The sequence below is a fragment of the Pelophylax lessonae genome (assembly GCF_965119305.1).
Source record: "Pelophylax lessonae genome assembly, chromosome: 3".
In the NCBI taxonomy this organism is placed as follows: domain Eukaryota; kingdom Metazoa; phylum Chordata; class Amphibia; order Anura; family Ranidae; genus Pelophylax; species Pelophylax lessonae.
Window position 1 is genome coordinate 442,482,223 of NC_138770.1, and position 65,420 is coordinate 442,547,642.

The window sequence follows — 65,420 nt, forward strand, 5'->3', positions numbered from 1 at the left end:
GAATGACCTGAGCTGCTCAACTTTTCCTGTTAATTGTGATTGGTTGCCAGGACCGCGTGAATCATAGCAACTAATTAATTGCTGGTTAATTAGAAAAGTGAACTTGGGCAATTCCCGCCCTGTGCCCAGAGCTGTCCCGCACCCGATGTCTATAGGTGGAAGTTTGTTGTCCAGGAATAGGAGGCATACAGTAGAAGTGTACTGCGCTGGGCTAGCATGGAATCGGCACTATAGGTTCCATGTATTCCAGGTTACCTTGTTCCCAGCACAATGCTGTCACCACTGTCTCCTCCCTCTAACCGCCCGCCTTTCTTCTTATAGGCTTCTCCCCATAGAGGCGGCCCTTTAACTCCATCCTACACAAAGCATTTCTCTTCCTCCTTGGCTTTCTTCAATTGATCTGCAGCCAGTTCAGGGTGTCGGAGCTTCCTGTTACTGAAACCACCTAAAGATTAAAGGTGCAAACTTACTGGGTGAGTGCAAGTCCCTATAGATCCATCCATAGGGATCAGTGAAGGTGCTGCTGGGATGGATCAGGTGTGTATCTGGACTGGAGGGGGGACGGTGAGTCCATGTCATCGGTATGAGCAGGATAGCCTGAGATATGTCTATATATGGAGCGATCAGTGACAGATCATTCCCCAAAACATGGCTGCATCTGCATGGCTGGCTTTACCTAATGTCATACATTGATTTCTAAGCAAAAAGGGGAACATGTGCCTATTTTACTATAGGAGGGAAGGCAATGAATGAAATAGTGGATGGAAATTTATGTATCTTGTAGAATTAATAAAATGTATTCTTTAACTCCCAATTACAATTATAAATCTGCTTTGCTAAGTGTGATTTTAAAGGGGTTTCGCTTTATTTATTTATTTATATATATATATATATATATATATATATATATATATATATATATATATATATATATATATAATGCAAGAAAAGTATACATGATCAGTGCCTATAGAGGCAGATGACATTGGTGGGGACTCCTGGGACTTATAGTCCTTCAGAGAAAGGAGATGTACAGCCTGGTGCAACATGTAGCTCTAAAATACTCCTCAGCCTGATTGTAATCTCCTTTATGGTGGCCATACACGTAATGATCCCATCAAATGACCTCAAAATTGTGATCGGTTTGGAGGGAAAAATTTGGAAAGTTGATCGTTAAGTGTTTGGCACAATATTTTTGATTTTGCAATCGTGTTTTTTTTTTTTTTTTTTCTCCCTCCAGACAATAGGGGTTTTACATGGCAATCCCAGTGTTCATTGTACAGTTCCGCATATGCATTTGTAATGTGTGCAGCACTTTTTGTTGCAATTCTAGTATGGGTTTTTTTTTTTTTCCATTTGTGTGCATTTTGGTACACCTACATTTGAAAAGAAAAAAAAAAAAAAAAAAAAAAAGATGCAGCATGGTTGTACTTTGTCTCTCCCCCCCCCCCCCCCTTTATTTATTTTATTTATTTATATATACACATACGAAACCACCACTGGTGTAAACTAGTCTCATTCAAATAAATTTATTTTTCTTGCATGTGAGTTCATACTGCATTTGAAAGAACGTTTGACTGCAGTTTGTGTCATATAATATCATTGCGTGTATGACCACCGTTCTATCCACCAACCTCTATGTATAAGGTTCTCTAGAGCTACCAACAGCTATGTAGTAGAATGGCCTGCCTGATTGGATAGTTTAGGTAGGTGCTCCTATTTACATCAATGTGGCAAATCCTAAAGTTAAATTATAACTAAAGACAAAACTTTTACTTTAGTTTTGGATAGAGTGGAGAGGGATTAGAAAAGTTTATCAGTTTTTATTGCTATCTGTGTCCTTGTTAATGAGATTTGCATTGAGATTTGTCCTGATTATCATTAAAATTCAAATCTAATCACAAATTTTGGGTTGTCCCCAGAAAAGTAGTAACGGGGAAATCTTCCAATGGGGACACTAGTTCTGGTGACCTGGGGGGTCCCCTTTAGATTCCCTTTAATTTGCAGGGATTTCTTCTCACTTCCTGTTTGGCTATGGGACCGGAAGTGAAGGAAAAATCTCCCCAATGGGACACGACAAAAAAAAAAAATATGACCAGGGTTATAACCCGCTCTTACTCTATCCAAAATGGGGGGGGGGGGGGGAGTTTTGCCTGTACTAATTTAATTGCCGTTGTTCCGTGAGAAATGCCTACCCTCGTCACTTCCGGTGCACCTACCTCAGCACTACGTCATTGAACAGCTGAGGAGCTGCAGTGGTTGCATTAAAACAGCTCGGCTGCAACATGAGTCATCTCCACTCCTACCCCTGTCCCTTCCCTGATGTCGACTACTAAATGTAAAATCGGATCACGGAGCAGAGATCTCTGTGATTTACATTTCATACACCCACCGCCACTTTTACATTTAGTAGCCGAGATCAGGGAAGCGACAGGGGTAGGAGCGGAGATGACTCATGTTGCGGCCGAGCTGTTTTAATGTAACCGCTGCAACATCTCATGCCGTCTAACGGTACACACACTAACGTCAAAATGTCATACCCTCAGAGTATGCCCACTTGTCAGCTCCTCAGCTGTTCAATTACGTCTCTGGGGCTGTGAGCATGCGCACTGCTACGCTGCTCAGATGTTCCTGACAGGAAGTGACGAGGGTAGGCATTTCTCACGGGGTAGGTAATTCTCACGGAACACCGTATTGTAACTTGTATAGTGAGCCTTAAAGGGCCAGTATCACTGGACTTAGCTGGGTTTTGTAGTTTTACGCTGACTATAGATGAAGCGATTTTTCTTTCCTGCAAAATCGCTTATTTTCCCCATCAACACAATTGGTGTTAATGGGGGAATCCCTCATGCGGAGCCATTGTGTTAGCCCAGCGGGGGTGCGTGGGTAACCATCCCTGCCGGGAAAACAGTGATTACTGCTAGCTGCTATAATGACCGCTAGCAATAATCGCATATAGAATCGGACAGGGATGGCCCCCTATACCGTTCTGTGTCCCCCGGCGGGGGAGGGTTTGTTTGGCCCATTCCCGCCAGGAAAACCCAGTGATTACTGCTAGCGGCTATAATAGCTTGTAGCAATAATTGCATGTAAAATCTTACAGGCTGGTTGTACCCAAGTTGACCAACTTGGATACATTCAGCCTGCCCATACATGATGCAAATCTCGGTCGGTCCCTGCTGAACCAGGCGAGATTCGATCAATCTATGGGTGGCTTTACAGAGAGAACTACAACTGAGAAATGCAACTAGTGTGCTGGGATTTGTAGATCTCTAGAGATTGGGAAATTCAATTCTAGTGTTCCGGGATTTTTATTGGAACAGGAGTGGAGTAGGCTGCAATGTCAAGGTTACAAGCCCAAACGAACTGCAAGTATAAAAAGCTGCAGCAAAGACTGGGGACATGGTGGGGCCATTTGGGACCCAGAGCATTACAAAGACAAGACAAATGCATGTACAGTGTGCTGGGACTTGTAGGTTTGAAGACGTAGAAGAAACATGGATATATTATACTGGGACTGGTAGTTCTACAGGGGCAGACAAAATATTAGTGAGGCTAGCTGGGACTTGTATGCAGATGCCAGTATGGTATGCTGTGCTGGATACTGTACACGGAGCATTCCGTTTATTTTGTTTGGCAGGGATTCTGTATGAGTATTCATTGTGTAAGTGAAGTGTACAGTGCCACCAAATGGGTTGCTTCTGTTTCCAACACGTCTCATATGCAGAGTTCTGCTTCATCAAGGGCACACTAGATAGTGGGCTGGCAGTGGATGGGACATAGCTCAGTCCAGCCATGTTTAGGATGTTTGAAATTTATAATTTAATATGATTTTCTTTTTATTTTTATTTTTTTTTATAAGAAATTTATGAACAATACAGATATGATGGGACGACATGTATAAACCAAGTCTCCTAAAAATGAAACATTTTATACCAGAGTGCTGTTGACATAGACCTTAGGAAAAAATATTTTAACGGGTTATCGTTGGGGTACCAAAAAGTTCATAGGAGAGTGGAGAAATGATTCAGGAAGGTGCTGAGTGGTAGATTACTATCAATCAACAAAAGAGCTGAACATGACCGACCAATCGTACCTTATGCTCTCTGGGTAAACTGGGGAGAGGGGTGAGCACACTGAATATAGGTGGACCTGAAAAAAGAAATAAGGTTTCTAAAGCCGTGGCTGCAAAGATTGGAAGGGAGGAAAAAGCTTCTCATATATACCACCATCTTATAGCAGATCAGTGAAAACATGGCAATGCCCTACAGCCCAGTTGCTGTACAAAGACCTTTCTGATTTCTTGAATAATCTCTGTGTTTATTAATCCGTCTACACTGATCACAAGGCTCCATAAAAACTTTAGGGCTGCCAACAGAGCCTTAGGTCTCCATGACTTCAGTGCATCTGGAGCAGAACAAGACGTTTAGTAATAAAACCATAAGATGATGTTCCTTCTGGGCTTGCGTGGGTTTCCTCCGGGTACCCGGGTTTCCTGCCACACTTCAAAGACATGCTGGTAAGTTAACCGCCTCCTGTTTAAATTGGCCTTAGTATGTGTATGTATGAATGTGAGTTAGGGACATTTTTTAGATTGCAAGTTCCTTGAGGGCAGGGACTGATATTACTTTACATTTAGATATTGTATAATCACAAGTACCGGTACTTAAAGTGGTTGTAAGCCCCCCCCCCCCCGTGTGTTTGTACCTATAGGTAGCTACTGTCAGTATATCCTAAACTTGCACAGTTTAGGAGATATTTACCGTATACTGCCGTTATCGGCGCATGCGCTCTGAAGGAACGGCCGCCCTTGCCATTTCTTCAGAGCCCTGTGCCGTGACCAGCGGCTCCAAAGCAGGAGTGGCGTCACGCGGCTCTGGCCTGTATCACAGCTAGATACGGCGGATCCGGAAGGAAGCCTGAGAAAGATGGATGCGGCCTCCAGCGGGGACGACGTGGGCTTTGTTTGGAGGTAAGTGTCACATAATGTGCTAGTTTGCAATGCCTACTAGCACACTATGCCTTTTTACTTTTCAGGTAACAAAACGAGAAAAGACTTCCTCTTTAAATTGCAGATCCAGCTGTATATAATTACTACTAATAATAAAATAACGCAAGAACACTGAAAGTACAATGGGGGGACAACTTACAGCCACAACAAGATAGTGACCCATATTGTATATGGGAATTTATCAAAACTGGGGCAGCGAGAATCTGGAGTAGCCGTGCCTAGCAACTAATTAGCTTCAGCTTGTTCTGTAAAGCACAGACTACACTTGAGGTTGGGGAGCTGTAAGAATTGATGGTTGAGACAGCTTTTTTACATTGGATCATGTTTTGATGGGGTTTGTCGCCTTCCTCTTGATCAACTTAATACGCCCACCTTAAGTTGTAAAGGCGGCTGGAATGGGCTTGACTCACTTTTAGCAGGCAGTACCGCCACCAAATGCTATTCAAGTGAATGGGGCTGCGTGGCAACTGCGAGCCAAGTGCTGGGCTCATAGTTGCAGCATAGTATTCCTAATGAAGCAGCCCATTCTACTGTTAAAAATACAGGCATTCGGGAGTTGGCATTATCACTTCCTGAATGCCTCTTGGCTGCTTAAGGGTCCTTTCACACGGTCGGTCATTGTGTCCGTTTTTTCATCCCATCCGATTGCGAATGAATAACGGACATAATGCATGTCAATGGGATTGCGGATGTCAGCGGTTGACCATCCGCTGACATCCGATTTGCGTCCTTTCCGATCAGTTCCGTTTTTTGGAATGGAAGAGAACCCTATTTTTCTTCCGTTTTTTAAAAAAATGAAACGGATGTCAGCGGTGTCATCTGCTGACATCCGCAATCCCATTGACATACATTCTGTGTTTTACCATCCGCAAACAGATGGGATGATAAACGGACATACGGAACGGACACTCCAGAGTGTCGTCCGTGTTTAAAAAAAAAAAAAAAGTGACTGAGCGGAGGAAAATACGGTCCGCCCCGTGTGAAAGGACCCTTATGCATTGCTCTTTAAAAAAGCAACCAAATTCTGTCTGCTCCAGTCCTAGTCTGCACAGGGATCATTAGGAGAGCTGATCAGATGACAGAGTGGCGATCTCCCACTGTGATGGATCTTGTAGGTGAAATGCTGGTCGCTGTAAAGTCCCGCTTTCTGGATGCGCTCCTGTGATAGACAGCTGCATTGGATTTCCACCAGACATACTGTTTTGTGTTGAGGCCAAATAATTCCATTTTAGTCTCATCTAACCATCTTAAACGCACCTTGATGAGTCTGAGGCCACATGGAAAAGGTGGTATGTTCAGATGAGACTAAAATTGACAAGATATGTGTGGCGGAAATCCAATACAGCTCACCATCCAAATAACACTTTTCCTACAGTAAAGCATGGAGGTGGTAGTATCCTAATATGAGGGTGTTTCTCTGCAGGAGGGACTGGGACACTTGTCAGGATAGAAGGAATAGTGGATGGGGCAAAATACCATCAATTTTGAGGAAAATCTGCTGCCCTCTGCCAGAAAGTCGTCAATGGGAAGAAGGTTTACCTTCTAACATGACAATGACCCAAAGCACACAGCAATAATGACCACACAGTGGTTGAAAGAGAAAAAGGGGAATGTCCTTGCATTGCCTAGACTTGAACCCCATTGAAAATCTGTGGAATGACTTGAAGACTGCAGTCCAGTCACCATCAACTTGAGCAGTTCTGCAAAGAAGAATGGGCAAATATTAAAAAGTCTAGATGTGCATAGTTAGTAGAGCACATATTCTGACAGACTAAAGGCTGTAATTAAAGCAAAAGGTTGTTCAACAAAATACTGACACATGGGGGTGGTCCTTTTTTTTTTTTTTTTTTTTTTTTTTTTTTTAATACAATTAATCCTGCAGCTCTATTACCCTGCATGCACATCACAATCTCATGCATGTGCAGTATCAACACTGTGCGCCATACAGTGTTGTTGACCAGATGTCATAGTAAAACGGTGACCTTTCAAAAAAAGGACCCCTAACTCTGCCATGTCTGGTTTTGAAACCATGCAACGCCAGCAGTGGAGGATGGCCGTTGACTCCTGGGATTGATGACCCTGATATCCCTGGAGCCAAGGGAGACCACAGATGACATGCCTCGCTGTGGCGATGAGGCCTGGAAGTGCGGGAAATTTAAACAAAATAAAGGCATTTATTTAAAAAAAAAAAAAAAAAGTTTAGCTACCAGGGGCTAAGGGCTTCCTATAAGATGAAGCCCAGCTTTAAGGGTCTATTCACACTTGTCCGTGCACAAATAGTTTCTGTGTCATTGCAGTTACTGCATTCACCCATAAGCAAAACCACTGATAACTGCACACAGTGTGAACGAGCCCTTAGGCTCCTTTCACACACTCCGTCCGTTGGACGGAGTCCGTTTTTCTCAGCGGGGGATTGAGCCGCCGATCCCCCGCTGAGCAGGAGGATGACAGCTGTGTCTCCGCTCTGTGTGCGGAGACACAGCTGTCAGTTCCCCATGCATCTCTATGGGGGAAATCGGATGGGAACGGACCGTTTGTCCGTTCTCATCCGATCCGCTGGACGGATGGAAAATAGGGTTTCCATCCGTCCAGATTTGACGGATCGGGTCGGATGTCAGCGGACATGTCTCCGCTGACATCCGATGCCCCATAGGAATGCATGGGGGGACCGTTCAGATCCGCCAAAAAAACGGACAGGCGGATCTGAACGGTCCGCCTGTGTGAAAGAGGCCTAAAACGCACCCAACTCTTCCACAAACGAGAAAATAACAGTTTTTTTTGTATGCAGATTTGCGTGCTGATATGGTATCATCTAATCTTCTAATGCAAAAAAGGCATTTGTCTCTCACTTCCTGGTTTCTAGGGGCACTGGTGACACAGCCAGGGCCTCACAGATGCCCCTTGGGAAGGCTACATCACCAGTGCCTTCCTGGGAAATCCTGTGTGTACGCTGCAAGATTCACCAGGCAAAGACCTCCCTTTTTTTTTTTTTTTCCCCATCTACTTGGGCAATGTTTACGTGCGCATGCACAGGATCATCTTCTTGTGTGGGTGGCAGGTTAGAAATCCAGGAAGTAACGGGAGGGAGGACCTTCTGCATTTTGAAAATGGTTGGGGGAAGAAAAGTGGGGGGGGAAAAAAAAAAAAGCTTGAACCAAAGCCTGCAATAGAGTAAACTCTGCTTCACACTAGTGCGGCTTTGAAATCCTGCTACTTCAGTGCGACTTCAAAGCCACAGATTCATGCGATTTGCACCTCCGATTTCATTGCAGCTTGCACCTTTATTTAATAAAAGTCTATGCCTATTGCAATGAAATCAGAAAAAAGTAGCACAGAAACCTTTTTTCGAAATTGTTGACATGAGTCGCAGCAATTTGAACGATTCCATTGTTGGCAATGGGGCGTGACTTGTCATGCGATTTGGAACTGTTTGGAACTGTTAAGTTAGATGACAAATCACACTGGTGTGAACCAGGGTTAAATTTGTCATTTGATTGTGTCTTGTAATTTTATTTTATTTTTTTCTGATGTCTACTTTTTTTGTTACCATTTAATATGATCCGAGTAAGTCCCCATTCACACGACTTGGTCGCCTGACAAGTCCCGGTGGGTCGTCTGCCATTGATTAGTACAGGACCCGTTCTAATAGGAGCGACACAAGTCGCTCCGACTTAGAAAAAGGGTCCTGTACTACTTTGGGGCGACTTGCATTGACTTCAATCATATGAAGTCCGTGCAAGTCGCGCCGAGGTCGGCGCAAGTGTGCACCGCGACTTCACAGGTCGCCCCAGCAAGTCGGGTCGCCCCTGTCTGAACGGGGTCTTAAGCTCCACTCGTAGCTTTGTTATATAAACAGTGGTTGTGTCCCCAGCTAGTGAATTGATATGTTTCTGTGAAAAAGCCCTGATGACTGTCAACAGGAAGGAGTGGGTGAGAGGAAATATCTTTTCAAAACTTCCTCGAATGCGGTTTCCTGCTTCTCAAAGTGTCATACTAAAGTGTATAGGTTTCCTCATGGGTATACCATGACTGCATATCAGGGAAATTACTGATGTAGTGTTTTTACACTATAGTTTGTGATTTTGTTTGTAGACTCTGAGCTTTTTGTTATCATACTCCCTGCAGAATGGGTGTGATTTTTGCTTTAGGGTCCTTTCACACAGGCTTCCTGCCTGGTGGCCTCCGTTTTTGCTCAGCGGGGATCGATCCACTGTAGTAAACCCGTGCCTCGTCCTAATAGGAAAGGAATAAGGGGCTAGAAATGGACTTTGTTGGCACATCACAAATGTCATAAAAATTTAATTTTTATTCAAAAAATTGTGATGTGCCAACAAAGTCCATTTCTAGCCCCGTATTCCTCTTAAAGCGGAGTTCCAGCCATTTACTCACCTGTCCAACGGTCCAGCGATGCGGCCGCCCGAAGCCTCGATCCTCTCCCTCGGCGCCGGCATCACTGCTGTGGGCACCCGGCTGTTATAGTTTGCGGCTTCACAGCCGGGTACCCACTGGGCATGCGCGAGTCGCGCTGCGCGCCGTGATTGGCCGGCAATCTTCTGGGACCTCTGACGTGTCCCAGAAGATTGCAGGGAGGGAGGGGGAGAGGAGAACTTCCGTTCAGGGCGCCGCGGCGCTCCGAGTGGGAGCGGGTACCTGTCAAAACTAGGTACCCGCTCCCCCCCCCCCCCCCCCCCAAAAAATGACATGCCAAATGTGGCATGTCGGGGGGTCAGGAGTCCCTAAAGCGGAAGTTCCACTTTTGGGTGGAACTCCGCTTTAATGACCAGGCCATATTTTGCGATACGGCACTGCGTTGCTTTACTTGATAATTGCGCGGTCATACAGCACTGTACCCAAATAAAATTGATGTTCTTTTTCTTCTTCTTCTTTTTTTCCCACAAATAGAGGTTTCTTTTGGTGGTATTTGATCACCTCTGCAGTTTTTTATTTTGTGCGCTATAAACAAAAAAGAGCGACAATTTTGAAAAAAAAAACCCAATATTTTATACTTCTATACTATAAAACACATCCAATAAAAGAAAATGTAAAAAAAATCTAATTTCTTAATCAATTTAGGCCAATATGTATTCTGCTACATATTTTTGGTAAAAAAAAAAATCTCAATCAGCGTATATTAATTGGTTTTCGCAAAAGTTATTGCGTCTACAACTATGGGATTTTTTTTTTGGCCTTTTTATTTATTTAATAAATAAATGCATTGTTAGTGGGCCTGTGACATTGCGGCGGACAAATCAGATGCCTAACTGACACTTTTGACTTTTTTTTTTTTTTTTTTTTTTTGGGACCAGTGACATTATTACAGTGAATAGTGCTCAAAATATGCACTGTTACTGTACGAATGACACTGGCAGGGAAGGGGTTAACATCAGGGGCGATCAAAGGGTAAAATGTGTCCTTAGGGAGTGCTTGCTAACTGTGTGGTGGTTGCTCTGACTGGGGGAAGACAGATCCATGTTCCTGCTTGGCAGGAACACAAGATCTCTATCTTCTCCCCTGTCAGAACGGCAGTCTACCTTGTTTACATAAGCAGATCGTCTTTCTGCCTGTCTCGGGAACGATTGTGGGTGGCCAGCAGACATTGGGTCCGCTGGACCCGTTGATTGGCTCCCCCTCTGTCCAATCAGCGCACGATTGCACGAAAAGCCGACCTGCCACAGGAAATGTACGTATGCAAGTTACGCAGTTGGCAAGTGATTAATACCACTTTAACAAACTTCATTTCTTTGAAAATCACGAGCGTTTCAAATGCGTTGTCTGAGAAAATTGTTTACCATGAGATACTAAGGTTAGGCGCAATCTGTACATAATTCTTTGCAAAAATAGGGGCTAGTATCCGTTAATACTCAAGTGACCCTAAATATGCCTATTCTCCAAAAGTATTCCATATATATCCAATACCTTTATGGCCCTATAATCCATTTTTTCATTAAAGGATAAGGGTGAGTACATCAGACTGGGGGCTGGCTGGCTTCCATGCACCTCTTTTAATCCTTTTCAATTCGTTTTTTCTGATACAGGGATGGAGACGCTGGGCATACCTGCCGGTGTCTCATCTAAAGTCCCACATAGCCCACATTGTCTAGGATAAGTTCCCCTTTTGACAAAAATGGAATACCACCACTCTCGCTGATGAACCAGTTCAGGACCCACAGCCATGTCATCGGAATGGAATATTGCAGCTGATAGGAGTGCCCACCAACATTCCAGCATCGAGTGCAAGACTTTACATCTTTCATAAGAGAAATATGGGGGCTGCCATTGTTGGAACACCTTCTGAAACAATTAAGCCTCGTACACACGCAACGAATTTCTGCCGACCGGTCGTCTGTCTTTTGTCCAGAGTGGTGTCTGTTGGTTGGAATGTGCCTAGACTGCACACAAATTTTCCCGCACGACAGAATTCTACTTCAGAAGTGATGTCATGTGTTGGATTGCTTTCTATGTGTTCTTCATCTCTGAGCATGCCTAGTCTTGCTCATAAGATTTTTCCCCATCCAAAATCTGTACTAATGAGACGAAAATCGGACGTGTTCTGATGGTCGACAAAAATTATATACACTGCACACCAGGATTTTTTCGGCCGAGAAGTCAGTTGGTTGTCGAAAGCACCATACTAACAAGCCGAAAATCAGCAGATCGGTCGTCGGACAAAAATTCCCGGCCGAATTTCTTCTCGTGTGTATGGGGCTTTAGTTTCCTGGCTCTTATGCTGACCCACTGCTACCAGCACAATCTGAGTAAGTTTTAATATGGGAAAGTTAAGAGAAAGGTCAACAGTTCATCTGCATTCGCTGACTGTGTTGAAGCCAAATTACTAACATGGCAACTAACCTTTCAAGAACAAAAGCTCCACACTGGCAGTCTGCATGTTTTTCTCATGAGAAGTACCTACCGCATTATTCCAGCACATACTGTATAAAGAGTAGGAATTCCAAGTGGCTGACTTGGGGCCCCTCTTCAGTTTTTCAGGCAAACTCTATTGGAACCTCCATTCTCCTCTATTGCGGGCATACACAGACCTGTTTCCTTTTACACCCGCCTATATCCAATCAGATGGCAGTTGGGTGTAAACGGAGAGGTGGTGTGTTTTCCATCCAACCGCCCAAACAGAACAGAGGGCTGTATCTCTGCCTATGCAGAGCGGACACGGACCTATCATCCACCTGCCCAGCGGGAGATCAGTGGACAGATCCTCTGCTAAACAAGCAGATCGCAGTCAGAGTCCACCCCGTGTGAAAGGGGTCTAATTGTTCCAAATTTGGAACATACCGGTAACCAGTAAAGTCTACATGCCTTATATCCCACATGCTTTTTTCAAGGTAGGAAACAGTAACAGATAAGGGTAAAAGCCCTGGAGCCTGCACCTTAAAGCGGAGTTCCAGCCTCAAAATCGACATAATCGATTTTGGGCCATCCGCTTGCTCTAGGTCATCTTAAAAACAAATGGATAGTTACGAGTTTGTTTACTTACCTTGTTATTGAAGAAAAATATACTCCCCTTTCTTCCACTTCCTCCCTCTGCGGCCACGGCCTGCGCTGTCATTTCCTCCTTGCATTGATTCCTGGGAGCTGAACGTCATCGCTCCCAGGAATCAATGTGACTGCACCGGCCCCGCTCGTCACTTCCGGTGCGGGCACCTCATTCCCTGCTAAACAGCTATGCCCAGAAGCTGTGAAGGGATGAAGCGCCCGCACAGGAAGTAACGAACGGGGCCGGTGCAGGCGCATTCTGGGAGAAGAGGAGAAGAGGACGCAGAAGAGGACGCGCTGGCTTCAGCTGCCCACATCCGAGATGGCAGCGCTGGAGAAGAAATTTTCAAGGTAAGTATTTCTTCTAAAAGGTAAGTGCAACCCAGGACAGTACAGAGGCTATCCATTGTGGAATGTACTAGCCCTGACTGTCCTGGGGGTATTTTTAGCTAAATTTCACCACCGAGGCCGGAACTCCGCTTTAATCTCTTTACAATCGACCGTCGCAGATGTACTGCGGCAGGCAGCCGCTCCTGCACGAATCGGCGTAACTGTACGGCGGTTACGAGCAAGAGGCTGGGGGGGGGGGGGGAGCCGATGCAGCGATTGCCGCCTGAGACCCGCGATCGTTCCCCCGCTGAGAGAGAAGTATGGTCAGCTGTTGTAAACACAGCTGACCGTTCTTCTCCCTGGAATAAGCATAGAGCCTCTGTGATCCTTTATAGGATTACAGATCTCTATGGTCATTCCACAAGCCACATCCTCCCCTAGGCTCACATTTAACCCCTTGATCACCCACAATGTTAACCCCTTCCCTACCAGTGTCATTATTACACTAACCGTGCATATTTTTAGCACTGATTACTGTAGTAATGTCACTGGTCCCCCCTAAAGTTTCGATGTCAGTCAGGGGTCCGATCTGTCTGTCGCAATGTCGCAGTCCCGTAAAAGATCGTTGACGTCACACGCCGGCTGCACGTCACCCGGAAGAGCCACCGATGCGTTCCAGCTCCCGCCTACGGCGCAGTCATCCTGTCACACACGGAACACGCTGCCTCCTCATGGCATGCCGGAGCTGAACCCTAACATCGGGCCTTCATCCAAAACTACACCCAAAGAGGATGCACAGAAGTCTCCCTATTGAAAGTCTCAAGTGTACGGTGAGCCAAAACCATTGAATGATAGGGGATAGAGAAAAGGCAGTGAACACCTGGCTGTACTGGACACATAGCATATTAATGCCACCCAGTGAACGGCCATAGACTGGCCAATTATAAATCTGTCCCATATCTGATACAGCCTGACCATGGTGTGAGCCCGCGCAGCTATCCAACTATACTGCGTCTCTCCCCAGCTCCCGCACCTCCACCCATTACTGAAAAGAGAGACTCTCTGTCGCAGGCGGACACATGACGGTCCGATATTGCTACCCCAAATTCAAGAGGGCCCGAATCACATCCCTCTAAGGACATTAGTCATCGTCCATTTTTGAAGGACTAGCTTCCCATATAGCCCATCCTACTCGGCACGCATACATTCCTCCAGACACCCTCCCCTCAATGGTGGAACTGCATCGGAAACTTAGAGCCAATCTGCATCACAGCTATGAATAAGCAGAAGGGTAATGGTTCAATGTGTACCTGAGTAGTCCACTAGTACTTCCTAGTTATATGACTGTCTGCCAAGCGGACTCTTGAATTAATTACATATTGGTTTTGAAGCACTAGCCTGACTTGATGGGAGTATACTATATGTTATCCATGATCCATTGTCCAATCGGTGTAGCATCATTGGTTTATTAATACACCAGGTAATATTACCAAACTGTGGCATGCCGACCAGCAGACCCATGAGCTAACAGCATTCACAAATTCCCACACAGGAATGTATGCAGTATGCTCAAGCATCTACTGGTCAAATCTTCTGGTATGAATGTGTGGCCGGCCCTGTGAGTGTGAGTCATTGTTTTTATGTGTCTTGTATGTTGTTGTTTGTACACTTTTGCACCTTTTGATATTTGTACACTGTTCCCCAACGTTGGGGTACTTTTTAGACTGTCATTTGATCCCTAATAAAGCTTTTTTTGAAAATTCACACAAAGTTGGTCTGAGCATCCCTTTCTGCAGCCGTTCCAAGGGGTACTCTATGGCCCCTCCCATTTCTCTTTTATAGTATCACATTGGCTGCGGTTGCTCCCCACTTACAATTTGAGAATAATTGGATTTCCAATAGGTCTCTTGAAGGTTCTGTGCCCAGCACTTACAGGACACAGTAGTCTCCAAATTGGGTGCCCCTCATGCTCTGTTATAGTAACAAAAAAGACCTAAATCTTTCCCGTAGTTAGTAGACGCAATAACTTTTGCACAAACCAATTAAAAAAAACCTAGAGGCACCCTGAGCGCCTGGGCACCCTGGTTGAAAAAGGCAGCCATAGACCTCTAAGGACCGTGTTACACAAGCAGCTTTTTGTAGCTGCTACAAATCTTTATTTTCTGTAGTGATAGTTGCTGGGTACAGAGTTGCTGTTGTAGATGGCTACAATAGCGATCTAATGGGGTACAAATCTCTGATGTGATGTTGTCGTCAGTAACTGCATTGAATAACATCATGATAAACCTAAGCTAGACATTCTGCAGCCAGCACCAAACACTGCTCAACGGCTGAGTGACACATCGGTGGAACTTTAGGATACAGACTTCTTATTGTATGTAAATAAAGCCGTATTAACCACTTGCCTACTGTGCACTTAAACCCCCTTCCCATCCAGACCAATTTTTAGCTTTCAGCGCTCTCACACTTTGACTGGCAATTGCGCGGTCATGCTACACTGTACCCATATGAAATCTTTATAATTTTTTTTCACACAAATAGAGCTTTCTTTTGGTGGTATGTAATCACCTCCTGGGTTTTTTATATTTTACAAAAAAAAAGAAAAAAGACAGAATTAAACTTCTTTTTTTTTTTTTTTTTTTTCAAATTTTGAAAATAAATTTTTCTCCTTCACTGATGGGCGCCGATGAGGTGGCACTTATGGGCACTGATGAGGAGGTACTAATATGCCGCACTGCTGGGCACTGAGGTGGCACTGCTGGGCACTGTGAGGCGGCACTGGTGGATGGCACTGATGGGCAGCACCATCAGTGCCCACACTCAGTGCCCATAGTGCTGCCAGTCAGTGCTCATCAGTGCCTAGATGAGCAGGCACTGATGGGCACTGACTGGCAGCACTATGGGCACTGATTGTGGGCATTGATGGGGGCAATTTGTGTATGTTTTTTTACCTTTAGTAATCAGGGCACTGGTGATCAGTGCCCTAATTACATTCCTGTGTGTCCCCGGCGGCTGACGGCTCTCCCTCCTTCCTCACACTGCAGGCTCCGTGTGAAGAAGGCGCGCTGGCGATGAGAGATGATCTCATATGTTTACATATGAGATCATCTCTCATTGGACGGTCCGATCACGTGGTGAATGGCCGCTGTGATTGGCCATTCACCACGATCTGTGATCGGCTGTGTCCAGATTTTCCCTGATGCGCGCTCGCGGGAGTGCACGGGGAGACTCTTTCTGGGAGGCCGTTTAAAAACTGCCTCCCGAAAATTCAAGTCCGCGCTGCAGCCGTATATAGGAAGCGGTTAAACACAGAAGTAAACCATTATTATATTGCAGCTTACCAATTCTTAGATGTGGTGGCTGCATTCCTTTTTCTTAACTTTCATTCTATTTTCATCTGGTGATCCAGCCAGAAAGGCTGTGGTTTTTCGAAAGAACACTCTCTCCAAAAGAATGTATCCGTTAAAGGGATGAGCCAAACCTTTTAACACTGAAAGGGGTGCTCACAATGATCAGCTTTTATTTATTTAAAACCTTTATTCTTAAAAGGGGGGAAAAACTGCTGTAAATGCTTATAAAGTGTTTTCTGGAGTTTGGCTTAAAATTTTTAAATCTGCTAGTCTATCACTACCCCCCCCCCCCCCCCCCACTGGCTGACAATGCTGTTGTCAAAAGATGCCCCCTGTGCTCATTCATCCAGAGTGAGGGCACCTTGATACAGATGTGTTACTGGCCAGATCACCAGGTGAAAAAAATAAAAGCCTAAAGGAAAACTAACGCAGCCACCACATCTAATGAATGGTGAGCTGCAATATATTACATTTTTGGTTTCAGGATTGATTGTAAAGTTGTGTTTTTGTTTAATAAACTTGTTGCACTCACTGGCTCTGTGCAATAGTTTTTCACAATGCAGCCCCAAATTTCTTGGGTTCCCTGCCGGTGCTCTGGGCTCCTCCTCTTCTCTCTGACACCATAGGAAGCCACTTCCTATGGGGACACATGTGCAGGCTCAATCCCGAGACTATTTCTATTGACACACAGTGTAGCTTGGCCCTGCCCCCTGCTCTTTAGTCACTGGATTCGATTGACTGACAGCTGTGGGAGCCATTGGCTCCTGCTGCTGAGTCCAGTGAGAGCAGCGCCCCTGCTCTCGGGCAAAGTACTGGATGGAGATTAGGCTCAGGTAAATATTTGGGTGGACTGGGGGAAAGCTGCACATACTGGGTGTGGTGTATTTTTTTTTTTTTTTTTTTTTTTTTTTTTTAACCTTTAATGCGGAGCATGCATTAGGATAAAAAAACATTTGGTTTTTAGAACAAATCTCAAATTTCCCATTAAAAACATACACAAAAAAATCTGTCAATGGTTCTGTAGTAGCTACAAAATTGCTTGTGTGACATGACCATAATTGCAACTATAAACAGAAAAGTGGACAAGCAAGTAATAAGTAGCACATTGCTCTGTTTTGGAGTACACTCTTCCTTTGCATTTCTCAATGTATATTTATTGGGGATATGGGAATTAAATGAAATTAGATTTAACCTTACTTTTATGCATTGTAACCACAACAGAAGAAACCTATAGCTTACACTAAATTTCAAAATGTATTTTGGTATAAATCCAATAAAGGTATTCCATTTGAAATAAGATGACCCCCTTTTTTTTTTTTTTTTTTTTTTTTTAATTTTTAATTTTTTTTTTATTTCAGATTAATAATGAATGTAGAGCATGAAGTTCAACTCTTGGTGGAGCAGATCCATCGTCTTGGCACAAAAGGTGAATTTCTATTCTGTGTAAAATAAAACTGCGCTATTCAAAATATGTATCCTAAACAAATTCTACACATACAGAGCAGCAACTCTTCTGTGAGACACACAGCACAAATATAGTGCAAATGGAGTTGTGCTTAAAATATTGAGAAGAAAGAAAAAAAAAACTAAGTCCTAAGAGTGATAAACAAAAGTCCACTCAATCATAAAGTGCACTGTCCATCACACTCCATTTGGGTGGAGAGCAGTGCACTTTATGATTGAATGGACTTGTTTATCACTCTTTGGACTTTAGTTTTTGCTTCTCAATATTTTAAGCGCAACCAGGGGAGGAGTGGGTCAGGGGGGCAATCGCCCCCTGAGCCAATCCGATACCCCATAATAAGGCCGCACTGCTTCTGCCACAGACATGCCTAAAGGGTTCCTGGTGAAGAGAAGTATAAAGTCCCCCACCGCTGATCATGGATGGTGTAAACTGTCTGTCTGAGCAGAGGCCAGTTCTTTGGCCAACTGGAGACTCTCCTCCTCCGGCCAGCCCCGACCCAGCTGTCCCAGCTCCCCCCAACCTCCCCTACTGGCCAGGTCGGGAAACCAGATTCGGCCGGTAAGTAGAGAGTACCTGGAGCCGAGCTTCAGCCTGAAATGGGGGTCAGGACAGTGGGAGGGGAGCCGAGCCGCTGCACCATGGGCCTCTGGTTTGTTCTTGTCCCCTGGGCTGAAAGTTGCTAGTCAGCCCCTGAGCGCAACTTTATTTGGAATTTATATTCTGAAAATCTGTTTAATGTAAACAAAATTTAAATCCTAAAGGAATGGGAGCTAGGTGATGAACACTGCCCATACCTCCACAAGATGCCTCAATTTAGTGACGTATGTATGTACAGGATCTCACAAAAGTGAGTACCCCACACTTTTTTGTGATAACACTGAAGAAATTACACTTTGCTACAATGTAAAGTAGAGGGTATACAGCTTGTAGAACAGTGTAAATTTGCTGTCCCCTCAAAATAACTCCACACCAAGACCTTAATGTCTAAACCACTGGCAATAAAAGTGAGTACACCCCTAAGTGACAATGTCCAAATTGGGCCCAAAGTGTCAATATTTTGTGTGGCCACCATTATTTTCCAGCGCTGCCTTAACCTTCTTGGGCATGGAGATCACCAGAGCTTTACAGGTTGCCACTGGAGTCCTCGTCCACTATTTTGTTCTTCCACTATTATAAATGTATTATTTTATCAAAACATGCCTGATAAAAGGCCATCAAATTAAAGTTAGTGTGTGGTTTTTTTTTTTTTTTTTTTTTTTTATACATCTAGACAGGAGGCACACTTTTTTTCATTTGTTTCCACTTGCCTCCTGTTAAAAAAACCTTTTGCTTACAAAATTTAGTAGCTCAAGCTACAATTGATACTTAAGTCAGAGGAGTGACTGGTTCCTTCAGAGGAGTGACTGGTTCCTTCTCATGCTTCCTCCTGAGGTTTTATTTAGACAAAGTGATCCCCCAGGAAGTCATAGCTGATGGGCTTTCCCTTTAGCTAACTTGGTGCTCTGAGAATCCTATTTCATGTTTAAATAGTTTATTTGCGGAACAAAGATTATTTATTTTTGTATATTTGGTTTAAAGTAATGGACTTCTATAAAATAGTTTGAGCCCATTTACACCATGTTGTTGTGTACTGAGGTGTGTTGCATTAGACCGCCAATTCATTTTAGAGGCTGATATCACGCCTATGAAAAAGTAGAGCATGAGTTATGCCAATCCTGAAGGGTTGGTGTATCCTCTCCTTAATCCTTGCTTGTGAAACTCCGGATGTGTCAGAAAAAAAGAAAAAAAACTTGTCTGGTGTAATATTGCTAAACCACAAAAACAATAATCACACCCAGGCATGTTTTTTGTTTATTGCCTTGGGTATTTGGGGACATATGAATGGAGCACTACCCTCTAAAGTGAGAGAGATTTGGAAGAATTTCATATGGTAATGCCTGCAGATATCTTTGAATTCACCCATTTTGCAAAAGACCTATTTTTTTTGTGGTGAGTGCGCATTGCATGGGGGGTGAAGGCTGGTGATTGGTATCAGCACATATAACTATTTTTCCATGGAGTGATATTCACTTTGGTGTGATTATTGTTATTGTGGTTTAGCAATATTACACCATACTAGTTTGTTTCTTTTTTGTGACACATCTGGAGTTTCACAAGCAAGGATTAAGGAGAGGATACACCAACCCCTAAGGATTGGTATAACCCAGAAGACCGTGGGACCATTCACAAAGCACAGCTAGTGTATGCACATTGGGTAGCCGGCTGTGAAGCTGCAAGCAGCAGAGCTGGCTGCCCACAGTTAACCACTTAAGCCCCGGAAGATTTTACCCCCATTCCGACCAGGGGGTATTTTGCGATTTGGCACTGCGTGAATTTAACGCACAATTGCGCGGTCGTGCGACGCTGTACCTAAACGAATTTGACGTCCTTTTTTTCCCACAAACAGAGCTTTCTTTTGGTGGTATTTGATCACCTGTGCGATTTTTTTTTTTTTTGATCACGCGCTATAAACAAAAAAAGAGCGTCAATTTTGCAAAAATAGCAATATTTTTCACATTTTTTTATATGAAATTCCCCCAAAAAAAAAATGTAAAAATCAAAATTTTTAAATTTTCGGCCAATTTGTTTTATGCTACCTATGTTTGGTAAAAAAAATCGCAAAAAGCGTATTTTGATTGGTTTGCGCAAAAGTTATCGCGTTTACTAACAAAGGGAAAGATTTTTGTCATTTTTGTTGTTTTTTTTTTTAACGCGTAATGGCGGCGATCTGCGATTTTTTTTTTTTTTTTTTTTTTTTTTTTTTTGCGGTACTGCGACATTGCGGCGGACAGATCGGACCCTTGACTGACATTTTTGACACTTTTGGGGTTACCAGTGACATTTCTACAGTAATCAGTGCTATACATATGCACTGTTACTGTAAAAATACACTGGTAGTGAAGGGGTTAACTTTATTTGGAAGGGAGGGGCTGTGTGTGTCCCTAGGGGCGTGGTTTCTACTGTGATTGGCTGTGGCTCTAGCTGTAAGGACACTGATCAACGGATCTACATACCAGATCCGTTTTATCAGTGTCTTTGCAGCGAGGAGAATGACAGGCAGTTTGTTTACACAAGCTGCCTGACATTCTCCCTCTCCCCCGCCGATCGCCGAGTGACCGGCGGACATCGGGTCCGCTGGTCACACGCGCGGGGGGGTCCGTGACCACGCGGGAGCGCGCCCCCGGGGGCGCGCGCTCGCTCCCTAGACCCTCACAAGCAAGCAACGTAGCCCTACGTTAGTTTGCCTGTGAGGGGCTGACCGCCGACGTAGATAGTCGTGCGGCGGTCGGCAAGTGGTTAAGATGCCGGCACCAGGAACCCAAAGGCTAGTGAAGAACTAGCCCGGATGAGGACGGTGCTGGATCTTTGGACCAGTAAGTGGCCTGTTATTAAAAGTTAGCAGCTACAGGATTTGTAGCTACTGATTTTTTTTTTTTTTTTTTTTTTTTTCTTTTTTTGTTCCAGTGTGGAGAACATCTTTAAAGCTGAGCTTTAGTCAGATGTGGAAAAAACGGCCTTTAGTTTTTAACCTGCAACTAGCATAACTGGCAATCTGAATAAAAAAAGATCAGGCATCCTTTGGACCGTGTTCTTTCTATAACTTATCACTCAATCCCAGGCACCCCAAAGCCTGCAGCACATTTAACTACATGCCCACCACTCTCTTTTAGGCTAGAGATATACAGGAGTTTAGTATCTCAGTCGTGCTAGAAATGAATTGGGATGTATTTTATGTCCATTTATTGTATGAATTTATTATATATAGCATTTACACTGTGCAATTTTATAATTCAGTGCGGCTCAAAAGAGGTAACTCATGACAATTTGGGCAACCGTTCATAAAACTCAGTCCAGAATTCTTGTTGTCGAACAACCATGTGGAGTAAGCTTTGTAACCGAGGCAAAGTGAGAATCTCCAGTGGCAAGTCAATGCAAATTTTTGCCAGCAGCTATAATTCCCTGCATCTGATATGATGACACAAATGTATAGATCCTAAAATGCTTCCAGCACTGAGGCAGATAGGCAATACACAGGTTAAGTAACTTGTAGTTTACTCATGGAGTATGCCGGGAGCTGGTCTCACTCGGCCTGCTCCATTATCACAGCCAGAGGAAGTAAACCACCCCTAACGAGTGTCTTGTCAAAGTCTCCAGTTCTGCCAGGGTGCAGGGGTGAAAAGAAGTTGGTAGTGCACCATCACATTTTGTCCTTTTGACATGCAGACTTTATCAAAGTGTGACTTACTTAGGTGCTTGTTACCTTAAATCATATTGCAGCCCAAATGTTCTGCCCTTATTTAAGGGGGTCATACATAAATGGCCACTCTTATTTTTTTATTTTTTTTATTAAAATACAGGCGTGTGTCTGTAATGACCAGCCAGGCTGGGGTAGTGCAAAGACACCCAGTTTGAAGGACACTAAGGTGGACTGAAACTTACCATGCCCAGGTACAGTTCACTGTCTGGTTCACTTGTGTAGCGAACCAGACCCCCCCCCCCCCCTTTAAGATATGTGATTTTTGGACAGAAGATAGTGGGCTGCAGATAAACAGGTACAACTTGTGTAGAAGGATTTATCACCTGAAGCTAGTTACCTTACTGGGTTTATGTAAGGGTTTACAACCACTTGTATGAGGTGGTCCCAAGCAAGGTTCACTTGTGGTCTGGAATGGTTAGCTTCAATGTGAACACAAAGCATGCTTGAGCACAGCACTCTCTATATATCAGAGTACAGAAGCAGGGATCACTGGTCTGGATGATGTAAGTCAAAGGTGCTCAACTGGTTGCTTGCCACCTCATGGTCTGGGATGGCAGGTCAGCAAGTCAAGATCGCGGGTTGCCAACCTGCCATCCCAGACCAACAGTGTGGAAGGAGTCAGAGAAAGTAAGTGGCTGTGCAGGAAGCAGAGCCACATAAGCCGATGCTTCCTCTCTAGTACCGGCTCCTGTCCCAGGCGAAGCGCATTTGGTATCACTCTGCCTGGAACAGGGACCTAGCGATAATGGCAGAAGCTGAAAAAGGTCAGTTTTGCAATGGGCCTGTTCTTTATTAAATGAATAACATGGGCATATTGGCACTTTGAGATGGTGCACCACACCTGCAAGATAAAATAGAAGTCTATGGCAAAGCGCAGCTAACCCACAGGAAAGCTGCGGCACATCCGAGTGAAATCAGCCTTAGGCCCTTTGTACTCGATAGGTCTACCTGTCTGTTTTTCAGGCGGACCCGATTGGACACTTCATTCACTTCTTTGGAGCAATGGGTGTAAACTGACTTTTTTTCGGTTTATACCCGCCTACCTCCAATCCGATCCGCTTCCAAAAAAATAAATAAAAGGGCATCTACTCCCCTCCGTCTGAGTGGATCAGAGGGGCCCATAGAGCAGAGCGGGCTGTGTCCATGTCTGCTTGCCATATGCAAAATGGGGAACGGACCGGTCATCAGCCTGCTTCATTTTGTTCAGTGGGCGGATTCCACTCTGTGTGAAAGGGGCCCTATAGGAGCTCGGAACAGAAAGGGCTAATTTACATAACACTGTGGCCCTTGCTCTATAAAAGGTTAAGTACCTCTGATGTAGGTGTTTCTGGGAACACTTATTTTTAACCACTTGCGACCACCCTATAGCAGATTTACTGCTACAGGGTGTGTGTGTGTGTGTGTGTGTGTGTGTGTGTGTGTTTCTGCGTGTTTCTGCACTGCAAAAGCTGATCAGCAGGTGCTGGCCAGTGGATGCCTGCCGGCACCCAATGATCGTCGGGAAAACTCATAGAATGAAGCTCTGCCTATTTAAACTTGGCTGAGCTCCATCCTGACAAGGAGGGGGGGGGGGTTGGGAGGGGATGGATTCTGTGTCCCTGCAAAGCATGGAAGAAATTCATCACTTCCCATAGTAAAGGCACCACACAAAAACACTGGCCAAGCACACATTTAACCCGTTGATTGCCCTAGCTGTTTACTTACTCCTTCCCAGCCAGTGTCATTAGTACAGTCGCAATGCATATTTTTTTTTTTTTTTAAGCACTGTATTAGTGTCACTGGTTCCCACAAAGTGTTTGTATGTTTATATATGTATGTGTGGAGCGTTTGTAGACGCTATACATTTTATTGCAAAAAAAAAAAACAATATACACTTATTAGGGTTTTTTTGTTTTGCCAAAAATATGTAGCAGAATACATATAGAAATGGTGAAATATCAGCGCAATAATATAGAAAACGTGAATAATATAAAATGTACAATATAAGGGCTAACTAACCGTGATCAGCCGCAAACACTAATTGTGATCCCACTACACAAACCATGAATAAGCGAAAAATATGTTGCTGCGCTAGATCATATAAAATGTCAGACAAATATAAAAACACGTGATTTAATGATCCAATAAACATAAATCCTATGAGAAAGAAAGTCCTTGTGATAAGGTGATGCTATAATCGTGATTCAAATGATCCCATAACCATAAATCATATGGAAAAAAAGTCCATGTAGTAAAGTGGTGCTGTATTCTCAAAACGCAAAACATGTCCCCATTAGAGAGATTCCTCTTCTCTTTGTCCTGTTTTTACCATTATCATTAAAAGTAAATGTAAAAAAAATCCTAAAATTTGGGCTGACTCCAGAACCGTAATAGACTAGAACTCTTCCAATGGGGACACACCAGAATTCCCTCACTGTGGAGGGATTTCCTCTCCCTTTTTGCTTTGGCTATGGGGGAGGAAATGAAGGGAAATCTCCCCATTGGGAGATGGAAAAAAAACTTTACAAGGGTTTTAACCCTTCCTTACTTGTACACTGAGCTACACCTGTATAGCTCCATTTACATTCCAGCACTAATCCTGTGCGCCAGGATGACTGCACTCCTGTGCAAGCCAGTAAATATGGACCCATCCTGACACCTGGATGATGGTGAGTAGAAGTCAGTGCTGGCGAGGGACCTCAGACAGACTGCTGAGGGAGGGAGGTAAGTATTGCGGACTTCAGTTCTGCTTTAACTGAGGAAGCTGAATGTTCTTTGCTGAACTGAAGAAAAACCCAGTACCTCTTTCATTGTGATGCTAATTGATGTAATTCTGTTTATTTGCAGACCAGGATGGAAAGCTGAAAGTAAAGTTCGGTGTATTATTTAATGATGATCAGTGTGCCAATTTATTTGAAGCCATGGTTGGAACCCTAAAAGCTGCCAAACGCAAGAAGATTTTAACGTATGACGGAGAACTGCTTTTACAAGGGGTACATGACAACACAGAGATTGTGCTGCTTGAGTAATCTGGATTACAGATGTCATTTTGGCTGCATTAAAGAGAAACCTCTTTTTTAGTCAAAAGACAAAACTATTTTCTTCAGGAAAACCTGTGTGCAATCAAGATGAGAAATGTGGTATTTTTATATTGGACATTCATGATAACTTTTTTGTTACATTAATGTTTTGTTTGAAAATACATTCCCTTTGGCACCTTTTATGTGTAAACCAGCAATAAAGTCAATTCACAATTTAGAATCCTGAAAGTGTATTTGTGCATGTTGTAAATTCTCTGACTATTACAAAAAACAAAAGGAATACTTTAGTGCGGTCTCCAATGTTTTTGTAGTATAATCATATCTGGCTATTGTCATCCAAAGTGTTTATTTAAAGTGTTACTAAACCCAGGATCCTGCATTCACTATATCTGGTCTCCCACAGAATACAGAACACGGAAATGCAATTATTTTAGGACATATAACCTGCTAAATACCTTTTCTCATCAGTAGTATATAAAGTAGCAGTCTTATGACTTCTAACGGTGTCCAGCAGAGCACTGGTTGAAGCTTGTAGGAGTTTTAATTCTCCCCTGATTGTCCTATGAGGCTGCAGGACCCCTGACCCTCTATCTGGATAGTGCTGATTGGCCCTGCGCTGATCACTCGCAGCCCCCCCCCCCCCCAAAATAAAACAGAAGTAAAATCCCTAGCAATAAACCAAAGTGAGCATGTACAGAGTTCTATCAGGAGATGGATTAGGGACGCTGGAAGAAGGGGAGGATCAGAGAAGACAGGATCAAGCAGCCTTTTTAAACCATACAGAGGATTAACCCCTTAGGTTCCACAGTGAAAATGACAAGCATGCTTTACTGTGTATTTTATGATGTTGTGGGTTTAGTAACACTTAAGGAGCATTGCTTTCCGGTTTGGTTATGGTGGATGATTGGTATGCCAGTGTTTTTCAGAAAACCACTGACACATCTTTTTGAAAACCCAATCTATAAAAACCCCAATTCTCTTCTCTAACCCCCTTATCTCTTGTATCACAATCACTTAATACTTTAATTTAGTTTAAACAAAGGTTTAGCACCCCTTTAAGAATACATAAAGAATTTACTTTAAGTGGAGCTTCATTCAAAAGGAGTCTCGCTGGTAACCCCCCCGCACCTATATCTGAGGTACAGTTTTTTGGGGGAGGGGTAGCGAGTTTCACATTTTTTTTTTTTTTTTTTTTTTTCCATCAGTACCTGTGCCAACTTCAACATTCCTCACCTAGGCGAGGATGACATCACTTGCCCCATCTCCTTCTCTCTGACCTGTTCACAGCCTCCTGGGACATGGCGCATATCTCAGAGGCTGCAGGACCATTAACAAAAAGTGCTGCACAAGCGCGCATAACTGCAGTGGTGAACTTGGCTGTGGGTCCTCAGGAAGCCACAGCCAGATTTTGTATCCAAGATGCCAGGGACCTGCAGCAGTAGGAAGCACCAGCCGTGGGAACAAAGCTCTGAACATTAGGCGGTGGTAACTTTTTTTTTTTTTATCTTTTTAATACATTTTTATTGAAAGTTTTTTTTTTCTTTTATTGGGGGGGGGGGGGGGAATTACAATCCTAGGTATAACGGATCAACTAGCACCCCCACTGGGTACCTCCATTGACGGATGCTCCTAGTGCTTCCCGAGGGCTCCAAGCACTCTACCAGACACCATAACAAACCGGAGAAATCATGAACCGCCGCAGCTTGGTTGGAGTCTCGCCGTTTTCTACCCACCCTGGACCTACGACAAGGCTCCAGTGGGTGAACCTCTCTCCCCAGAGAGTGAAGCCGGAACAGGAACAAGCTCTTACAAGAACTTAGTGATTATCCAAGGGAGTATGAAGAGCATAGCAATCCCTTGTAGCAGATTCCCCCAATAAGAGACAGGACTCTAGAGTGAGGGTGAAGTAGAACTCTATGTTTAATGGTACAACTGCTCTTTTATACAGTTTCCCCCCACATGGTTACCGCCCAGGTGGACCTTGTGGGGAACAGGACATGAAATTCACAATCCAAGAAAAACCGAGTTTTACACTCGGTCACTCCCATACAGTGTACACCATCCCTCTGCCTGATTACATTATCATATGCAGATTAAATTGTATACAGAATTAACCTGAACTAATTATCTAGTTATCAACTGGACAGAACAATGTGGGGTCATTAGCATTTAACATTCGGACAGGCAGACTTAACACAATACACATACCACCTCAAAACAGATAATAGGGCAATACTGCCAATGACAGTCTGTCAGTCTCATACATTGAAGTACATGGAATACACATCTACGTATTGCTATGATTATTTAGGTGTCACAGACTTCATGGCAACAGGCTATAGGTCTCACGATGTAAAGTGGGATTAAATCTTCATAGTTCTTGAGAGATATTTTTGATAAATATTACTCTCCAATTTGAAGTTATCCAAACCATTTTCTCAGTGTCCCATTTTCTCAGTGTCCCTTAAGTATCTGTCTTTCACTCCCAGTGACGGTGAGTACCGTCGCACTAGGTAAAAAAAATGTCTTAGACATAACCCATTGGAGAGGTCAGAATGCATACAGAGTACGAGAATGACAAAATATACAAAGAGGGTCTCACAAGAGTATTGTATACCAGGATACATCCTAGAATAGAACAGATAATAAAGTGCCCCAAAAAGGACCATGCCAAGGTCCTGGGCTATCTAAAAACTCACGTTTGCAGAGACCAAAATATTCATTCTGAAGAAAAGCTTCTAACAGTGCTACTACCTTATCCACTGTTTAGTAACAATTAAATCTGAAAACGTTGGCCCAAGTGGGCGCTGTGGAGAATGATGTGTGCACAAAAATTAAGAGAACAAAATTAAAAAAAGAAATTCAAACCGGAAACCCGACCATACCCCCAGGCTCACCAACCAGCGATTTTATGAAGATGGCGACTGTAAGTAGCTAAGCCAGGGATTCCAACCTCAAATTTTGCCTTGTTTGTTCTGCAGTATACTGACCAGTTTTGTTTAATATAATCCAAGTAAGCTTCCGTTTTATAATATGTCTACAACTGGAGTCTTCCAGGCAGTCACGATGGATATTTTAAATGCCAGGAACATGTAAAAGACCAACGTTTGTAAATGTTTGGTAGTATTGTCAATCGGTGCCTTTTTAAGAGAGCTGATAAGATTTTTAAAGGTCAGCAGCTACAGTTATTGAGCATAAGGAACAGTACTTCCAGTAAGTATTCAAAATAAACTGTGTGTTAGGACATAATAATTATCCTGCTTACCAATGCATGTAACAAACCTATTTCAGTAATAATAAAAAAAAAAAAAAAATAAAGGTGGAAAAAATTAATTCTTAAAATTGATTATGAATCTAATAAATGTGGACTTATAAATAAAAGCGACAAACCCACTATTCCTTGTGCTGTGAGAAATTAAATAAATGTGCAAAAATAAAGTGCCACATAATGCAAGCACACAATAAAAGTATATCTTCAAAGTGCAATAACCGACATTTTCTTAGTGAATGAATAATTGTGCCAAATCTTCAAAATGCTGTGAACTATCTTTGTAAAAAAATGTTCACTTACCACATTTAGAGGATCCCTTATTTACATAAGAAAGATTTGGATGCATTTTATATAACAATCTCCTTATTGGGTAAATTATAACTCCTCCCGTTCACCAAAAGTTACTCCTCCTCTCTTTGTCAAGCCACAGGTACCTCCAAAGCCCTTTTTAATATGCCCTGTAGTACTCTGACCGGGTAAGAAACAAATCAAGGAAAAAGCGAAAACTTGTCACACATCACCCTTTATTAAAATTAATGAAAAGCAATCCAAAATGAATAGTCACATGTAAATGGACCTGCCGGGTGCCTGGAATAGGCAGCCTGCTACTAGTTAGTGAAGCACTACTTTACACGGCAGCTAGCAGACATTCCAACGAGAGTGGAAATGAGATCACTAGCTGTAAGCCCCTCCCTACGCATTTCATCACATCCAGACGTTTTTGGTGAATGATGTGGTAGTGCACATCCCTGTTCAGTAAATACTCTGTACAGGTAACTATTTATATGCGAAAAACAGTTACATTAATGCAAATATTCTGAACAATACCCAGAGTGTTGTGCCCCCAAAGCCAATTAAATAGATGCATAATAAGACTGCAACAAACAAAAAACAATTATAAGATCATGATAATATCATACTGATGATAGAATCATACTATAATGCCATCTAGTGGTCCCAATATATATTGCTAGTAAAATTTTGTCTTCATTATATTGAATACCCAAACTTATATTAAAAATATATCCACATAAATGTAAATATGAAATATAAAACATAAGAGGTGTATTGCCTAAATAAATGCCCAAAAAATGAATACATTGACCCAATCGAAAATCCTACCTAGCTATTAACCTAAACTGGGAGAGAAGGGGAATATTAAATATTGGTGAGAGTCAATAATTAGTTAACAATCAGTTAAAGTGGTACTAAAGCTAAAAACATTTTTGTAACCTTAATGCATTCCCTGCATTAAAGTATAAAAGTTTTCTATTTCTCTGCCACAGCATCCCCCCCCCCCCCCCCTGCGTGAAGGGGAAGAGCGGGGAGAAAAGATCCAGTGTTGTGCACAGCTGCATCTCTTCTCCCATCTCTTCCTCTTCGCACAGCACTCGAGCTGTCAATCAAAGGCAGTGGGGAGCAGGACTAAGTCCCACTGTGTAAGTCTATGGAGCATAGCTCCATAGGCACACAACTCAAGAGCGCATAGACACTGTGGGCCGGATTTAAAGAAACTGCAGCTTCAAACATCTATGACGTGTTTCAGTTTCGCCGCTTTAAAATCAATTAACTAGCGCTGCGGCGAATTGGCTAGTGGAACAGCAACAATGAATTCCGCCGTCAGCGGTATTCACTTATGGCTTCGCAAACTTATGTCTTTGTGCTTACAGCAGTTTCACATAGCGATGTGGTCCAGTGGATTAGTGCACACATCTCGTCTGTAATTCATCTCCCTCTGTTGTAGGTTCGAGGCTTACCATCTCCACCTAACTTTTATTTTTTATTTTTTTGTTAATATTTCAAAAATGTTACGGATTACATCATATATTGGTAAATAATGTTACACCCAGAAGCGCTTGCAAACTTACAACATTTTAAGTGATTTTATGGTTTTGTCTGTCTGTCGATTCGATCTTATGAGTCTTATGAGTCAAAGTAGCAAAGGCAAGTCACCAAACCCCTACACTACTTCAGGTCAAGATGAAACCTCACAATTTTACCATGGTCTCCTTCCCAGATTCCATACCATGTTTAGTACTTTAGCTATATGTGCTTTTTAGCCTTAACACACTCCTTTATTTTCACCAAACAGCTCTATTCTGCACAATAGCTAAGTGCTTTGCAACTTCACTGCAGTTAACAACGTCATGGTTTCAAATCCCACCAATCACTACACTTGGGATCTCTTTTCACTCTCATTTCTTTTAGACTTTTTTTAAACTATCTTGAATTTTGGGAGGGGGGGGGGGGTGTTCAATTCCAAATTTCAAGCACATTAATGGAACCAACACTATTTTGATTTTATGACTGTGGTCCTAGTTTTCTCGAGATGCAATTCTTTACATATTTACCATGGTTCTTACAATTTTTGGACCAATAAACATAGGTGTCTGATATTGGACTCTCTCCATATTTGAACAACACAGACCCTCATAGTCCAACACTACATTTGGCTCACACCTCAACACAACACTGTCACATCCCTACCCTACATTACAAACCCTCACATCACCAGTACAAGCAGCATGCAAAGTGCAAAGCTCCGGCCTTGGCAGCTTAATGGCCCATACACTAAGAAGTTTTCAACACTTTTTCCTGTAGACTTAACCAAACCATATAATATGAGGTCAAACCTCAACACTTTCAATTTGTATGCAATCAGGCAGGCCCTTGCACTACATAGAAAAGGTCAATCTGAAGGATAAATTCTTCTCTAAATCTTAGAGTGTGTATGGCCCTTTTGTCTGTAGGCACCCACCCAAAACAATAAACACATGTTCCATTCAAAAGTCTTTATTGATTATAGAATGACAGCATAAGGAGGGATGCAGCAAGCTAATATTGTCAGTCTCCAGTCCGTGTGTCTTTACAGCGCCAGCCCACGATCTTTGCTCCATGGCTACGGGATTCTGATCTCTTCCCCAACTTCATGCAGAGTCCAGAATCCATTCTGCACCTCTACCAGCTCATAGGGGACAGGCATGGCCAGGTTGCTGTTCAGCTTCCAAGCCACTTTGGAAGTTCCAGGGTGTTCATGTTGGTCATCGATGATGCTTCTGGCCATGTGCCTCACCAAATATCCACTGACCACAAAAGAAGATGAGTGGAGTCCATGAAGGTGGGTTTCTAACAGCTACAACCGCAAGCAGTACCATTCCTGGAAAAATAAAACAAAGGATAAGACATTTCATTATGAAAATCACATCTTAATGCCCGTTTCCTTCATTCTGAACTTCATTTAATTTCGACATCACGAGTGAAATAACACATTTTCAGACAACTTACACAAACCAGAAAACATTAATGCAAACATTTGAATACACACCTGTGACGCCAGACAGCCCATCACCACAGGCTTCTCAGGGTACATGCCATGATTCCAAGATGTCCAGGTTCTGAAAAATTAGAACACCATAAGATACCAACCAGCCGTTCATGTTATCAATCACTACACAGGTGGCATAGACACAAATAAACACCTGCCAGCTCTTATCAGCCCTTTCCACTATTCACAATACCAACATGTTTATGGTTAGAGGTGCATGTTCTTGCTCAAGTAACACAATTTTACCAATGTTGACTACACTTTATCTACAATGGCAAGTGTCATTGGCAGATGAGAATTACCCTCTGTCTCCCTGTGAGTGGCACCTCTGATAACTAGCAAATTAATACATATCCCATATCTCGACCGGTTACAGTACTTACATGTAAAGTGGCTAGCAACCAGGGTATTCCGGGTGGCCATATCTGCAGTGGTGCTCCGCCGCCTGGGGGCCGCCGGCTGACGGACCTCTGGCTCCCTCTCCTCCGTCAGCTCCCAAGATTCATCCCGGGCAACGCACATGTTGTGCAACACGCAGCACGCCAGGATGATCTTGGAAGCCTTTGTAGGAGAGTACAGGAGTTCACCCCCAGGCCGGGCCAAGCAGAGAAACCGGGATTTGAGAAGACCTATGGTCAACTCGATGATACTCCGGCTTCTCCGTAAGGCCCTGTTGTAATTCATTTATGCTCGGCCCTGGGGGTACCTGATTGGAGCCATCAGCCACGTCAGCTGCGGGTAACCAGCATCCCCTGAAAAAAAAGAAAAATATACATTAGTTCTTCATATCATGTGACTTTAGATGACTCCTCAAAATGGGAGACAATTAGGCATTTTACTAAACAACCTGCTCGTCTGTGTGCAAAAACTCATATGAAACATCTCAACTCTGTCTAATTGCCTAAATCACTAATACAAATGGGAAAAAGGACACACAAAGTGCTGGGTTTCTCTTGCAAGTTCCAACTTGGCCCCTATTTTGTTCCTATTACATTAGCATAGGCCTTACTTCTGGAATATATCTGCAATTAGAGTGAGGAAACCAATATTGACTCACTTATGCAAAGTACTTTGGGGATATGGCAATACCATTGGAATCATTTGTAGCTTTTGTTTGGGTGGCTAGAGGACACCATTTACACATTGGTTAACCACCTTCATTTGACTCAAAGACAACTTTGGAAATATTTCTGTTGTGAGCTGCTAAGCTGCTGATCTGGTTGTGTGTGAACAGCCTGCCAACTCCTAACACATCCATTTTAGGTAGGCTTCCCTTAAATCAGGGTGTACACCGATGTAGCTTATTCCTATGTCTATGTAATCTTACAGTTTATGTTGTTAAGACAAAATATTTTACCAATAAGCCACCCTTCGGGCATTTGGCCACTTTCAAATGCCTGGTACAGAGTACTGGTTCGTAACATACTGGAATCATGGCAAGACCCTGGGTGACCAGTGTTGACACTCATTATGCGCTGTTTGGCGTCACAAACCAATTGGACGTTCAGGGAGTGGTACTGCTTGCGGTTCCGGTACTCCATTTCGTGGCTCCTTGGTGGCCTAATGGCTATGTGGGTGCCATCTATTGCACCTAGGATTTGCGGCATGTGTGCCCGCAGGTAGAAGCCCAACTTCACTTCATTCCACTCATTTTCATTCTGTGGCCAGTGGATAAAATTGGTCACTAGATCCACTATGGCATTAATGACCAACATGAACACCCTTGAAACTGTGGGCTGGCTAATGCCCATTATACTTCCAGAAGTGGCTTGGAAGCTGCCACGCCCTAAAATATACAAAGTAGCCAGCAATCTGGCCATGCCGGGCACTGCATGGCCGCGCTGTGTGTCCGGTTCAATTTTGTCTGCTATGAGCTGGTAGAGGTGTAGAATAGTTCCTCGCTCGAGCCGGAACTTCCTCCTGACATCAGAATCCCGCAGCTTGTCCAAATAGATCCTTGGAGCAAAAATGCGTGGCTGGCGAGGTAAGGGCACACGGACTGGAGGTGCTGCTGGAGGTGCTGCTGCAGCTGCTTCCCCACCTTCTGCTGCCTCCTGTGCTCAGGCCTCCTCAAACAGGGCACCGATAAATGCCAACATTGCACCATCTAAAGCGTCTGGGATATCGTTCTCTATTTTGAACGTGCAAATTCGCGAATGCGCAGATATATATAGAAACGGCCGCTAATTATCATACCTGTGAGCCAGCTATAAAAGGAGCACATGGCCAATATGGCTGCTGGATGTTATAGATCGATGTTTCTTATGTACTAGCAAGACCCTGTGACCCACAACCTACATTATCTTGAGGTAAGACAATTGTATCTCTCTCTCCCAAAAAAAATATAACAAATTCTCTCTCTCTATATATATATATATATCGAGATATGTCTGTTTGTGTGTTCTTGCTCACCGTTATTGTTTACTGAAGGAGATAATTTGTACTTATCTTGGGTGTGCTTAAGTTGTCTATGGTGAATCCCCTCCAACCCACAATAGCTTGTGAACCCCTTAAGTGTCTTTTAATCATTCGTAGTTGGCCCCATGTGCATGTGGTTTGGACATGTGTTTTCTCATGTTTGTTCAAGGTGTGCAGTCTAGATTTGGCATCTAAACCTGCCCCTTTACCTTCCCAGCTTCCAAAGACACCATTTTTGCTTTCCTGATAACTGTAATTTATTATGTGCACGTATGTAGGTCATGCGATTTCTCATGTATGTTTAATGTTTGCAGCCTCCTTTTGCCTAAAACAAATTACATCACCACCCCCACCAAGTCTGTTTGTGCCATTAGGTAAGTGTTTGGAGGGCCTCGTGTGATGTTTGCCCATATGCGTTTTCTCATGTGTTTTGTTTTTATTTCTTTGCAGTCTCTTCTGCTCTTTCAACACCACCACCACCACTAACACCAGCCCCACCACTACTACTGTGTTTGTGCCATTAGGTAAGCGTGTTGTGTAACTGTTCACTAATTATACTGTATATGAAGAGCAATCTGCAAATCATGTTTTTTTTATGTTTTCTCTTATGTCATTTCAGATTTTGGCGTTTGGGGCTATTTGCTGCTGCTGGACAGCCAGATTCTCTGCCCACCTCATGCTCCCATGGCCCCACCCACTGGAAGGCTGAGGAGAGGGGGCAGGGTGGCTGCCAGGAGGGGCAGGGTGGCTAGGGGGGGCAGGGTGGGCAGATCGTCTGGCTCTGGTGTGAGGGAGGCTCCAGCTGTATTCAGGAGGGAGTCCACCATCCCCATCCCGGAGGAGGAAGCCGAGTGAGGTGTTAACACACCAAGTGGACAAGCTGGCTCTTCTGACAGTAGTCCTGGAGAGGGTCCGTCCACCAGAGTCAGCTTGTCCACATTATCCCGGCTTCCCCTGTTTCACCCACAATCAATGCTGTGCCCTGGTCCAGGCCTATATGGCCAGATATCAGGCGATACATGGGACCAGGGCCGCGGCTCACTCTGTAACAGAGAAGCGCAGATTGTGGGATGAAATCCGGGATGCTGTAAATGCACTGGGTGGAACACCTCGCCACAGTAACAGCGTGCGGAAGAAGGTCACCGACATCTGTGCGTCCGTTCGGAGGAAGCTAATTGCATGGGCTGCGGAGGGTCTTTATGACCGACAAGGTCGGCTGGATGAACGTGCTCGAAGTTCTCTCTGGCCTTATCAATTACCTTTTTTGCCGATCATCGGGCCCGATACCATCTTTTCCAGAGAGGACTTAGATTCGGATGCTTTGCATCAAGGTAGGATATTATCTTGGATGTCAATTGTGTGTTTTTAGAAAAGATTAACTACTATCCTATGTGTGACATGAATAGAATTTGATACTTGGCCTTCCAATTGTCCTTTTTTTCTTTTCCCCAACCTGCAATTTGTTCATCTGTAGCACGGATCTCAGCCCCTCCACAGCCCATGCAGCTTGGCGACCCCGACGGACTCACGGGTGTTGACATCAGTGCTGACCCTCCTCCTGGTAAGTCCCATATCGTACTGTGCCAAACAATGTAGATGTATATTTTATTATTTTGAAGATAGCTCATATTGCTATGTCCTCTTTACAGAAGATCCGCAGCAGGGAACACACCCAGTGCAGCAAGGCCTGGAGGAAGGTGTTGGTATGTATAGCAATGTTATAATTTTTAACGAATCTTATTAACCCAGTTAACACACATGTATTTTCTTTATAAAGAGTGTTGCCTTTTAGATGTTTACCCTGTAAAACACCGTTAACAGCATTAATGGGTGCCGTCATTAGTATTCAGACCAAGCCTTCTTAACCTTTGGGAGTGTTTAGCAGGTATCCTATGAGCCCAGGAAAGCAATTTTGAATCTTTGGCCGCAATGCTTAATTCCTGAAGCTAGGAGGGCAATCTGGCCATACTCATTACTGCCTAAGGTTATGTACTAAACATGTTTTTTTTTTTTTTTCAAAGAACATCAGGCCCCTCTTGACGTAGCAGCTGGAGTTGGATCAGGAGCTGGCGACGATTCTGCATCCAGTGCTGTGGTATGTGATATAAGGGAACAAGGTGCACATGTAACATTTCAATGGTAGTAATGATTTTGGCCTAGATGTGGCTTACATTGTGTGTGTTAAATTAGTGCTATGACATTCCGACGATGCACCAGCACAACAAGGGTTCGATCTTGAACATCAGGGAATTATGTTATAATTTGGGTTGCCACTAATGTGCCAAAAACATCCATGACCTTTAAAGTCCGGCCAGTCTTTGATTTTCCAGGTCCAAATTCATGTGTATCGTTTTGTTGGGTTGTCCTGTAGCCGATTGATGGGGAGATTTTAGACAACATACGTAGATGTCGAAAGTCATTGGTGTAGTAACAGATTTACCAAAAGCAAAAAAAACCTACCACACCAGGGTTAATTGGGAACAGCTTCATGTCTAAACTTTGTTGCCTTTGTCATATTAGTCTTACCAACATAATATGTACCCATTATCAGAAGTGTTGCTAGCTTGGATAATATTACAATGAACAAGTACTTATTAGAAGCACATCAAACTTTTCTACGTTCAGCTTGGGGTGTTAAGTTGTCAAACTAATCTGAACTATTTAGTCATGATGTTTTATAATGATTTGGTCTATTTCTTCTGATTTCAGGCAGCCTTGGATGCAGCGGGATTGTCACCTACCCCACCTCGTCCATCTATGCTGGATGTGGCCGAGAGGCTGCTTAACGAGTATCAGATCCAAAATGAGTTAAGGAGGTCTACTCAGCAATCTAGTGAGGTAGTACGGCTGCTAGGGCTCATACATGAATCTGTAGCAACGATGGCATGGGTTCAACAGGATATGCGTGAAAGCTTGGTAAGTTTAGCAGACCAGCATCAACGGGATCAGCAAAGTGTTGACACTCAGGTGCTGGCCCCACGCCAATGCCTGTTTGGATCTGAAGATGCCCCATTGGCAGAGCCCTCTCACTCACCTGCCACTGCAGCTTGTGCTAGTGGGAGGGTAATGCCAGTGTTGGCCACTTGGCAAGCAGCTGGGGATGTGACAATTCCTCCTGTAGCCACTCCTAGCACTTCACACTCCGTTCGGCCTCCCACACCCCTCAATGAGCAATCCTCCTGCACAACCTCATTGCGCACTGGTTCCACAATATCCCTTCCATTTGACTACACTCCCTCCACACCTTTAGAACTTCAATCCTACCCAGGCCGTCACCCTTTGTCACCAGCCCCAGATGCCGTTTCCCCCCGCACCGTGGACCCCAACAACCAATCAACCACAACTCCCCACACATCTTCACAACCCTTGCACCACCAGCAGCATCAAATAGCCTCGGGGCAGCAGCTAACAAATCTAATGGTAATGGCACACTATGCCCAAATTCTGAGGCTGAGCACAGAGCAGATTGGACTATTGGCCCAAGATCTTATGTCTGGGACATTTCCAGGGTTCACCACCCTGCATCAGCAGCAGCCTCATGCACAAGATCTGCTCATAATGGGCCACTATACCCCAACTCTAAGGCTGAGCCAAGAGCAGATTGGACTATTGGCCGAACATTTGATGGCTGGAATCTTTCCAGTGTTCACCACACTGCATCAGTCACCACCACCACCACCACCAACTTAATAACACATGTAGGTGTAATAAAAATATATTCTTAAAATATATAATGGTCAAAAATTACAAATGTAACATTTATTTGTGTTGCAACGTGCAACATAAGTAAAAAATAAAAAACAAAAATAACATTAATATCTTTTTAAAGGTGTCACATTCCGAACGAATGGCTCCTTAGGGTCTGGATCCACACCACACAGCTGTTCCAAAAAGATTATTCGGTCTCCGCACCACCTCAAATAATCCAGCAGGACCTCGTTGGTGAGGTGGGTGTGCCCTGGGTGGAAAAAGACATGACAATTGGTTTTATGCAAAATGATCCAAACAAGGATTGTAATTAATGTGCCTCAACAAATATGCTTAGGAGTCTATTGGTTGGCTTTTATCAACACTCTGAAGCAAATATGCTAAATTGCTGTTGTAAACCTTGAACTCAAACTTTCACAGCAAATTGTTCAAAAGGTTACATAAGATGGCTTGGAATGTTAGTAGCAGTTCCACCAAAGCTAAGTAAAAGGCTTTTCTTCATGTCAACACAAGCAATCATTTTGAAGAATGTAAGGTGTTTTGTGTTCAATTGGTCAACACGATACATGTGCACACATTTATCTCTATCACCATTGGAATTTGTGTAGCGTTCTCTCTCTCTCCCTCTTACTGTCTATAGATTGAACCTGACACATAGTAGAGACTCACCCTTTGGAATTATGAGGGACAGTTCTGGCCGGAGTAGATGTGTCTGCTCCCCTGATCTCCTTTCCGCCATCCCAGCTGTGTTAAGAGAGAATAAAAAGTTTCTCAACAAATGGACTCACGCTAACTGTAGGTTACGCAGTCATGAAAACGCTCTAACACCCACTCCTTACCCCTCCACACTTCCCTGAAAGTTTTATTTAGACATTGATACGGTGGTGATGCAGATTTGTACAGTGCAAGCGTCATTCTTCTGGGTGAAGCTTGTAGCGTTAAGGATACGTACTCCCTGCTTTTTTGCTGATTGTGTTTCTCTGATGTTTTTTGTGCCTCAGCCCTGCCTGTTCTAAGTGTTGGTAACATATCATTTTTGGAGGGCTGCGGAAAACTAATCAGGTTAGACTTACCCTCTCTAGCTTTTTGGGGACGAGAGAAATCACGATCCTCCTTTTTACATGGCTCCTGTACACACCTCTAGGCACCTCCCTCCTGTTGGTTTACCCCACAGCAGGCAGCTTGCTATGGAGGCACATGAGATGAAGCCAAGCACCCTGTGCCTGTTCAGGCACTAGGCTGTGAGCCAGCCTTGCCCCCCTCCCTTCCGATGGTCTCAATGATTAGGAGTGACAGCATCAGGAGGCAATATTGGCATGCTGTCACCTCAGTTAAGGAGGAGGGGGAGTCTGTTCCAGACAAGTATTTGTGCAAAATTTTGGACAGTAAGAAAATGGTCCCAGTAAGTCTTAGGGGGAATATGCACACCTATCACTTGGAATACTAATGCATAGAATACATTCACATAAAGAACCTGCTGCCTTTAGAACAACTTGAAGCCTGATCGGGGACATACACAGTTAGCATTTCTCCACTTACTAAGTAGACACATTACTGCAAAAGCACACAACTTACCATCAACAAGGTTTGGTTGGCCCCCAGAACTTGATGGGATTGCCGGCTCAGGAGAAACTGCACAAAAAGAACACAAATTGTGAACTGGAATGTGGTACATTACCGAGGAAGAGTATTTATGAAAGATTGATAAACACGCATTTTCAGTGTTGACTAAATCCGCACATGAGTAAATTAACATGGCCCCCAAAAATTTCAAAGTACAAAGCACACCATTTCCAATGTAGAGAAACTAACACCAATTTAGAATAGGGTGGCTTGAGAAAGCTTAAAAATAATAACTTGTCCTGTAATGCTCCCCAAAACCACCTTTCAAACATGAAGGTTAAGCAAGAGTGTTTCATGACCAACCTTCCTGTCACCTATAGCAAAACTGCACTTGCTTTGACTCCAACTTAGATTATCCTAGATACACATCATCCTAGCACACACAATACATGTGATAATCTAATTTTATGTACTTACAGACTAGTTCAGGGGAGCCACAAACATCATCCGCCTCCACCCCTGGAGTGGGGGAGGATGGGGGAGACCCTTCATGGGGGGATGGTGTCCCTTCATGGGGGGATGGTGTCGTATCTCCTAGAAACACAAAGACACAAATACAATCCTTGAACAAAAGCTATTTGATAAAGGCACACAGAAAGTAGTTGGGAAACATTGAAGGTAGTAGTTACAGTGGACTGGGTAAGCAGCGGCCCCTCTTCCCCAGTCCTCCACAACAAACATCCTCAATGTCAGCTGCTACATAACCCCAATGGCAAAATATATATATTCCAGCCCTTATATTTCCCAGGACACATTGAACACACAAACACATGTAGAATACTTACTTCCCATTTGAGGAGAGCTGATGTCCTCATCGCTGAGGGACAAATCTGCCTGCTCCTGCCCACCCACTTCCTCCTGGTCCTGCCCCGGGTCCAAATGACTTGGCCCTGCCTGCTCAGGCTCCTCTCTCGCTGAAGCTACATCAACCACAAAAGAAAACAAAACAAACAATCATTCCTCCAAGTTAGACCTAATACACAACACACCAGCACATCCACATTACTTACAGTGGGCCTGAGAAGGCTGAGCCTCCACATCCTCATCACTGGTTTCTAAAAAAAAAAAAAAAAACATTATATATTATTTATGGACACAAATAGGCAGTAACCTCTCATCATGCTAGCACCATACTCAATGCCCCTACAATTCAGAACATAGAAGCGCACTTACACCAATGAGATGCATTGACCATGTTTTAAAACAGGAGGGCACCATGCAAATTAAGCGGTCGCCTAAGGCCTCGCACCTACAGGGGCCTTGCGGCCAGTGGCGGAGCACCAACATTTCGAAGGGCGCAGTCAGGGAAATCGCCCAAGTAAAAGATTGCTTTCAATTCCTTGGATCTAAAATTTGCAGCAGTGTGCTGCAGTCCCTTCACTGCGTCTGCCAGGTGTCTGTTGTCCGCTGACACTTACTCCTCCTTCTCTGACTGGGGATTGGCCGTCTGATCATGTTATCCTAAGATGTTGAGGAATCAGTAGGTGTGTACCTGCACCAGTAGGAAGTGACTGCCCGGTCAACTCACTCTGCTATCATCAGTTGTTGCTCTGGGAGGAGAGCTCCGCCCTGGACCCGGAACATACAGGTAACCAGGCCCAGACTTGATATTTTGCAGGCTGGTCATAGATTTGTGGTGTCTACTATGCAAAGGGGGTGAGTAGCCCCAGGGAAGTTGGAAGAGTCCGAAAATGGTTGGTGGAGGAGGAGGAGAAGAAGGCCCTGGGTGGCTGGGGGACAAGGAGAGGGCCCCTGGGTGTTTTCTAGAGGAGGAAAGACCCCCAATGATGCCATAGTCAATTGCCAGGGAAGAGAGTGGAGCTGAGCAAGTCCTGCATATCTGACCTGAAAGCCAAACATGGTGTAGATGGAGCCCTTTGCCCTACACAATGACAGCACCCGAGGTGGAAGGTGAGTGGTAGCGGGTCTTTGACATTATATAGCATATGGACTCTGTCCATTATTGGTAGTTTTGTTTGGAGTTGTCCTTTAGATGTTTAACTCTGTTGTTTTTGCCCCGAGCTGTGAGGGACTGAGGTATGACACCCCACTATGCTGAGACTTATAGTGCCCTAGAATGTTGAGGACTGAGGAATCCTTAGTCCCTAACAGAGGGCACTACAAGTCTTAGCATAGCAGGCAGTAGTTCCTCAGTCCCCTACAGAGAGCAGTACAAGTCCAAGCAGGTAGCCTTCTGCAGTGGGACTTGTTGTGCCCTTGACTGTGGTGGACTGAGGAAGGGAAGTGTAAGGTGGTCTCTGTAAGCTCAGATGTATGGGGGAGCTTTGGTGACCACAGAGTTCCCTTTTACACCAGAGTCCCCAGCTTCCCCCCTCAAATAATGGTTCCCAGAACTCTCCTTACATCAGACTCTTCACACTTCCCTCTTACAATGTAGTAAGTCTGGAGACTCCGATGTAAAGGGGGCTCTGTAAAATGTGATTAGAGATTTGAAATTTCTACCATTTTTTTTTTCTACTTACGATCCACAATTTCGAGCTGCTGAAATGGCTCGCTGTCTCGGAAGGCGTATTTAAGTGTGGCCGTCCTCCTCCTCCCCCTTCTTCACCTCTTTAGCAGGAGCCTGGGTGAGCGCCTTTTGGCATCACTCCAGGCCCGCTGCAGATCCACCACCCGAGCCTGGAACATGAATCTCCGCCGCAGCCTCATCCGGACACGACACATCATCTTGTGCTTTTGGTGAAGATGCATATTCACCTTATCATACCCCCAGAGGAGGAGGAGCTGTGGAAAGAGCAGTGTATGTTTGAGTCCAAGTATGTCCAAAATAGTACAGTCTTCAAAAAACATGCTAGGTCGTCTTTGAGATATTGTAGAACAAAGAATTCCATTTCTGGTGATACATATACATCGATGTCCAAATCTACCTCCATGACATAGGTTGCCCCACACTGGTGATTTCCTCTACATGATATTGCCATTTTCTCAATTGGCCTTTCATTACGCACCCAGGGCCGCCATCAGGGGGGGACAGCCAGTCACTGTATCTACAACCTTATTGCTGTCCATTTAGCAGGGTGAAAGTAACTTTACACACATGTAGCATAGGTATCAACTTTTGTCACCATGTTAAAAGGACAGCAGTATGGGTAGCATTACAGTGACTGTTATTAGTCCAGGATCACTAAACTAGACAATGCTTGGAAAAGCAAGCCATGCAGATTGCTTTTCAGGTCCCTTTTAACATGAGCTGTCTGATTGGGTGTGGCTGTTCATTTTTCACGCAGACCTGATAAGCCCCTCCATTCTCCTTTATGGAGTGTTATATGTAAATGGGATTGATTCATTTGAGATGCAGATTTAAACTATGTATGGCTAGGCTGAAGGTACCCAAGTTGATTGATCGATCACCTTGAGGACAAAGTACAACCAGTCTGTCAGATTTTACACACACTTATCGCTAGCAGCTCTTGTAGCCACTAGCAATAATCACTGTGTTTTCCTGGCAGGGGCAGCGCCGGGAGAACACAATGGCTCCGCAGGAGGGTTTCCCCTGTCTGTGTTGATGGTGGAATCAAGGCAAAATGTTTTTCCTGCAAGCCACGGGACAAACAAATATAGTTTCTTTAATTAATCCATGATTTTGCCAAAATGGGAAAAAAAAGATGTTTGCTTTGTATATTCTTAAGTTTGCTACATAACTAGAACATGTAACAGTGTTATATCATTGCAGGAGATTTCCCCTCACTTCCTGTCTTGGTGTCACCAGGACAGGAAGTGAGGGGAAATCTCATGCAATGATATAACCCTATTAGAAATTTGAGTTCCGTCTAAAAAGTATACATAAAGTAAGCACTTGGTTTCCAAAGTGGCAAAATTATGGAGGAGTTAAAACCCCATAGTGTTATCGGGGAATCTGACGCTGTGCTCATACACTCCTCAATGTGTCTGTTCATTATGCTGTGCTGAATTATCCTGGATTCGCAATTCCTGCAAGAGTTGCACATGGTATGTGGTAGATGCGAATTTAATGTGGCAGAATTATCCACACAATCACACATAATCCTTTTTAAAGGTCCTCAGCAGAATTTGATGGCATAGTGGTTCACAGCAGTGCCATCAGATTCCAGTTAGATCTGTAAATTAACAAAGCAATGGGATCTGGGGGTGTATTTAACTTGCAATGGACACCCCTATTCATTATCATATGGCAGTGTGAGATGCGTGTGTTGGGAATGTGATCCATTAAGACAAGTGATTATACACTCATGTGTTTCGTTTAGAGTTGATTTGTTCAAGGCAATCCTTTGAAGACATGACCATTCCAGATTTTTGGGATCACTGATTCCATCTCAGGTGAACCAATTAGCTGCTGTGTGCAGATCCAGCTTATGATGGTGAGAGTGTCAGACAAGACAAACGCAGAGCTTGCAGTGTGTATGTATGTTTTTAAGGCAATAATTTTTGGCATAATTTATTTAGGGAATATAATGTTTCTAATCTTGCATATATGAAAAGGGGCAATCCATTTGTCTTTATGTAGACAGATTCCAAAGCGTCGTGGCAATCTGTCAGAGATAATTGTGTTTCATTTTGTGTAAAAGTAGAAAGCAAGCAAATCTATCTATATACAGGCATACCCCACTTTAAGTACACAATGGGACCAGGGCATGTATGTAAAACGAAAATGTACTTAAAGTGAAGCAATCCCTTTTTTGTTTTCTCAATGCATGTAAATACACCAGCTCCCTAGGAAATTTTGGGCACCTTGACATGGCCTTGCTCCCAAACCATGTGGGAGCATGTTAAGGGGATCCAGGGCTATGACATAATAGATTACCTAGGCAAGCTGGCCAGCAACAAAAAGGATATGTTGTAGTCCTGGGTACCCTCTCGGTGCTCCCTAAGTTTGTTATCCCTGTCACTTATGGTTTGTGAGCAGTGTCATGCCAAGCTGAACAAGCTGTGTCCTTACTCACGAGTGTATGTAAAGTGAGTGTACTTAAAGCAGGGTATGCCTATCTATATCTAAAGTTCCTAGATGTGAACCTGTTCCCTACTAATTAATAAATAAATATATTATATATTATATATATATATATATATATATATACACATAGAGTAGGGAACAGGTTCACATCTAGGAACTTTCTATAACAGGAAGCTTCTATCTCACGTCTAATAGGCAGAAAGTGCATGCGCAGATCTGCAGACCAAAAGTTAACTGCACACCCGCTAGATAAGCGACACCCCCCCAGCTCGCACATTCACCCCCCCCCCTCCCCCCTCCTTACCTTACAGATAAATGCCACAATCTCGTGGGTAAAGAGCGCAGGAGCCATGATGAACTAACTTGCCGAACGAACTGTACTGTTTCCGGAAACGTGTGCACCCAAAAATATTTTCGTTTCCGGTTGCATTTACAAATGTGATAACGCAGTTTTTTATATTAGCGAATTCGCCAAAAATAGTCACCTTACACAACCATTAAGCATATCTAACAAATAGACAAAACATACATTTGTGGACACCAGAAAACTTTATTTAGACACATGAAGACATTTAGAAAAAACATTTGAAACATGCTCTTTATTACAAAGACAATACACAGCTCAAAGATTTCACATGACATATTTTTGGCACAGTCTCCACAGTATACCATTGAAGCCACAGAATTTAATATTTTAAAGCAAAACACACTTTGTACAACTTTTATAGCATATACATCAACAAAGAGCCCATAATCTGCAGATACATGTGCAGATTGACAGAACAATACACAATTATGTTAACACCAAAAAATACTTAGAGAGAGAGAGTCAAGTGTGCTATGTGTCTTTGGACATAACAGACAACACAGCAAAATCCCACCTCCATAAATAACAAAGGACCCCAAATGTTAACCATAAAGCATGTGACACACAATATATTTGACCTCTTGCTAGGCCAAATCTTTACTCCCGTCTGAGTGACCTATATATAATCAAGGGAAAGACACACCCAGTAATGGTTACTCCCAGGCAAAAATTTAACTGTGTGTGTCCTGTGTGTTTTGGAGCATGCTCAGTTGGCAAAAAAAGGGAAATAGAAATGTGAATTGAGAAAATTCTCTCTTCAAGTTTGCTAGTCATTATTTAGAAGGTTTAGATACAGGAATACATACAATTACATGAGAGAGCGAGAGAGAGCGAGATATATATTTAGGGAAACAATTGAAACACCCCTTTTTGGAATTGACAGTTGAGATTGTGAAGATTGAACAGATATGTAAGCCAACAATCTGACTCATCACTCATGAACATCCCTAATCTTGGCGTGGCAATTATATCAGGCGTTCTTATGGGCGTTTTTGCTGGCGTTTTCCCAGGCGTTTTGACATGCATTTTTTGTCAAGGCATTTTTATATGAAATAACGTTAAAAAGCCCCAAAAACAGATCACAACACCTACTTATTGATGAGGAAAAGGGAAGCAGCCATTTTGTTTATCAAATATTTACTTATGATTATCGGGCATGGATTTGTGATTAAGCAGATATATTGGATTTATCTTGTGTGAGAAGTCATATTTTAGAGCAGCTGTTGTGTTCAGCCCTTCATTTGCAAGATTGCTATCTCAAGTCTTTAAAGATTTGTTCAAGGAACTAAACTGGAAGTCACACATCTATGTGAATGGCCGTCCGCATACCAAAAGACTCCAAGATGTCATCAGATGGGACTTCAAAAGAAATTAGATAGCTAGGTGCCACCCATTGTAGTGTATAAAAGTGTATTACAAACCCTAGCCAGTTAGAGCAATGTTCATTAAGCCAACAGAATTTAATTTGATTGACTTGCTCTCCAAACATGGCTTCCTATCTACATGTTTGTCTAAATAAATATAATTTTCAATCTGGCTTCAACAGTCAAAATGTTATTGAAACCTGTGAGTTTTGGGATTACCCTTACAATGTGAACATAGCCCGTTTGGGGCGTTTGGGGGGGATTTGTACAGCTCAAGGATCAACTCCCAAAACAGCCAAAAAGTCCAATCCTATTCAGTTCAATGGCCCCTGTTCCCATGTGAGCATTTTGACAGCATGAGAAAAACACCCAACGCTCACAAGAGGACATGAGCTTGTTTAATGGCAGTAAGGACTGAGAAATAGCACAATCATTAGGGAGTCTGCCTTCCTGCTGTAGGTTTGTAAGTTCAAATCCAGAAGGAGCCCTCTGTATGGGCAACACTTGGAGGTCTCCAAACCTCCAAATGTTTACATCAATAATTTTGCTCATGTTTGAAAAAGGCATGTGTATCAGTAAACTTTTAATCTAAAGACATGAACAAAATACAAAAGATGCCACATAAGTGAATATGTAGCAATATTGTGAGTGAGCTAAAGCTATATTTGTTTGTTGGGCATACTTTGCTAATTAGCCAAGTATGGGGATATATATATACCTTCAGTTAAATGGGTAGTCAAATGCTAACACTTGGCCATACCCATATGGAAGAAAATGTTGTTATATTTTAGAAAAACATTCTTTGTAAACACATAGAATATTGGCAAAATTGTGACATTTCCTTGATATTTGTGAAATGCTAATAATCTTTATTTGAAATATGTTTTACATCTTTTTTTGTTCTATATGACTACCCATTCCCCAATGTAATATTTTGTTGGATAATTTAGATAATGTGGAGGTTTTATATAAACACTGTAGATTTCACTGTTATTATTTCAAAGTTAGCAGGAAAGGTGTATGGAACGTGATGGTGTTTACTAAGGGATCCCTTGTTAGAAGTGTGCATGTTTTTCCAATCCGCCAGTTTTTTCCATATTCTATGGGCGAGCCAGCGGATTTTCAATCGGTATTCAAAGAAGAAATTGCCCAAAATCGCGCTAGCGGAATTTTTTGAGCCTATTTGGCGTTGTGCATGCGCACATTCGCGTGCTAGCAGCTCGGGGCTTGAGGAGCTTTTTTTACTCTGTACACTTTTGCAGATATCTCTCTTTCTAAGTCAGTTTTTGAGATTTTTTAAAAGCTAGTCATCTCCAAATTCTTCTCCACACCTTCCACAGTGATTTGGGATTTTTGGAGGTACAGGGGAAAATTTGGCAAAACATTAGTCGAGCTTTTAGCTGGCGTGTTTTTAAGTCCCGCTCTAACCTTGTAGCATCTTAATGAATCTCACAGTAGGCGTTATTTTCCGCCCGCCGTTCTTTGAATACCAATTTCAGACTTAAAAATCCGCCGGTTCGCAAAATCCCGCCGAAACGCTAATTCGCCGTACTATGAATCAGGCCCTGTGTCTCCATAGCAAATAGCTTGCTATGGGGACATGCGAAGAAGAGGAGGATCGGGGCCGCTCTGTGCAATACCATTACACAGAGCAGGTGAGTATAACATGTTTGTTACTTAATTTACAATTTTTATTTTACTTAAACACGCTAAGGTCTGTTTCTGTGTTACGACCATGTGAATTAAGAGTTTCCAATTCGTAGATTCAATGGGTTTAATTTTAGGAAATTTTCCTAATGTAGTGGTTAATTATGTTATCTATACCGGTTTTTTTTTTCATCCTTTTTTAAGTCGCGGCACCTTTAAAATTATACACAATCTCAAGGCACTAAAAGTTTTACATATTGTAGCAGCATCGACACATGTAGGACCAAGCAAATACATCTTTGCACACTGGTATTAACTATATTCTAGTGCTTCTCTTGTTCTTCAGTTTTTCTCCCACATTAGACTAACCTGACCCAAGTGATGACAGAAAGGGGCAGGGGAGGGGCAAACAAGGACGTGGCCAGGCATCCAGTGTTCTCCTTAACCCATGATATCATTGGTTGTTTGGACACTGGCTGGTGGCCCGCACAGAGCTGCACAATAAAAACCTGTGTAGCAAAAAAAGGCAGACTTGTTGACATGTTTTGGGCAATCTTTAGGCATTTTGCCAAGGCACCCCTGAATAAACAGAAATCACCCCATTGGCCTTTGTGGAACCTTTTTATCTGCTGCAAATGATGGCTGATTCTGGTATAGCTGTTCCTATCCATGTCTTTGAAATATATTTATGTACATCGTTTCCCTGCATGTTTTAAGACCTCCAAATCCAGGAAATTTTACCTGTTTACAGCTGCCACTACCTATACCTATACATTAGCCGGTTAGCTCAGATTGTTAGAGCATGGTGTTGACAAGGCCAAGGTTACTGGTTTGATCCCTATACTATCTGTTTGCTTGATGTTTAAGCCTCTGTTGTCTCAGGCATACATATGCATGCAGCTGGCTTTTTTCTGTCCGATATTCTGCATTATTTGCTTGGGCTGCATGTGTCCAAACTCTCAACCCCAAGTATTTGCCATTTTATTCGTTATATTGCAGGTAGGAAACATATATTCTGTGTGGTGGATTGAATAATCGATTAGTGTTTAACCTTAAACTACCTGCACACCATTATTTAGAAGTAATTAAAGGTATCATGGAAAAGGTTATTAAGATGGTTGAAACTAATACTGTAGATTGTGTTATGATAAAGATATAAGGTATTAGAACTTTAGAAAAACATAGTCATTCGCCCTGCTCACAAAGTAAATGAAAATGTTACTAGTTAGTGAAGACACATATGAGAAATTGCCAGAAGACACTAGTAGCTTAAAAAACTGAATGATGTAAAGCAGGGGTCTCCAAACTATGGCCCTCCAGTTGTTCAGGAACTACAATTCCCATGTCTGTGAATATCAGAGTTTTACAATGCCTCATGGGATGTGTAGTTCCGCAACAGCTGGAGGGCTGTAGTTTGGGGATCCCTGGTCTAAAGCCTTGCACACACTGAGTTATTTTCTGTTCAACCCACAAGGGTAATCGAAAAAAAAAAAAAAACAACTCCGGTCAGAGCCCCTGTACTAACGATCCCCCCCCCCCCTCCCACTGAGCTGTTGTAATCTGACAGGAGGACAGCCCCCCTGCCAGAACACTCCGGTCTGGTCAGCGCCCTCTGCAATTGACTGAGAGTGCTGATCGGGAGCCAGTCGGCTGCTGGTTTTCCAGCATACACCTCCCAAATGGCCAGCTTCTGTCGGACCGGCTGACATACACACAGGCCGAATGTCAGCAGGTTTTTATTGAACCAGCCAATGTCTCCCAGCATTCAGCCCGTGTGTACGGGGCTTATTAAAGGAAGGTGTAAAAAGAAAAATATTAACCAAAAAGGAGGTAATATTTGATTCCAGATGCCCCTAAGATACCTGTCACCTATCAAGTACCTAAGATCCAAAAAACTTGGAACATCTCCCTGCCCCCCCAGCCAGACCTATTAGAAGTGGGTGGACTCTCTCTTTTATAGATTAATGGAATACCTAGATATCTTTGTAGAACACATAGAAAAAAAAATGTAGGGTAAAATATACTTTTATTATGGTAAACATTAACTCCCCCAACGCCATCACTAAAAACGGATACAAGGAGAACATTTCAGCAATGTTTTTTAAGTTAATGGAATAGGTAAAATATAAATTACTGGTAAAATTTTTTTTTTTAAAAAAGTATCTCTTCCACCACAATTACATTACTAAAATTTTTAAAAAGGCTAGTTTTTCTTCTTCATTGATGTGCGCTGATGAGGCTGCACTGGTGGCACAGATGAGGCAGCATTGATAGGTGGCACTGAAGGGCGCTGATAGGCAACACTGATGGGCACAGATAGGTGACACTGATGGGCTTTGAGAGGTGGCACTGATAGACACTGGTAGGTTGCACTGATTGGCACTCATTAGCAGTACTGATGGGCACTGGTAGTTGGTACTGGTTAGCAGCACTACTAGTGGGGACATTGCGGGACCGATGTCCCTCTTACAGAAGCCAGTGATCGGCTTTATTTATTTTTGTGATGACCAGCTTCTGTTTACATCATGTGAGCAGCTGTCATTGGGTGACAGCTGATCATGAGGTAAAGGGCCAGGTTTGGCCCTTTACTCCAATCTGTGATCAGCCGAGTCCCAAGGACTCGTGAGCACAGAGCGTGCCTCCAGTGTGCCTCAGGGGGCGCGCGGGAAGCACAAAAACGGGAGTACATCCAGGTATGTCCCCCCAGCATTTTTAGCCTGCACTGTAGCCGTCTTTCAGCTATAGTGCAGGCATGAAGTGCTTAATAAAAAAACAGGCAACCAATCTAGAGGTTCTCACTTACCTTAAAACTAGAGAAAGCTTTTTTTTATGGAATGCCATGTTTAACAGCGGGTAATTGCATGTAGTTCTATCTTTAACCCATATAAAAGGGGCTGTCACCTAAATATATTTCTGCCAAACATATGGTACCATTATGCAGAAAGAAATGGATTTTTGTAAGAACTTACTGTATAATCCTTTTCTCTGGAGTCCATTGACAGACGCAGCTCTTATGCTTCTTATACCATAGGGTTATGCTGCCCCCTACAGGAGTAGTACTAGGCAGGGGCTGTCCTTCAAGACATAACCCCACACACACACTGCCACAAGACAGTTTTGTAGCAAGCAGTGAAAAAAGACACAAACCATCCCCATAACAGAGGGGCGGATGCTGTGTCTGTCAATGGACTCCAGAGAAAAGAGTTTTATGGTAAGTTCTTACAAAAATCCAGTTTTCCCTATCGTCCATTGACAGACACAGCTCCTATGCTTTTTATACCATAGGGACGTCCCAAAGCAGTGTAGGCATGAGAAGTGGGAAGAACGCAACCAAAAAAAAAAGGTAACGTTTTTTCAAAGGCTAATCATAGCCAACTGGGTAACAAAGCTCAACCAGGAACCACAGGAGTTTACCCATAGAAAACAAATATAAACCCCTGAAAGAGAAAAAAAAGTCTCTTTAAACAGCAGCCTTAAAAACTTTGCAGCCAAAGGATGCATCCAAAGAACAAAACTACCTTGTAGAATTTTGTAAAAGTATGCACAGACAACCACACTTGAGAAACAGAGGCCTGAGGAAAAGCCCAAAAGGCACTCAGCGCTCTGGTAGGACGCGCTGTCACAGAGAAAGGAGGAACCTGACCCTTCAATGAATAAGCCTGTACAACCATCTGGATATAGTGGCAGCAGATGCAGCCAAACCCTTACGAGATCCCTCAGTAAGGACAAAAAAAAAAGTGCTCCTCCGCCACCGCAAAACGGAGATACCTCTGGTGTCCCCCGCAAATAGGGGGACACCAGAACGGATACCAAGATCGGTTTTTGTACCGAACCCGCCAAAACATGGAGGTGGCAGGAAAGGGATTCCACCTGTCTGTCCACCGGATCCTTAAAGGCCAGGGATTTGCAGATACGCATCTTTGATGTCAATGGAGGCTAAAAAACCCCCCTGAGCTAAAGATGCTACTACCAACCGAATTGATTCCATCCGAAACGAATGCACCCGCACAAAGTGGTTCAGAGACTTGAGGTCTAAATTAGGTTGGAAATAAAACCTCGAAATTGGTCCTGCAAGGGACCCGACACAATCACTTCTTGTGCATGGAAGTCCTGCACTGCCTCCCTGAGATCCTCCATGCGATCTGGAGACAGACAAAGATTTGAGGGAAAGAATCTGTCTGCCGGCTGAGACCGAAATTCGAACTTGTACCCGGAACTAATTGGTTTGTGAACCCATTTGTCCCGGATCAAGGACATCCGGGGTTCCTGAAAGAAACACAGACGCCCCCCCCCACGCCAGAAAATGGGTGAGCGCGCCCCTTCATGCAGAAGAGGATTTGTCCGCCGAACTGGACTGACTGGTCTTGGGCTTGTCTGACCAAGCCTTTTTGCTCCCTCCAGAGGCCCTGAACGGTTTACCTTTCTCTTGTGTCCCTGAGACACGAAAAAAAACACCGTTGGAGGATAGGGGAAGAAGAGTACTTTTTTCCCAGTTAAGCCTTTTATCAACTCATCCAAAGAGTCTCCAAACAATCGCTCACCTAGAAAGGGGAGATCCGTTAAAGCCTTCTGGAAGCCTGGTCAGCCGACCAGCTGTTAAATCACACCATGCGGCGTATGGCAATCCCTACCGCTGACCCTCTGGCAACCAGAGGGGTGGCGTCCAAGGATGCATCACACAGAAACACCAGGGCCTGGGCCATCTGGTCCGTGAGTCCAATCAAGGGGAACTATATCAGCCCCTAAGCACTTTAACCCATACCGTTACCGTCTGTGAAACCAGAACGGATACCAAGATCGGTTTTTGTACCGAACCCACCAAAACATGGAGGTGGCAGGAAAGGGATTCCACCTGTCTGTCCACCGGATCCTTAAAGGCCAGGGAATCTTCCACGGGTACCACAGTAGATTTGTTAAACCTGGAAACAGGGTGGTCCACCCTAGGTGGCACTGTCCAGCGGTTGGAGACAGAGTCAGCAAAAGGATAACCGCGTTTAAAGCGCTTAGGCACCCCGCCATTGTTCATTTACAATATCTTGAAATTTCTTGGGACAAGGAAACACTTGACTCGATTTCTGGGCTATGCGGGAGCCAAAACTACCCGTGTTCCTGACTGTGTGGGCTCATCAGTCAATTGCAAAGTTTCCCTTACTGAACAATTCAGTGCTTCTACCATAGCACATTCCCATGCTGCGGCTGAGGAGGACAGGTCCTATTCGCCATTCCAATGCGGGGTCAGGAATCCCTCAGGGAGGGGGTTGTCCGTAACGACCATATCAGTCTCTGAGTCAGAAGACAGCGGATACAAGGCCACACCAGGGATCTACCTAAACAGACCCCACAGGATAAGGTACCGCTGTATTCCCCCACTTCTCGGGCGTCAGGCACTGAATATAGCGCCCCCATGCGGGAGCAGGGAGGGCAGGGCCGAGATCCTGATAGGCCAGGGGGATCTTTTAGGAAAACGGGTCCTATTATCTCCAGGAGTGGGCCCACATCCCCCCCTAGAGGCCACTAGAGACATGGGGGGCTCAGTTTACTCACCATACCCTGGACCGGGTGGGCTCTTCTCTGGACAGACCACCTCACCGCCGAGGGGTATGCTACGACTCAGGGTGTTCCAGGTCGATGCGTCCAGGCGAGACATCCACTCGCAGGCTCGTCCCCGTCCACAGGGGCTCTGTCGTGGTGAGGCCTAGTGCGGGACTCTAAACTGCTCACACTCGTTGGCCAGGCTGGGAGACCATAAGGATCTATATTATCCAGTGTGAAACCTCAGCCGGTTGTCGCTTTAGTTCACCAGGAGAATCCCCCTGACACTAGCTAGCATTAGTGAGTAAAGAGAAATAAACAGAAAAATTCTTAAAAGAACAAAAAACTGAGGAAACCTAGGTCCTACTCCTTCACTAGGCAGCAAGAAACTGGCTTGTGGCAGAGTGTGTGTGGGGTTATGTCGTGAAGGACAGCCCCTGTAGGGCATATCAGTGAATTTTTTCCTGCCTAGTACTACTCCTGCATGGGGGCAGCATAACCCTATGGTAAAGGAAGCATAAGAGCTGCGTCTGTCAATGGACGATAAAGAAATATACTTGCCAGGCATAGATGTGTTTGCAAAAGTTTCTATGTGTATGTAACACCATCATAGCTAGGCTGCTAGGTAAATTTAGTTTTTGGCTCCTGCTGTAACCAAAAGAGCAATGATTGTTATTTTTATCCTGGTCGGCTCAGGCCTGCAATGGCTGGGAGTTTGATTGCTTCCCCCTGCCTCTAGCAGAAGCTTCTGGAGTTTAGGGAGACAGAATTTAAATGACCAGCCTAAATATTTTTTAGCAGAGCCTGGCCAATTCTTAGGGAGGTATGCCCAGTTTGTGTCTGGGAGAGCTGTTAAATAGTTTGAAGCCCTGAGAACATTGTCTCTCCTCCCCCTGCATGGATCAGTGAGGTGAGAGGAGAAGGGCTGCTTGCTCTTGGCGGACATGGGACTGGATGCCTCTCTATTTACAAGAGGCTGCACCTTTGTAATGATCCTGTTTCAGGGTTCTGGGAGTAGAGCCTCCTTTCTGTTCTGCAAGCTACTTCATAGTCCCCAGTCGTGAACCTGATTTACAAAATATGTCCCCAGCTATGAGTGAAAAAATTGTGCTGCTGTGGTTTCAAAAATTGTCCTCTGGAAAATTGTGTCCAAGCATTTTAGAGTATTCAAAATATTAAGAAAAATAGTGCAGCGCTAAAAATGTGTGAGTAAATGTGCACGAAGTAAAACGTGAACAATCAAACCAAAATGAAAAAAAAATGCAAAAAATCTAAGTCCAGAATGTCCATAAAGTGTAAACTGTGACTTGAACAAGGTGTTGACTCCAGCATGTGAAATAACTGCAACAAACGATAAATCTCACACCAAAGGAATAAAGGAATCAAGATGTGCTCAGGGTGGAGGGCAGAAGAGCGGAGAGGAGAAGACCAGAGCGGAGAAGACCGGATGAAGATTTTTAATAAACTTTTCAAAACGTCTCCTGTCATTATTTACATACACTGCCTTTCATGGGCTTAATGGGTAGGGGTACAATGTACCCCATTCACATAGGGAGGGGTCCGGGATCTGGGGTGCCCCCTTGTTAAAGGGGGCTTCCAGATTCCGATGAGCCCCCTGCCTGCAGACCCCCACAACCACGGGCCAGGGTTGTGGGGATGAGGCCCTTGTCCTCATCAACATGGGGGCAAGGTGCTTTGGGGTGGGGGGCCACACGCCCTCAACATGGGGTGGGGGAGCCCCCTCTGCCCCAAAGCACCCACACCCCCCCCATGTTGAGGGCGTGTGGCATGGTATGGTCCAGGGGGGGTGGGGCCGCTCGCTCATCCCCTCCCCTTTCCTGGGCTGCCGGGCTGCATGCTCGGATAAGGGTTTGGTATGGATTTTGGGGGGACCTCGTGCCGTTTTTTCGGCGTTGGGCTACCCTCAAATTCCATACCATACCCGAAGGGCCTGGTTTGGAACCTGGGGGGGGGGGGAACCCCACACCGTCTTTTTCCCCATTTTGGCGTGGAGTTCCCCCTCAAGATACTCACAGCGCAAGTCGGATCATCCTGATCCGACTTGTGGTGCGCCTTCCATTCAAATTAATAGGCTCCCATAGGGAACCATTGATTTTGAATGGAGGCAGAAAAAAGGCTGCTAAAAGCTACGTGGCCAAACGTGCAATAACGCAAATGGAAAAAGCTACTGAAAGCACGTTTTTACAGCTGCTTTTTCCTTGCGTTAGAAATAGCTCTGCAGCTCGTTTTTTCTGATGCCCAGTGTGCATGAGGGCTTAGAGTCGCTTTTTAAGACCGTGCATACATGGTTTGCCCTGTTTTGGCTTCAGAACAAAGCAACAGATAATAACTGCTGCTGATAAGATCCACACAGTTTTTTTTTTTAGAGGCCTGTGTGCTCTGCATAAGGGGGTGCACTAATGATATGAACACTCGTGCATACAATCTGCAATAAAAATATCTCTTGATACCAACAGGTCTTTCCACACTTGTTCAGGTATGTGCTCTGCCATAGTTGACATTTTTTTAAATACTGCATTGTGCACATTTGACAGGAGTAGAGCATGTGGAAACATGTCAAAGCCCTAAAAATTCATTCAAAATAGTTTGTGTGCTTTTGCAGGCCACTGCTAATTTTCTGTGTTGTAAGCTTTCAGGCCTGAAGTATTTTTTTATTAGGCTGAAGTGTAAATAGGGCATGGATATTTAATGGCAATCTCTTATGTCTGATGTTCCTCAATATTTGTACTGACTCTAGTCCTGCTTGTTGCCAGCCCCCAATAATCTTGCAGGCCAAGTAACTGCTACATTGCACTGTAATAACGTGCCAGCAGATTGCTTACTTCTCTTAGGTATTAAGTGATTTGCCTTGTTACCTCTTCCTGCTCATGTTCTCTCCTTGGCATGAGTTTACATGCTGTAATTTAGTGTGTACTCTCACTATCTTCTGGCAGATATTCAGTGCTGCAGCAAGGCTAGCAGCACCCAGCTAAGCTCAGTCAAGCACTAGGTATAAATCCAATGCTGTACACTGATCAAGCTATCATGTGCTTACTCTGTTCTACATTTCTGGTATAAATCATCATGTCTTCTGATCTCATGCTTCAATTTTAGACTTCACTTAGGTTTTGGTTTTTGTTCTCCCTGTCTGCTCTGTTTGGTTCTACAATTGCCCCCTCTAGCACCAGCTCATGTGGTTTGGTACTCTGCCTTGTGGTTTGATACTCTGCCTGATCCTGTTTTTCTGTCTTGTGAGGAAAGTGAGGAAATCCTGAGAGGCACAGCCTGAAAGCTGTCCTGAAATCAAACCTCTTCTCAGCATCAGGGATTTTTATACAGTCTGTAGCGGCCCCTTTGGCATTGAGTGAATAACGAGAGAAGAGCTTCTGACGGGTGCAGTACTTTTATTCTTTTGCATCAAAGGTGTGCAGGAGGGTTGAACGTTATTCTCATTTACACCTTGAGCACTGTAAACCGTAAGCATCATAAACACCATAGCACCGTGAAAACTGTAAACGACATACAATACATTTGTTTACAGTGATCACCAAAAAGGGGGTTACAAGGTTAATTACAAATGTGAAATTACAAGGTGGATTACAGTTGTCTGCACACATATCTAATGACATTAAACATCTAAGGAAACATGGCCACATGCAAGATGCTTTGGATTATCTATAGCATATTTAAACTAACAGCATGGACACAATTTATGTCTAACAACATATACTTCTATATATATATATATATATATATATATATATATATATATATATAATATGCACTTTTACTGCATACCTCGCTCCGCTTGCCAAGGGGGTGCAAAACTTTAAGCCTTAGGAATTCTCTCAGCAGACATCTTCCCCTGTTGCATGCATCTAAATGTGAAATCTGAGTTACAGGAAGAGACCTTCTTTCTAAAACAGGAAGAAGGAGTGGTCTCGTGATCCTGCTGATTAAACATTCCCCAGGGAACCAAAAGGAAGGCAGAAAGGTTCCACCTAGCAGTAAGTGCTGAACACAGATTTAATGTGAAAAGCGGACAGTTACACAGTCTGAGCTTTGATGATAGCCTTCCGCCCCCTGCTAGCAACACAGAGTATCTCCAGAAGTCATATGTAGCACCACCGAGGGAGCAATTGGTAATTTTGGGTTCTTAGTTCTGCACCTCGACCAGGGCCGTCTTTAAGGCAGGGCAAATGGGGCAGCTGCCCCGGGCACAGTCATTGTTGTGGGTCCTAAAGCAGCTGCCCCTTGAGCCTGCACTGCCTGAGAATAGTTGACAAGTGGATTTGGGAGGGCCCAGGAAAATGTTTGTCCAGTGTCCAATCAATAATAAAGATGACCCTGACCTCGACTCCAACAGCAGCCCTTCTGATACACCTGGCTGAATAAAAATCACTGCAAGTACCTATAGAGGCTCAAGCTTAGAATAAATGTCAGTAGGACATAAATGAGCACACAGCGGGTAAATCTGAGCACAGTCTGCTAAACTGGAGTAATAACTAAGATCAGGTTCTACACAACTAACTGAAATTAATACTTGAATCAGCAATAACCAATTTAAATGTTAAATGCAGTATGAGTAATACTGATAGTACTCTGATTTAGAGTGCATTCTAAATGATTGCCTGTGGTATGATGCAGTGTCTCCTAAAAGGTACCTCTTTAACTAAACCGATTGGAAAAAGGTCTCTGGGTAAGAACTGTTAGGGGCAGTCCTTAGTCCTAAAGTTTCAGCCGGCTAAACGTTAGGGCCCAGTAACTGTTGGCGCACTTTAAAGAGGAAATAAACCCTCCTCTGCAAGTTTTACCTATAGGTAAGCCTATGATAAGGCTTACCTACAGGTACTGTAAATATCTCCTAAACTTGTACCGTTTAGGAGATATTTACCTTCGATGCATCCAGTGACGTCACTGGCGCATGCGCTATGAAGGAACGGCCGCTCATGCCGTTCCTTCAGAGCCCCGTGCCGTGACTGTCGGCTCCCGCACGCTTGCGCGGGAGTGACGTCACCGCGGCTCCGGCCAATCAGATGGCCGGATGCCGCGATCCCGGAAGACGGGCGACTAGACATGTCGCCCGTCATAGAGGTGAGCGGACGGCACGGCGGGGGCTCGTTCTAAGGTAAGTATTTCATAATGAGCTAGTATGCGATACTAGCTCATTATGTATTTCTCTTTCAGGTTGTAAAAAAAAAGTACTAGAGCTATAAAGTAGTTGGTTAGGTAGTTTTTTAATGGCTCAGTCCCAGACCCAAAAACACAACAGCAGTGGTCCCTCTCGTTAGGTGTCCCCCCCTGCTCTGGGTTTCCCATGGTCACTCTGGTAGGCAGTGCAGCAGGGTCTCTATTCTGACAGTGGTTCCGTCTCTCCACACTCAGGTCCTAGCTCTGCTCGGTATTGCTTTCCCACACACAGCAATGGGCTTCCAAAGGGCACAGTCACAGTCTCTCTCTCCCTCTTTGGAATGGCACCCCGCAGCATGCTCCTCTCACCAGCTCCGTCTGCCTAGCACTGTCTCTTTCTGTAAAATTTGCACAAACATTCTCTCTTTCTGCTCCTTTTGCAGCAAAGATTGGTGGCAACTGTAGTTCCAATGCTAATTCCAATGGGCCATATTTTAAAGGGTATCCCACATGTCCCATCATCCATCTCTCCCCTGCCTGATTAGTCCCCTTGCCACTTGCCAGGAGGAAGGGAGATGGGGAAGAAAAGAAAATCAGGAGGCAAGCAGGGATTATACAGAGCCCATTGCAGTCCTCTTTCTGTTTGTTAACCTCCCCTCTGCTGACAGGATGAGGGATGTGGTGAGCAGGCAAGAGCATACAGAGCCGATCTCCACAAGTCTGCAGTGGCAGATGGGTGCTGCAGCTCTGCAGTCCCAGTCCCCTGTGCTGTTTACAAATGAATGCTGCCAATGTCCAGTGGGGGGGCGAGCAGGGAGCACATACAGCCAGAGGTGATCAGCGACACATACCTCATATGTCATGGTCAAATATTTTAGTGGTATAATGATACAAGTAAATGGCTAAATTGTTTAAACTAAAATTAAACAGATTTGGTTGTGTAACACATCTAAGTTTAAAGCTAACCGGTTTCCCCAAACACTACTGATAGTTTGCTTGGTTCTTTGTCTGATTATCAGTCAAGCTCAAGCAAAGGTTGAGTCATGAAACACATATGTAGATAAAAGCAGGCACAAGGTTGGAGCAGGTGGCAGACAGGCAACTAGATACAGTATCTCACATTTTTTTTAGATATTTTATTATACGTTTCATGTGACAACACTGATGAAATTACACTTTGCTACAATGTAAAGTAGTGAGTGTACAGCTTGTATAACAGTGCAAACTTTCTGTCCCCTCAAAATAACTCAGCACACAGACATTAATGTCTAAACCGCTGGCAACAAAAGTGAGTACACCCCCAAGTGACAATGTCCAAATTGGGCTCAATTAGCCATTTTCCCTCCCCGGTGTCATGGGACTTGTTAGTGTTACAAGGTCTCAGGTGTGACTGGGGAGCAGGTGTGTTAAATTTGGTGTTATCGCTCTCACTCTTTCATACTGGTCACTGGAAGTTCAACATGACACCTCAAGAACTCTCTGAAAAAAAGAATTGTTGCTCTACATAAAGATGGCCTAGGCTATAAAAAGATTGCCAAGACCCTGAAACTGAGCTGCAGCATGGTGGCCAAGACCATAGAATGGTTTAACAGGACAGGTTCCACTCAGAAGAGGCCTTGCCATGGTTGACCACAGAAGTTGAGTGCACTTGCTCAGCATCATATCCAGAGGTTGTCTTTGGGAAATAGATGTATGAGAGCTTGCTGCAGAGGGTGGGGGAGGGGGTCAGCCTACCAGTGCTCAGACCATACGCCGCACACTGCATCAAATTCGTCTGCATGGCTGTCATCCCAGAAGGAAGCCTCTTCTAAAGATGATGCTCAAGAAAGCCCGCAAACAGTTTGCTGAAGACAAGCGGACTAAGGACATGGATTACTGGAACCATGTCCTTTGGTCCTTTTTGCAATTCTGGCCTTTTAAAGGGCTAATATGCATGCTGTTGTCAAGCAAAAGCATGGGACATCAAGCACTGCCATTAGGAAGATGTGCCAATGCCCTAAAAGCTACAAAAATTAAAAAAAATAGCAGGGAGAGGGGTCTTTTCTTCATGTGGCTTTGGGGAACATCATGGAAACAACATAAATCATTTCAATTATAGCCTTAGGGGGAAGCCTTAAAACCATATGAGAAAGATGGCCACCAAGTTGGAGGAGCTTTTAAACTAGGAGACGGGGGGGAGGGCTCAGAAGTAGAGTCAGTCAGGAGGGAGTAGAGGACTGAAGGCAGCTGTAGGGTCAGCAGCGACAGTAGGTCCACAATGTCAATTGGCAGGTCTGTGCGGGAAAATCTCAGACCAAACAGGAATAAACATAACCACCAATTGCGCTTAACTTCCGTAAAACTAAGAGGGGTATATGCTAATGCCAGGAGCCTAGCTAATAAAATGGATGAGTTGGAAATATTGGTACATGAGGAGGACATAGACCTTGTGGGAATAACAGAGACTTGGTTCGACCCCTCACATGACTGGCTGGCCAATATCCAAGGGTATTCGGTGTACCGGAAGGACAGGGTAGGAAAAAGAGGGGGAGGGGTATGTCTCTATGTCAAGAACAATATAAAGGTGATAGAAAGGAGTGACATTACGGATGGGATGAGCATGGATTTAGAATCTGTGTGGGTTGAACTCCATAGGGAAGGAGAAAAGGGGAAAGTAATTGTGGGGGTTTGCTATAGGCCACCTAACCAAGGGGAGGAGGTAGAGCTGGAATTCTTAGCACTAATGAGTAAAGTGGCAAAATTGGGATCAGTCGTCATATTGGGGGACTTCAATTATCCCGACATTGACTGGGACGAGGGGACTGCACACTCACAGAAGGCCCGCCTATTCACGGAAACCTTACTGGATAATTACATGTCACAGTTGGTGGATTCTCCGACTAGAGAAAATGCAGTCCTGGATCTATTGATCACTAATGACCCAGACCTAATCTCGCAGGTAGGAGTCCAGGACAATCTGGGCTCTAGCGATCACAGGATGATCACATTTAGTATAAATAACAATATAACAAGGCAAGTGGGGAACATAAGAACCCTAAACTTCAGAAGGGCAAACTTTCCAAAATTGTACTCATTGATAGAAAGGGTAAACTGGGACCAAACCCTGGGATCCCTGACCACAGAGGAAAAATGGGAATGCTTTAGGAACATATTAGGCAAAGGCATCTTGCAGTGCATTCCTATGGGAAATAAATTTAGAAGAGACAAAGCCAAACCTGGCTGGCTAAACCGTAGCATCAAAAAACTTATTAGGGGAAAAAAATTGGCCTTCAAGAAGTATAAATCAGAGGGCACAGTATCGACTTTCGAGCAATACAAGGAGGCAAATAAGAAAAGTAAACAAGAAATCAAGATGGCTAAAATCAACTTTGAGAGACAAATAGCGGAGGATAGTAAAAAAAACCCAAAGAAATTCTTTAAATATATCAACAGCAAAAAAACTAGGGCAGAGCATATTGCACACATAATTAACAATGATGGGAGGATGGTTACAGAGGACACTGAAAAAGCAACCGTGCTGAATGCTTTTTTCTCGTCAGTCTTTACACAGGAAATGGAGGGGTACACTGACCATGACTGTTTGGTTAGTAGTAATACACAGGACTTGCCACTATGGCTAACAGAGGGTGAAATCAGGGAAAGGCTGGATAAACTCAACACAAACAAATCACCAGGCCCGGATGGCGTACATCCGAGAGTACTCAAGGAACTCAGTAAGGTTATATCCAGACCACTGTTCCTGATCTTTGCTGACAGTATTAGGACAGGAGATGTACCAGGGGATTGGAAGAAAGCTAACGTGATTCCGATATTCAAAAAGGGCCAGAGGCATATCCCGGGAAATTATAGGCCTGTCAGTTTGACATCAATAGTATGTAAACTTCTGGAGGGAATGATAAGGGACTATATCGTAGAGTTTGCTAAAGACAACAACATCATCAGCAGTAATCAGCACGGGTTTACAAATGGGCGTTCTTGTCAAACCAATCTATTAACATTTTACGAGGAGGTGAGCAGTGAGCTAGATAGGGGGAGACCAGTGGATGTGGTGTACTTGGATTTCGCTAAGGCGTTTGATACAGTTCTCCACAAGCGCTTAATTTATAAAATAAGATCTGCAGGTATCGACAGCAGGGTTTGCTCTTGGATACGGAATTGGCTTAAAGGGCGTGTCCAAAGAGTGGTAATAAACAGCGCATACTCAGACTGGTCTGAGGTAGTAAGCGGGGTGCCCCAGGGCTCAGTCCTGGGACCGACCTTGTTCAATTTATTCATAAACAACATTGAGGTCGGGATCAGTAGTTCGATATCAGTTTTTGCAGATGACACAAAATTGGCCAGAGCAATAACTGCACAGCATGAAGCAGATATCCTACAGAATGACCTGGACAAAATTACAGAGTGGGCAACGACATGGCAAATGAGGTTTAACGTGGAGAAGTGTAAGGTTTTGCACTTGGGGACTAAAAACATAAAAGCACAATACACGTTAGGAGGGGAACCCTTGGGGGAATCAAAAATGGAGAAGGATCTGGGAGTCTTGGTTGATGATAGATTAGGCAACAGCATGCAATGTCAAGCGGCAGCTGCCAAAGCCAGCAGAATATTGGCATGCATAAAGAAAGGGATGTATTCCAGAGATAAGACTATAATCCTTCCACTTTATAAAACTCTGGTCCGACCGCATCTGGAGTATTCTGTCCAGTTCTGGTCGCCAGTCCTCAGGAGGGATGTGTTGGAGCTGGAGAGAGTCCAGAGAAGGGCAACTAAACTAATTAGGGGATTGGAGGACCTTGACTATGAAGAGCGTCTACAATCGCTCGATTTATTCTCCCTGGAGAAGAGACGTCTGAGGGGGGACATGATAGCAATTTATAAATATCTTAATGGGGATCCCAGCTTAGAGAAAAAGCTGTTCATTCGAAGGGATTGCATGAGGACTCGGGGGCATACAATGCGATTAGAGGAGAAGCGTTTTAACCTCAGGCAACGTGGGGGGTTCTTTACTGTTAGGGCTACAAGATTGTGGAATTCTCTACCACAAGAGGTGGTTTCTGCGGGTAGTATGGTGGCTTTCAAAAGACTCTTAGACTTACATCTCAAGGATCAGAACATTCAGGGGTATGTGAGATGATTACAGCCACACACACCTACACAGGTTGAACTGGATGGACTATTGTCTTTATTCAACCTCACCTACTATGTAACTATGTGTTACAGAACAGTATGGTTTTTATACAGTCAGGTCCATAAATATTGGGACATCGACACAATTCTAATCTTTTTGGCTCTATGCACCACCACAATGGATTTGGAATGGAAATGAAACAAACAAGATGTGCTTTAACTGCAGACTTTCAGCTTTAATTTTAGGGTATTTACATCCAAATCAGGTGAAAGGTGTAGGAATAACAACAGTTTGTATATGTGCCACCCCCACTTTTTAAGGGACCAAGTTATTTTGATACCCCAGAACCATCATGCACCCCTTTGAATAACTTCAGACCAGGCTATGAACAGTTATTATAATTTTTTTTTTTAAATCAAGAGAAAACTTTATTAGAAAGTTCAAACAGATACAAAACAAAACAACAGAGTCCAGAGCACACCCCGCACACCCCGCCATGCCCACAAGCATTTATGGACAACATACAGCATTAGCATAGCCACAACTCAAGTAATGCAACCTACCCATCACAAAAATAGTGGAACAGGCGTTTAGCCGCCCACACCACTCCACCCCCCCACAATGAGCACAAATGCGGAGGTTCGAATGGAAACAGAATTCAGCATGACCGGCCCTCCAAAACTCAGACCACCCCAGCTATAAGATTATTAAGGACCAGGTCCACCGGGGCCAGGCCCGGGATAGCCAACCACGGGGCCCATAGTGCTTCAAATTTTCCAGGGTTACCCCTATGTTGGTATATATATTTTTCTAAACGTAGCGTGTCACCCATTGCGGCAATCCACTCTTTAACCAGAGGTGCCCTCGGGGAAATCCAGTGCCGCAAAATCAGCTTTCTCGCCTGAAACAGCGCCCGGCCAATGGCCTGCAGAGCCAGCGGCGGGGCCTGGACACCACTCAGGATGCCCAGCAAGCACACTTTGGGATCCTCCGGCACCCGAACCCCGAAGGCCCCCGATATTGTCTCAAGCACCTCCCTCCAATACATGTGAAGCTTGGGGCACCGCCACAGGAGATGTACCAAGTCCCCATGATCTCTTATGCACCTACCACACAGAGGAGAATCCCTCCTACCCATCCTATGTAGCCTGACCGGAGTGTAATGAGTTCTGTAAACAATATACAGTTGTGACAGTCGCTGAGCCACGTTAAGGGAGCTAAGCTGTATAGCCTGCAGGGCCTCCTCCCACTGCTCATCCTCAAAAACTCCCACGTCCCTCTCCCAATGGGGAACCATGCGGAGCGGATGACGATCCATAAAGGACCCCATCAACAGGGAATAACAGTGTGAGATAAATCCCTTAAATTCACTGACCGTAGACATAAAGTGAAATATCGGTGCAGGTGACTGAACCCATATATCCTCCCCCACCTGGGCCCTGACAGCATGAGATAACTGGAAGTAATAGAACTGCATGGACCGAGGCAGATGAAAAGCCTCCCTCAGTGCATCAAAAGAACGGAGCACCCCATCGCGGAACACATGTTTCAAATGGGAAACACCAAACCCCAGCCATTTAGCGCCGTACGGCAACGCAGCCAGCTCTGGGTATCTGGCATTCGCCCAAATAGGGCTAAAGGCCGTATAACCCACCACCTGCTGTAGCTGGCGAGCCTTGTTCCAGATTTTTTGCATGAGGACATACGTCGGAAACCGTTTGCTAGATTTTCCCAGTCTGAGCGATTCTAAATGAGACGCCAACTCCCCCCGGCCCACTGTATGGGTCAAAAGACCCGCCACGGACCCCTCCTCCCCCTCACTCATGGCCCGGGCAATGTGTTGGAGTTGCGAAGCTAAATAGTACAGCCAGGGATTGGGCACCGCCAGACCCCCCAACTCCTTGGGACGCTGAAGGTGTTCCAACTTGATTCTGGGGTTCTTAGAGAGCCACAGGAGAGATCGAAAAATGGTATTGACAATTCTAAACACTCGCA

General features: G+C 44.0%; 1 protein-coding gene across 1 annotated transcript; it reads left to right on the plus strand.

The window, feature by feature from the left end:
* The first annotated feature begins 320 nt into the window (after positions 1–320).
* On the plus strand, positions 321–25,181 carry ABRACL (ABRA C-terminal like). Its single transcript, XM_082252125.1, has 3 exons — positions 321–473; positions 17,538–17,605; positions 24,768–25,181. The coding sequence occupies exons 2-3, from the start codon at positions 17,545–17,547 to the stop codon at positions 24,947–24,949; spliced, it is 243 nt and encodes an 80-aa protein (XP_082108251.1). The 5' UTR covers positions 321–473; positions 17,538–17,544; the 3' UTR covers positions 24,950–25,181.
* Positions 25,182–65,420: the final 40,239 nt, after the last annotated feature.

Excerpts from the sequence above, each read along its gene's own strand:
- ABRACL (XM_082252125.1), top strand. The coding sequence starts at position 17,545 with ATGAATGTAGAGCATGAAGTTCAACTCTTGGTGGAGCAGATCCATCGT. Across the intron at positions 17,606-24,767 it reads CCATCGTCTTGGCACAAAAG|ACCAGGATGGAAAGCTGAAA; the intron begins GTGAATTTCTAT and ends GTTTATTTGCAG.